This window comes from Nicotiana tomentosiformis, chromosome 7, assembly GCF_000390325.3.
Source record: "Nicotiana tomentosiformis chromosome 7, ASM39032v3, whole genome shotgun sequence".
In the NCBI taxonomy this organism is placed as follows: domain Eukaryota; kingdom Viridiplantae; phylum Streptophyta; class Magnoliopsida; order Solanales; family Solanaceae; genus Nicotiana; species Nicotiana tomentosiformis.
In genome coordinates, this window is record NC_090818.1 from 18,796 (window position 1) to 90,063 (window position 71,268).

Here is a 71,268-nt window from a genome sequence, read left to right on the forward strand (position 1 = left end):
TTCATATACTTTTGATTCATTGGCACTCGTGATTACGATTACAAAGTCATTCTTGGCACTTGGCCATATTTCATAGTTCCAGACCCTTTTTCCACATTCAATATCATTATCATTTTCAAAAACATTAAGTCTTCCCATTCAAGACATGAAATTCACATATGAGCAAATTTGGGAATCTTAGGCATATAGAGGCTTTTCATACAATCTGGCACAACAACCTTTATTTCAATCTTGACATGAAGTCTTAACATTTCTAACACATATTCCACATTTTTGAACACATCCTCAAACAACAAGATAACATGATGAGGCATTTAGAATTAAAAATTGAACTTACATCCTCTAACACAAACACATTAGAAATCGCCAATTCTATTATGATCAAGGGCTTACTCCAATTACATGAATATCGTTGGGTTCGATTCTAAGAAGAAGTGGGTTTAGCCAACATACCTCAATTTAGCTTCTTAAAACTCTAAGATGTTCCGGAATATTAGCAACTTCAATATATTTAAGCAATATAACAAAATTGAACCAAAATTAGGAAGATGAACATTATTTTCGCTCACTTGAGCATTCTATCAAACACTATGTCTGCATTAAGGTTCCACGGCCCTTTCATGAAAGACTTCACCAACCCACACCCCATTCTTTTCTATCTTTAACTAACAACCTCCCCCCATACCATAGGAACACATTCATGAAAAGTAAGCAGCCCCATCCCCAAGCATTACCCTACTAATGGCCCATTCTAGTCACATTTTGAAATTAAGAGTTTGGGTGATAGAACTTACCTCTTAGGAAGAAGACCTAGGTGACTCTCTTGATATTCTTCAAGGTTTAAGTGAGAATTGAAGAGTAATTGTTGAAGATCACTTCTCCCCCTAGGACCCTCTCTCTCACTCTAAAAATATAAGAAAATATGCTCAAAATAGTCTAAGGTAGGTGTTTTAATGGAATAGGGTCGGGTTCAAAAACCCCCAAAATGAAGCTCTGGAACAGGTTCTGCGGTTGCATATATGACCGTATAGTGGTTATGCAGTCTGCAAAATGACCGCAAAAATGGTTGCCAGAACTGGAAGGGAACTGACCTGGTTTACGGTCACTATGCGTCCCGCAGACATGTTCCGCGGTCGCATAATGCGCCGCAGAACGGTTCTGCGGTTGCATAGTGCGCCGCAGAACCTCCCTCCAAAAAATCCCAAGGAGGGATATACAACAACAATGCGGCCCGCAAAATGGTTATGCGGTCGCATAATGGCCGCGAAATTGGACATCAAAAATGCCCTAGAAATCTGCCCCACTCTACGACCAGTCTGCGGTCCACAGAGTGGTTCTGCGGCCGCATAATGGGCCACAAAAATGTGTACTTCTGCCCAACATTTTTCTTCAAATCCGAGCGCACTGTTCAATCCAAAAGGTCCGAACTGCGGCAAGCTTGCGAGGCCATGAAGAATTTCTACTATTATTAAACTCTACGCCTACTTTGGCATCACGGAATCCGGGTTTTTAGGAAATATTTTATGGGGCCTTACATACTCCCCCACTTAAGATCATTCGTCCTCAAATGTGGGTCATGGTTCACTCTTAGAACCTTATGTAACTCAATTTTTCTCATACCCCACACCGGCAGCCCCAAATTTAACTAACTCCCCAAATTTTCATACATTTCGCCAGAGTTTCCTTTGTAACTAGGCCTATCCAACTGTCAGAGAGGCCCAGAAATATATATTACAAACATATGCACAACCCAACGATGCAACAAACTCATAACAGTACCAATTGTGACCTCATGTAAACACATATAATCAAAATGAACACCTTTACGTTAACTGAACTAGTGATACAAAATTCATATACGACAGGTTTATAAAAAGAAAGGATTACACAGCTATTCAAACAAGTAAGGATACTTCTTCTTCATTTCTTCCTTGGCCTCCCACGTGGCCTATTCAACCTGTTGGTTTCGCCATAACACTTACACGGAGGTAATTTCTTTATTCCTCAACTTTCAGACTTAACCTCTACGCCTATTTTGGCATCACGGAATACGGGTTTTTAGGAAATATTTTACGGGGCCTTACATGAGGTGTGGCTCGTACTATAGCTAGGGAAACACATGTGGAGCAGGTTTCAGATACTGTTGAGCTAGTGGGACTAGCTCAGGCACCAGCGTTGCTAATCGTTATTCTTGGCCTTCAGGAGGCCTTAGCCCAAATTCTGACTGTGTGCACGAACCTGGCTCAAACGGTATTTATTCCAGTTGCACCAGCTACCTCGCAGGCTGGGTGAGTTGCCCAGACTCCCGCCACCCGTACTCTAGAGAAGCTATCCCAAGGTCATCAAACACCAGGAGTGTTACCTATTCAGCGGCTTGCTACTGCTCGGGCCGAGGTTGCTCCACCTATGATCGATGAGGAGCATAAGAGGTTTGAGTGGTTTGGGAGGCTTAAAGTGCAAGATTTAGCTGAGGAGAGTCAGAAGATGCTCAAGATTTTCTAGATAGGTGTCAGTGCATATTTTTCACAGTGGGTATTTTGGAGACTAGTGGAGTTGCATTTACCACTAATCAGTTGAGTAGGCCAGTTGGTGCAGCTCCACTTACATGACATGAGTTCTCAGTTCACTTTCTAAAGAAGTTTTTCCCACAAACTCACAGAGAGGAGTTGGTTAGAGATTTTGAGCAGCTACGCCAGGGGGATATGACTGTGACTTAGTATGAGATGAGAATTATGGATCTGGCTCGTCATGCTATATGGTTGGTTTCCACTAAGAGAGAGACGATCAGGAGGTTCATTGATGGCCTCGGCTATTGTCCATGTTACAATTTGGGTCGAGAGTCTGAGACAAATGCTAGGTTTGACCAGGTGGTCAAGATTGTCAGGCGCTTGGCAAAGGTTCGCAAGCTTGAGCGCTAGGAGGGGAAATGCATGAGCCCCGTGGTTTCAGTAGTTTTAGTGGTACCTCGTCTGGAAGTCATTAACATCATAGCAAAGGTCGTCCTTTTAGGCCCGCTCAAATGGCTGGTCAGGTTCCTCGTGGTTCATCAGCTAGCCACGGTTCATACAACACTCATCCAGCTCAGTCGTCCTTCAGTTCCCTTCCTGCTCAAAGCTCGTACCATGCTCCATTAGTTTAGGGTTCACTAGTATCGGATTCGTCTAGTGGTTATTCTAGTTCCCGGGGTCCGATTCATGCCCCACAATCATTCCCAGTTCTAGGTTTCCATGATTGTGGAGAGTTGGGACATTCGAGAAATTATTACACCTGTCATTACATAGGTCAAATATAGTAGGGAGGCCAGACTATGACTCTTGCACCAGTTGCTACACCACCCGCCCAGCCAACTCGGGGCAAAGGTCGTGAGGGTCGAGTTCACCCTAGAGGGGGAGGTAAGTCAGGTGGTGTTCAGGATCATTTCTATGCATTTCCTACCAGATAAGAGGTAGTTACTTCTGATGCTGTTATCACAGTTATTGTTTTAGTGTGCCACAGGGATGCTTTAGTATTATTTGATCCTGGTTCTAGTTATTAATATATGTCATCATACTTTTCTTGATATTTGGATATGCCTCGTGATTCTTTAACTATGTTTGTTCATGTATCTACGCCGGTGGGTGATTCTATTGTTGTGGACCGTGTATATCGGTCTTGTGAGGTGACTATTAGGGGATATGAAATGAGACTTGATCTTTTATTGCTTAGCATGGTTGATTTTGATGTTATTTTGTGCATGGACTGGTTGTCGCCATATCTCTCTATCCTTGATTGTCACAGTAGGACCGTGACATTGGCGATGCTAGGGGTGCTGAGGTTGGAGTGAAGAGGGTAATTTCACATTTGAAGGCTCAACGAATGGTTGAGAAGGGATGTTTGGCGTACTTGGCCTTTGTGAGGGACGTCATTACTGATACTCCTATCGTCAATTTAGTTCCGGTAGGGATGGATTTTCCAGATGTGATTCCAGCAATTCTGTCGTGCATGTCAACCGACGGGGAAATTAATTTTGGTATTGACTTGGTATCGGGACTTAGCCCATCTCTATTTCACTGTACCGCATTGAACCTATAGAGTTGAAGGAGTTGAAGGAAAAGTTGCAGGAACTACTAGAGAAGGGCTTTATCAGGCCTAGTGTGTCACCTTGGGGTGCACCGGTTCCATTTGTGAGGAAGAAGGATGGTACTATGAGTATGTGTATCTACTACAAGTAGTTGAACAAGGTTACAATTAACAACAGGTACCCACAACAACACATTGATGACTTATTTGATCAACTTGAGGATGCTAGAGTGTTTTCGAATATTGATTTGAGGTTGGGTTACCATTAGTTGAAGATCCGGGATTTGGATATTCTGAAGACGACACTCAGGACTTGCTATGGTCACTATGAGTTTCTTGTCATGTCTTTTACGCTGACCAATGGCCCAACAACCTTTATGCACTTGACGAACATTATGTTCTAGCCATATCTTGATTATTTCATCATGGTATTCATTGATGATATATTGGTGTACTCACGCAACTAGGAGGATCATGTGTAGCATATGAGGATCGTACTCCAGACATTGAGGGAGAATAAGCTATATGCTCAATTCACTAAGTGTGAGTTTTAGCTCGATTCAATGGTGTTTTTGGGGCACATGGTGTCTAGTGAAGGGATTAAGGTGGATCCAAAGAATATTGAGCAGTTTAAGTTGGTCTAGACCATCTTCAGGCCCAGAGATTTGGAGGTTCTCGGATTTGGCAGGTTATTATCGCCATTTTGTGGAGGGTTTCTCGTCCATTGCTACACCTTTGACTAGATTGACCTAGAAAGGTGCTCCTTTTAGTTGTTTCGATGAGTGTGAGGTGAGCTCTTAGAAGCTCAACATTACATTAACTACAGCCCCAGTATTGGTGTTGCCTACAGGTTTGGGATTTTACACTGTACATTGTGATGTGTCGCCTATTGGGCTTGAAACGGCGTTGATGCAGGACGGTAGGGTGATTACCTATGCATCTCGACAGTTGAACATTTATGAGAAGAAATACCATGTGCATATAGTTAGCAGCCATTGCTCATGCATTGATGATTAAAAGGCACTATCTATACGTCGTTCCATGTGAGGTCTATACCGACCATCAAAGTCTCTAGCTCATGTTCAAGAAAAAGGATCATAATTTGCCGCAACGAGGATGGTTACCGTTGCTGAAAGACTATGATATCACCATATTATATCATCTAGGAAGGTAAATGTGGTGGACGATGCATTGAGTAGGAAGGCTGAGAGTATGGGCAGCATGGCATATTTACCAGTAGCAGAGAGGCCACTAATCACGGATGTTCAGGCTTTTGCCAATCTGTTTGTGAGATTGATTGTTTCGGAGCCTAGCCGCATTCTTGCTTGCATTGTGGCAGTTAATCCTTGGAGAGTATCTAGGCTCGCCAATTGGATGATCCTCACTTATTGGTATTGAAAAACATAGTGCAACGACATGGTGCTAAGGAGGTTGTGATAAGTGATGATGGTGTTATGCAGCTTCAAAGCCAGAATTTTGTTCCAATTGTTGATGTGTTGAGTGATTTGATCCTTAAGAAGGCTCACAACTTGCGTTATTCCATTCAACCAGGTGTTACGAAGTTGTACCGTAAATTGAAACAATACTACTCGTGGAGGAGAATGAAGAAAGATATTGTTAATTATATATCTTTGTTTTTGAATTGCTAACAGGTGAATTATGAGCATCAGAAACCGAGATGGTTGACTCAGAGATTAGAGATACCAGAGTGGATGTGGGAGCGCATCGCAATGGATTTTGTGATAGGCTTACCACGGACCCTGAAGAAATAGGATGCAGTTTGGGTTAGTATGGACCGGTTGACTAAGTCCATACACTTTATTCTGGTGATGACTTACTATTCTTCAGAGTGGTTGGCTCAGATTTACATTCGTGAGATTGTTCAGCATCATGGAGTGTCCGTGTCTATCATTTCAGATTGAGGCACTCAGTTCATATTGTAGCTTTGGAGAGCGGTGCAGCGAGAGTTGGGCACACGGATAGAGCTGAGTACAATATTTCATCCCCAAAAGGACGGGTAGTCTAAGTGCACTATTCAGATATTGGAGGACATGTTACGTGCATGTGTTATCAATTTTGGAGCTTCGTGGGATTTGTTTCTTCCATTAGCAGAGTTCGCCTACAACAATAGCTTTTAATCGAGTTTCCAAATGGCTCCTTATGAGTCCTTATATGGGAGGAGATGTTGTTCTCCGATTGGTTGGTTTGAGCCTAGGGAGGCTAAACTGTTTGGCACTGATTTGGTCTGAGATTCGTTAGAGACAGTGAAGGTGATTCAGGAGCAGATTCATACAACACAATCCAAGTAGAAGAGTTATGCTGACCAAAATGTTCATGATGTTGCATATATTGTGGGTGAGAAGGTTCTGCTAAGAGTATTGCCAATGAAGGGTGTGATGAGATTCGGGAAGAAGGAGAAGTTGAGTCCTAGGTATATTGGCCCTTTTGAGGTTATTGAGAGATTTAGAGAGGTGGCCTACAGACTAAACTTGCCACCTAGTCTATCGGGTGTTCACCCAGTATATCTTGTTTCTATATTCCAAAGTATTATGGTGATCCGTCATATGTTTTGGTCTTTATCACAGTGCAGTTAGATGGGGATTTGACTTATGATGTAGAGTTGGTGACCATTATGGATCGGTAGGTTCGGAAGTTGAGGGCAATAAATATAACGTCAGTGAAGGTGCAATGTAGAGGTCAGCCGGTAAAGGAGGCTACATGGGAGACCGAGGAGGAGATGCTTATCAGATAACCTCACCTTTTTGCGACTCCAGGTATAATTCTAGACCCGTTCGAGGATGAACGTTTGTTTAAGACGGGGAGAATGTAACGACCCGGCTAGTCGTTTTGTGTATTGTAACCCCGCTCCCCTATCTATTTCCTCTTCTATGTTCATTTGTGGTTATGTGACATTCGGGGGTGGTTAGTTTGGTTTAGGGAAGGTCCTGGAATGAATTGGGAAACATAGTCTCAAAGTTAGAAGCATAAGTTCAAAGAGTTACCGGAGTTTGACTTTTTTGTAGATGACCCTGGAATGGTGTTTTGATGATTCCAATAACTCTGTATGGTTATTTTGGACTTAGCCTTATGTCCGAATTTGGATTTGGACGTTTGTAGGTTAGTTTGGTTCTTTTTGGTGAAAGTTGGAAAGTTGAAGGTTTGGAAGGTTGATAGGTTTGACTGAGAATTGACTTTGTCGATATCGGGCTCGGATTTTAGTTCTGGGAGTTGGAATATGTATTTTATGTTATTTGGAACTTGCATGCAAAAAATAGTGGTCATTCCGGGTTGGCTTGATGTGTTTCGGCAAGCGTTTTTTATGTTGGAAGTTTATTAGGCTGGAACTGGGTGCGATTCATGGTTTGGATGTTGTTTTGTGTGATTTGAGGCCTCATGTAGGTTCATGATATGTTTTGGGATTGGTTTCAGTGATTGGATAGGTCCCGAAGGTCTCAGGTGTATTTCGGATGAGTTCGGACCATTTATTCATGTTTGGCATAGCTGATATCTGATGTTTGGTTTTCTCGATCGCGATCGCGAGGAGTAAGCCGCGATATTGTAGAGTGTTATGGATGGCAAGCAAAATGTATTTCATGTTCATGAAGTGGTAACACATTCGCAAATAATTGGGTGGCACTGATCATCGTGATCGCGATTGGACGGTCGCGTTCTTGTAGAAGGGTCAGTTCAGCTGGGGTGTCAGGTGGTAAGCCTTCATGACCACGATGTTGTTTCCGCGTTCGCGTAGTTTAGGAGCGTGTTGTGGTTCGCGTTCACGATCATGGTCTCGTATTCACGTAGACTCATTTGGAGGAGGTGGAAGTTTGTTCTTTGTGATCACGAGGATGGGTCCGCGATCACGAAGGGTAAGCCTGGGCACACTATTTAACATCTTTGTTTCAAGGGTTTGGTCATTATATCACATTTTGAGTGAGAGAGCTTGATTTTAGGCGATTTTGGAGGTTCATTATATCCACGATTTGGATTGGGGTAAGTAGTTTTCACTCGGATTTGTTTATATTGCATGATTCCATCCTTTTGACTTTATGTGAAGGTCCTATATGTTTTGAATGCGCTCCTAGTTTTATCATTTTGGCAAATTTGTCGAGTGCAAAACACACACTTAAACATGCTCGCTAGTCGAATATAGTATAATATAATATCGTATCCACAGGGATTGGATTTAAACAGCGTTATTGTAGTTTCTAGCTTGATTTCTATCAAAGATGATCATCGATTGAGATTTATATGATTAAGAACTAAAATTAATTAAGAATCTAAAGTTATTGACTAGTGACAATCGTACCAATGAGTAAGAAAAGAAGGTTATCAGTGGGAGAAGATATGGTTTTGATAGGATAGGAACAAGATAATTGTTTGGGATTTAATTCTAGATAATTCTCTTCTAATTTTCAACTGAGTTTCTTGAATTTACTAGATTATTAGTTCAAACGTTCATCAAAAACTCCTCTCTCGATTAAGTCTTAACCTCACAAGATAAACCAATTTAAGCACGTGAAGATATGCAAGAATGCGTAATGGATTGGTCTTTAGGAAAATCTTTTCCAATTATTCTCCTAACTAGGTTTAATAAATAATACTTGGAAAGCAATGCCTATTTTTCTGGAACTGTGAACGAACTGAGCATTTGTATTTTTGAGATACCGCTTTGTTACTTGTACTATGCTGTTATGAACTGTTGTGGAATATTGGTGTTGGACCCGACCTTCGTGTTAGCTCATCACTACTTTCAACCTAAAGTTAGGTTTGTTACTTATTGAGTACATTGGGTCGGTTGTACTCATACTACACTTCTGCACCTTACGTGCAGATGTTGGCTGCTGATGTTGATGTGCTCGAGGGGAGCTGGATTTGAAGATGTACCTGCGTCCCAGTTGTCGCTGCCTCTTGTTCATGGTAGCCTTAGATCTATAAAACTCTGTTAATGCATTTTTCAAACAGATGATGTATTTACTTCATTTCAGCTTTGTAAACTCTATTCTTAGAATCTCATGATTTGTACTACCAGTCCTTGGGGAATGTATAAGATTCAGATATTTCTTTACTTAATCCCTTTATTAATTATTATTGGAATTGGTTAGTGGTTGAATGGATTACCTAGCGGGTTGGGTTAGGTGCCATCACGACTAGTAAGATTTTGGGTCGTGATAAGGTGCTATCAGAGCTCTAGGTTCATAGGTTCTACAAGTCATGAGCAAGTGTTTAGTAGAGTCTTGCAGATCATTATGATGATGTCTATACCTATATTCAAGAGGCTACAAGACATTTAGGATATACTTCGCATATTTCTTTCCTTATCGGGTGGTATTTATTCAACAAAGCGTAACTCTTTGAATTCCTTCCACGCATTTTTATGCGCATTTGAGCACTCGGTATCGGCTGTGCGCCGGCGGCTTGTGATTCCATGGTTGAGGTGCGAGATATGATTTTGGTGTGCTGATGATGGGCAGTCTGGAGGACTTGAGGCTGCGTTTTGACGGTAGATTGAGCACGGAGATTTCGATTGTGTGAGCACGTGCTTTTGAGACTTATATGTCTGGTGGTGTCTCTATTAGTTGAATTTGTGATTGGATGACTGAGTTGTGAGAATGATATGACTGTGAGATGTGTTCAGATTGTTCGAATGTGACAAGAAGATCTTACTTGAGATGTAGCAAGTACCATTAGGTGTTTGGCTTCTGTCTTGATGTGGCGTATGGCCTCAAGTTATGGGTATGTTGAAGGGCCTCTCATGTTTTTTAGTTGTGGAGTGAAGTAGATTTTCATGTCGTGTTATGAGTTTGGACTCAGAAAGATTAAGTGATTTCATAGTAATTGTAACTACGAAAGGGTATAACAAGATACCAATTTAAGGTTAATCAGGTAGGTTATCCCCTGCGAAGTAATCTGCGTAGGTGTGTTCCTTATTATGTGAATGGAGATTTTCTTTTTTTCCAGCGGGGCGTATGTGATGATATTTGAATTGAATCTGGTTGAGAAAGTTGACTTGAGTGTTCATAGAATGAATGCGAGTTTAGCGGACGATTGAGTTATTTTATGGTTGATGTTGCATGAGCTTAAGAATAATTTTTGTTGAACTGACTACGGTGTTATGACAGTAATATAGTATGAAAATTGTGAGTTATCGAGTGTTTTAATTTATGGCTTTGAGCCAAGTGGGGGAGTCAACTAATGGCAATTCAATTTATGGTTATATGTCAAAATTGTATTTTGGTCTGAGGTATACATGGGAATCAGTCATGACTTGCAGAGGCGGAGTTCGAGAATGACTCGATTAAGGAAATTTATGGATACGGGTTATGGCACTTTAGGAGTATAGGGAAATCATGGGATGAGTGAGCTGTTATTTCTGAAGGATATAGTGCGCACAGAGTATGAATTTGATCGGTGGTATTAAGGCATGGTTACTTCTTTGGATGTTGTTGTGCTAGTGGGGCACATGTCCTTCAGCCCATTTGGGTGGTGCAACTTAGATTTGAGCAAAGTGAATGACTCTCAAGAAGGTACTAATGGATTCAAAAATGTATAAGTGGCAATTGAATATTTTTCGGATTCGTATATTGCGAGAATCGGTTATTTACATTGGATGGTGTTGGGACTTGCGGTAATTCTGTATGACTATGGATTCTACATTTCAGTATAAGAAAAGGGAAGAGGAATAATTTTAAAATCACATAATGTCTTTCAGAGTGGATGTCTCGGTTGTGGTGCTTTTGGGGAGCTTAAAAGGGAATTCGGCGGCTTATGGGACTTTGGGCGTTGTGGTTCTATGCTAGCTTTTGTGGGGTGAGTTGTGGTTAAGGATCGTGGTGTTCCACCAAGGAGAAGTAGCAATTTAAAGGAAATTTGGAAGGGACTTGGAGAAATAGGACAGCGTGGTTGGATCATCACAGTACTAGATACAATCGGTTCTTTCGGTACTTATGATGTGGCTAGCCTCCACAGGTGCTTTGTGGCAATGCTCTTGGGTTTTGGCAACCTGCCTGGCTGGGTTGAGTTAGAGATACTCGGTTCTGATAGCTTGGTTATGTGCAAATGGGTTTCGAAGAGTTCTCAATGGTTTTGACCACGGTTCGAGAAGTATATTTCCTACAGGAGTGAGGAATATGTTGCGTATTCGGATTTTCTCCGGGATGAGATCAAATGGAAGGTTTCTGACTGATTGGGCATGTATTCTGCTTGTGACTCATAGTTAATTATGAGATTCTTGTACTCTTCACAAGATGTCATGGTCGATGCAGCATGTTGTGTGGGATTGAGATTTGCATGTGGAAGGTCACAGTTCAGTTTTGAAGGGAATGACATAAATTCGTAGGCAGCATGGACGGCTTTAGATGACTAGGCTAATGATATTACTAATCGGTATGTCTTGATGAGAGTATACATTTCAAAAAGGGCATTGTGTTTGGAATTATGGATACTTCACTGGTACTGCGACACTCTCCTGGTTGATCGACTGATGATATTAAAATGTTTCTATATAGCACGGAAGAAATTTAGAAGTATTCCTCGTGGGATGATCATGTATGAGAGATGGCTTAGACATTTTGGCGGTGGAGTTGGGATCAGATATGGTGATTCGTGTGTTCTATGGATTTGGAGACTGAGAGTTCTCAAGAGCAGATTGTTTTATGGTTGTGGACTATGAAATCATGGCCGAAGCTAGCTAGACGATAGTATATTTTATGATTCAGTCATTGCGGGCTTTCAGAGGGTTAGTTATCCATTTGTGGGTGCCTGGAGTTGATTTGGGGGGTCCATTGGTAGGCCCAATTAGGATGTGTATTCTACACCGAGCCGGATTGTGTTATCGGACCTATATGGGATAGGGTGACGTGATATCACCCCCGAGTGCGTGCGTGGTAAGATGGAATAGTGATTTTGTGTCTTGGAAACAACTCTTGGCACATTCGAGGACGAACATATGTTTAAGCCGGGGAGAGTGTAACGACCCAACCGGTTGTTTTGAGCATTTGAACTTCGCTCGGTAGTTTACGGGCATGAGTAGCTCCGTATGACGCATTATGACTTATGTCAATCGTTAGTTTTGATTTTCAGGTTATTCGGAATTGAATTGGAAGAATGGATTTCATTGTTGAAGCTTTAAATTGGGAGAGTTGACCAAGTTTGACTTTTTGTGAATTTGAACCCGGAACAGAGTTTTGATTATTCCAATAGCTATGTATGGTGATTTTAGACTTAGGAGCGTGTCCGGAAAATTATTTGGAGGTCCAGTAGTGGAATTAGGCTTGAAATGGTGAAAGTCGAATTTTTGGGAAGTTTGACGGGGGAGGGGGCTGACTTTTTGATTTCGGGGTCGAAATCCGATTCTGGAAATTGGAATAGCTCGGTTATGTCATTTAGGACTTGTGTGCCAAATTTGAAGTCATTTCGGATTCAGTTGCTATGTTTCGGCACGAGTTATTGAATTTGAAAGTTCAAAGTTCATAGATTTTGATTTAAGGTGTGATTCATCGTTTTAATGTTGTTATGTGTTTTTTGAGGCCTCAAATAGGTCTGTATTGTGTTATGGAACTTGCTGGCATGTTCGAACGGGGTCCCGAGGGGCTCGGGTGAGTTTCCAACGAGGTTCAGATCATTTCATTTCATTTTTGGATTTTTGCTAAGCTGCTGGTTTTGGTGTGATCGCAACTGCAGCTAGTTTCCGCGGGTGCGGTGGTCGCAGAAGCGACAATGCAGTCACAGAAGTTGGATGAGAGCTGGACGAGGAGGCCCACAGGAGCGGAGAAAAGGGCGCAGGTGCGGATACGCAGGTGCGTCGAGTGGATGGAGCTTGGATTGAGGCGATTTTTGAAGCAATTTTCATCTTGTGGACTGGGGTAAGTATCATCTACTCATTTTTTACTTTATATCACGACTCTACATTCGTTTTTGGTAATTGGATTATGAATTTTAAAGAAGAAATTGGGGTTTTTAGCCTAAAGTTTCATAATATGAATTTTTCAGTTTTGAACATCGAATTGGAGTCGGATTTGAGTTAAAGTAGTATGGTTGGACTCGTTATTGGAGTCGGATTTCAGTTTTGTAATTTTTTTGGGTTCCGAGGTGCAGGCCCGAGTTTTGCTTTTTGCCGATTTTGGGCTTTTGATTCAAGATTTGATCTTTTTCGATCAGGATTGGTTCCTTTAGAATTATTTGATGTACTTGAGTTGTTTTTGGTTAGTTTCGAGCCGTTCAGAGGTCGGAACGCGTGGGATGGCATCGTTGGAGCCTCGCTTGGCTTGCTCGGCATTGGTATTGGCTTGTTAGAGGTAAGTAACTCTTCTAATCTTGGAGCTGAGGGTATGAACCATAAATATACGTGTTATGTGTTTGGTTTTGAGGTGACGCACATGCTAGGTGATGGGCACGTGGGCGTGCACCATGTTAACTGTGATTTCCATTATTTATGTGGTACTGTGTACTTACCTTAACTTGTCTAAAATCATGACAATGCTACGTACTAGAGTTATCGAACTGTGATTATATTAGAAGCCATGTCTAGGCTACATGCTTATCTTGTTGGGACCCACTGAGGTCATTTCTGTCGTTGTGCAATCTTCTTTCATTTCATTACATCCTCAGTCATACGCATTCACATTCATATCATATCTCAGTCTCTGTTGTTATTTATTGATGCATTATATCATTGTTTTCGGGCTAGTATCATGACATTGTGAGCCCGAGAGAGTTGAGAGATTGATGACTAAGTGAGGCCGAGGGCCTGATTGTGAGGATTATTATGGGATCGGGCTGCACGCCGCAATGACTCATATTGGCTTACAATAGCATGTGAGTTGTCCGTGCAACACGTGAGTTTTCCGTGCGATTCCAGATATTGATATTATGGCACGTGAGTTGTCCGTGCAGCCCGTGAGTTGTCCGTGCAAATTATAGCGCTTGGGCTGTAGGAGCCCTTCTGGAGTTTGCACACCCCCAGTGAGCACAGGTACCTACTGAGTGCGAGTGCCGAGTGCCGAGTGACTGGGAGAACCGAGTGAATTGGTACTCTGAGAATATACATCACTGATTTGCATCGCATTTGACATGCACACTTGACATACAGGCATAAAGATGCTTTTTTCCTCATGTTGTATAGTATCACGTCATTTATAACTTCTCATACATTTTGACATATGGGCATAGAGAGACGTCTTACACTTGCTATCTGAAAAGAAAAATGAAACATGTTATTGATTGTTGAAAGGATATTTTTAGGAAAAATCACAGTTTTCAGACTTACTCGTATTTTGGCATTTTCGGTAAAAGATTTGTATTTTCACTGAGATACTTGAAAAGCAATGCCTATTTTTCTGGAAATGTGAACGAACTGACCATTTTTATTTCTGAGATACCTCTTTGTTACTTGTACTGTGCTGTTATGAACTGTTGTGGAATACTGGTGTTGGACCCGACCTTTGTGTTAGCTCGTCACTACTTTCAACCTAAGGTTAGGTTTGTTACTTATTGAGTACATGGGGTCGGTTGTACTCATATTACACTTATGCGCCTTGCGTGCAGATGTTGGTTGTTGATGTTGCTGTGTTCGATGGGAGATGGATTTGAAGATGTACTTGCGTCCCGGTTGTAGCTGCCTCTTGTTCATGATAGCCTTAGATCTATAAAACTCTATTAATGTATTTTTCAAACATATGATGTATTTACTTCATTTTAGCTTTGTAAAATCTATTCTTAGAAGCTCATGATTTGTACTACCAGTCCATGGGGAATGTATAAGATTCAGATATTTCTTTACTTAATCGTTTTATTAATTGTTATTGGAATTGGTTAGTGGTTAATTGCTTACCAAGCAGGTTGGGTTAGGTGCCATTACGACAAGTCGTGACAGTGCCGCATGGCACGGCGCGCCATGAGGATATTAGTGGACATCTTAAGAGAGCTCAACAATTGACAAGTAGCATAAATTTGGCAGCCGCGCCACCCTATGCGCCGCGACAGTGGGGTTTTCTTAAAGTACAGATCAAACTTCGATTTTTGATATCCAGACTTGGTCCTTGACCCATGAACACAATACTAGCTTAATCCCTTGGGCTTTTACTTAGACTTCAAAGCTCCAAATAGCTCGAATGAGCTCCACAACATCTACATTAATCAGAATCAATCTTACAAGGAATAAAACACACAATAAGTGCAAGACATTACCAATTAAAGCTGAAAATAAGTAAAGTGCAGTAAATTAGAGTGCAATAAGCGACTAAGATACGCAATTATAGCCTACCATCAACACCGCACACTTAAACCATTGTTCGTCCTCGAGCAATCAAACTACACTTCACATAGACACGACCTTTTTTAAACAACTCTCATAACTCATCATACCAAGAATATTTAAAATAGACTAAGCACAATTGTGTAACATTTTCACCTCAAGATTTGACTCATAAATACCACACATTATTCATAACTTGCTCACTTACTCGAACACAGATGTCAATGACATTACCTTTCCTTCATGAATCAAGTGCCCTCACACAATATTAGAGAGTAGTACCAACACACAATAAAAGTCAAGGACAATTAGGAACTCAAGATAGAAAGAATTCGCTCACTCTCTGAAGTAACATTCATATGCAACAAAAGATGTACTATAGGCTTGCTCGTAGTGTACTACTCTACTAATTGAGATCATTCAGTCAAGGATCAAGTAGGACTTTATTTGGTTGCTATGTATGTTGTGGGATGGTTATGATATATTTGGATATAAGAGTGACTACACCTAACTAAGAACTTTAATACATACAATTAACTATTCAAAAGCCACACTTGTGTCAAACCATACTCCACCTTCACATCAATATACATTAAATCCCTACTTCTTTAAGAACAATTACATCAAGAGTTACAACTTTCAAGGAATATTTTTCACAATCATACAATTATTTTTCTTTCTTTTTCAATTCAAGAAGCTCTTACTTTTTCAAAACAATACACCTTTCTCCTTAATTAAATAGTTCCAGTCAAAAACCAACCCAACCACCACACACTTCAACTTTTACAAAGTTCATACAAATTCAATTGCTCACGAGAGGTAAAAGGTTAAAATATATGGTCAATTCAAACAAATGGTAAGGCTCATAATATGGTTGCCAAAGAAATAGGATTACAAACTCAAAGGGGTTAACTAAGATACATAACAATTAGGTGGTTAGAAACATATAACTGGCTCAACAAAGAAACCCCTATATCAATTCTAAGACTGAATACAACTACTATTTCATTTTGCAAACACACGGGGCAAGTTCTAGAAATCAAATGCAATACAATGAATAATAAAAAACCTCACACACACATGGCACATAACTCACTCAGGATTGGACTCATCAAGATACTCTAGTGAAAGCAGTTAAGCAAAGATAAGATCATACAGTTTAAGGTACTTATACAATAGTAAAAAATAGAGCCTAAGTGTCAGAACTAAATCACTCACTATTCTCAAGGTACAACAAAGTTAAGAGATATTGCTTTCAATTCAAATCATAGAACAAGGTTTCCTACTCTTAACAAAAATAAAAACTAACTATACCCGATTCAAACAAAACCCTTGGAAAAGAACCGCGACACAAAAAAGGGAAAATTATTACACTACCTACGAAAGAAAATATATTTTTTTCTTTAACTTTAATCCCTCAAGAAACCTGTCAATATGATATCCATCGTCGGAAAAAATCGACAATTTTAAAATTTTCAGTTTTTTTTCAATTCTTTTCTATATCTCTAAATAATACAACTAACAACAAGAAAACTTAAACTAATATACATACACATATCCCCCACCCACACTTTAAGTTATGGCATGTCCCCATGACACACAATTAAAAAGCATAAGGTGAAGGACACTTCCCTGAATATCTAGTTAGAGTCTTAGTAAAAGTAGGGCTCCATTCTTCGTGCCCGATCTAGTGCACACATCCATGTAGACAACTTCTTATCAGCCTTCTTGGGGTACACCCCACACTTATCTTTCTCACTCACTGGAGCCTTCTCTTTCGAACTCTTCACTTTCCACTCAACATTTGCAACTGGTCTTTCATTTTTCACCCTCGTTGCTACATTCATCTCAAAAGTCACAGTCTCCTCACCCATTCTAAGCATGAGTTTTCTCTCGTGTAGATCTAACATATCTCTACCCATTACTAAGAATGGTTTTCCTAGGATGAGGGGAGCCTCCTTGTTTTCTTCTATCTTCACCAATATAAAATCTGAAGGAAATACGAAGTTATCTACCCGAACCAACACATCTTCCACTATCCCCTCAGGTATTAGACTCGTTTGGTCTACCAGCTGCAAAGATATTGGCACTAACCTTATCTCTCCGATCTCATTCTCTAGTTTCCTATAAATAGACAAGGGCATTAAGTTAATTGAGGCACTAGAATCACATTAAGACTTATCAAAATTTATAGTGCCTGAAGAGCAAGGTATATTATTACTCCTTGGATCTCCACACGTTTGTGGGAGTTTATTTTGCAAGATTACGTTGCAAAATAAGTTTTCTCTCGTGTATATCTAATATATCTCTACCCATTGCTAAGAATGGTTTTCCTAGGATGAGGGGAACCTCCTTGTTTTCTTCTATCTTCACCAATATAAAATCTGAAGGAAATACGAAGTTATCTACCCGAACCAACACATCTTCCACTATCCCCTCAGGTATTAGACTCGTTTGGTCTACCAGCTGCAAAGATATTGGCGCTGACCTTATCTCTCCGATCTCATTATCCAGTTTCCTGTAAATAGACAAGGCCATTAAGTTAATTGAGGCACTAGAATCACATTAAGACTTATCAAGATTTATAGTGCCTAAAGAGAAAGGTATATTATTACTCCTTGGATCTCCACACGTTTGTGGGAGTTTATTTTGCAAGATTACATTGCAATGCTCTATGAGCTTGACCACTGAGGTCTCTTCTATTTTCCTCTTCTTTGTCGGGATCTCCTTCAAGAATTTGGCATAAGCAGGCATTTGTGAGAGAACCCTTGTGAATGGTAAATTTTCATTAACCTGTTTCAGTATATCCAAAAATCTCTCAAACTTCCGGTCCAACTTTTCTCTATATAGCTTCTGGGGGAAAGGTATAGCAGGCATGTGCTTGATCTCTTCATGTTCCTCCTTTCTAATTCTCTTCGTTCTTCTTTTTCTCAACTCCCTTCGTGCCTTTCTTCTTCTTATCAACCTCACTTTTCAGTCACTCCCCACTTTCCTTTTCAAGTTCCACATCCTATTGGACTGGGGTAGGATCTTTCAACACTTGCCCAGTTCTCAACGTTATAGCATTCATTGTTTCTTTGGGGTTTATCTCTGTATCAGTAGGAAGAGTACCTAGAACTCTCTAAGATAATATTGTTGCAATCTGTCCCACTTGCTTCTTGAGATGTAGAATTGCTGCCCCTTGTACTTCAAATCTTTCATCAGTTTTCACAATAAAGGCCTTCACGAGATCATCTAGACCGGACTGATTGGGTTATCGAGGCTGAAATTGTTGCCTCTGCTGATTCACAATACTAGGAGTGCCTTGTCCCTAAAATTTGTTGCCATGCATTTGCAGTACCCCCAGGTCAACTCCATGAAAAAACAGGCTGCTTCTGACCCATTTCATTGAAGTTATAATTACCCACAACATTCACTCCCTGAGCTGAGGCTTGACACTCATGAGTAGGGTATCCTCCTCCACATATATCATAAACTGCATGAGGTTCACTTTGTATTGAAGCTAAGGTCAACTTCCGTATTCCTTTAGCCATAGAATGTAGTTGTACCCGCACATATGCATTAACATTAACTTGATGAACACCAGTTGATCTTCTTCTTTCAGCATTCTCAGAGGGCCACTAATTAGCATCTTTAGATAACTCATCAAGAATTGTAACTATCTCCTCTGGAGTCTTCTTCATCGACGGGCCTCCAATTACATTGCTCAATGTTCTATGCGAGGCTGATGTCAATCCATCCCAAAAGTCCTGGAGTTGCATCCAGAGTTCAATTCCACTATGTTGACACTTGACATAAAATCTCCTTAAACCTCTTCCATGCTTCAAATACAGTTTCAGTCTCTTTCTGGCAGAAGTTACGAATTTCTCTTCTAAACTTGCATGTCTTAGATGATGAGAAATACTTATCAAGAAGTTTTCTAGTCATCTCATCTTATGTTCTAATTTATCTCGTAGGCAAGCTTTGAAGCCATCGCTTTGCATCATCTTTGAGTGTGAAGAGAAATGTCCTTAAGTATACTATATCTTGTGACACACCATTGTATTGAAAGGTGTTCATAATCTCCTCGAAGTCCACTAGATGGTTGTTTGGATCTTCGTTCATCTTTCCTATGAAGACACAAATGTTTTGAAGTGTTTGAAGCAACCTTTGCTTCAACTGGAAATTATTAGCTACAACTGGAGTTGGTCTCTCACTAGATAGGCCTTGATTGTAGACCGGTATAGAAAAATCGCCAAGTGGTCTCCCAGGCCTGGGAGCAATATTTCTGAACTGGTCTATAGCCAAGGGTTGAATTTAAGCAATTCTCCGACCCCTCTTTTCTTCACAAATAATTTGTGAATCTCTAATAGCTGCTTCCTTAGCATCCCATGTAGCTTTTTGTTGTTGTTGAGATGCCTCTCTTATAGCCAAATCTATAGTATCATCATCGACTCCAGCTGTAGTTTCCTTGGTTGAGTATTGCCCAACCTTTTTTAACTTCTTAATGAGATTTCTTTCCTTCCTCAGCTGTCGTAGTTGTTTTTCTATCTCTAGCACATATGGTTGCATTTCTTTTGCATGGGCTCGAGTCATGCACCAATCTAAACATGTAACTTGGAGCACTAACGGTAAAAAGGGAAAAATAAAATAAAAAGAGAAAAATTTCCTTAATTAGCACTACAAACTATTTGAAACACTATTGATTGCCAATCCCCAGCAACAACACCAAAATTTGACGAGCTCAAAACACACACTTAAATATACCCGCTAGTCAAATATAGTATAATATAGTATCGTATCCACATGGATCTGATTTAAACAGTGTTCTTGTAGTTTCTAGCTTGGTTGCTATCCAAGATAATAAACAATTGAGATTTATATGATTAAGAACTAAAATTAACTAAGAATCTAAAGCTATTGACTAGTGACAATCGTAACAATGAGTAAGAAAATAAGGTTATCAGTGGGAGAAGATAGGAGTTAATCGCTACCCCAGTTCTTCAGTACCCCTTAGTCCGCATGGTTGGTTTTACGAAGAGTGTGGCACATGAAGGTTTGTTTCCTGTGTCAAAATTATTTCTCAGGCCGGGAGGAAGCCAGACTCCCGCTACACACACTCTAGAGTAGATGGCTCACGGGTATCAGACCCCAACAATACACCTGTTTGGACAGTTCTACTTGTTGTTGCTATACAGGCCAGGGAGAGACCCACAATGTCAGGTGAGGGGTTGCAGAGGTTAGACAAGTTCAGCAAGTTGTTTTCCCTCACTCTAGTGGTTCACCTTCTGAGGACTCCTATGATGTCTTGGACCATTGTCATGAGTGTTTGCGCAACATGGGTATAGTGGAGTCCAATAAAGTTGATTTCATAGTGATTCAGATACATGGTTTTGCCAAGAGGTGGCAGCTCAAGTGTATGTTCAGGCAGTCCAGCAAGTTCACCTCCTCTCACTTGGGCTCAACTCTCATATTTGTTTATGGAGAACTTCATCCTTTTTACTCAGAGAGAGGAGTTCTGTAGTCAGTTTGAGCACCTTCAGCAAGGTAGCATGACTGTTACACACTATTGGACCAAATTTGTAGGTTTATCACACCATGTCACTATCCCGATCCCTATTGAGAGGTAGAAGGTGAGGAGGTTCATAGATGGCCTTACATATGGCATTAGGTTATAGATGGCTAGAGAGACCAAGGATGATATTTCTTTTACCCGGGTAGTGGAGATCGCTAGGAGGATCGAGCGCATCAGGGGCCAGGCTATGGAGATGACCTTTAATAAGAGGCCTCGTAATTTTGGAGGATACAGTGGTGCCTCGGGCAAAGGCAGGTTTGTTTGTGTGGAAGCCATCCTATCAGGCCAGTTTAGTCGTCTTTACAGGTCACACATAGTACTTCAGGCAGTCATGGTACTTATGGACCTCGTTCTGAGCAGCTAGCATTTAGTGCACCTTTACATCCCATTAGTGCATAACCAATTCAAAGCTATCATGGTGGTTATTCGATTCATTAGGGTTAGTCTCTCATTCTGTATCCACGCCAGTCAAGAAAGTGCTTTGAGTGTGGAGGTGCGGATCTTATCAAGAGGTACAATCCCAAACTTCATAGCAGTATACAATAATAGGGTACTCGTGCCATGATTCCTACACTGGTTGCTCCACCACCGACACAACAAGCTAGAGGCGGAGGTAAGGTAGCCGGAGGTAGGGGTCAGATAGTTAAAGATGGAGGCCAGTCAGTAAGATGACTTCCGAGAGTAAGAGTTCAGGTTGGTGGAGCTCAACCTCGTTGTTATGCATTTCTAGCTAGACTTGAGGCGTAGTTGTCCGGATATAGTTATTACGGGTATAATATCAGCCTGTCATAGAGATGTTTCCTTGTTGTTTGATCCGAGTTCTACATTTTCTTATGTGCCTTCATATTTTTCTTCGCATTTGAGTATGCATCGTGATTCTCTTTATGTTCCTGTTTCTATGTCTATGACGGTTTGGAATTCCATAATAGGTGATCGGGTGTACAGGTCTTGTGGTGTTACTATTAATGGTTTAGATATTGTAGTTGATCTTATGTTGTTTGATATGGTGGATTTTGAGGTTATTCTTGGTATGGAATGGTTGTCGCTGTATCACGCTATCTAGGATTGCCATGCAAAGACTATGACATTATCCATGTTGGGGTTGCGTAGATTGGAGTGGATAGGGACTCTTGGTCACTCCACTAGTAGGGTGGTTTCATATTTGAAGGGTCAACATATGGTCGAGAAGGAGTGTTTGGCATATTTGGCTTATATCCGTGATTTTAGTGCAGAGGTTCCTCCTATGGATTTGGTATGGGGCTTGAGTGAGTTTCCTGAGGTATTTCCTATAGATTTGGAGAGTATTCAACCTGACAGGGGTATCGACTTGTTCATTTATTTGGTTTCGGGCACTCAACCCATTTCTATACCATCGTACCGTATGGCTCCAGCTGAGTTGAAAGATTTAATGTATAAGTTGTAGGATTTGCTTGACAAGGAATTCATGAGATCGAGTGTTTCACCTAGGGGTTCGCCACTATTGTTTGTTAAGAAAAAGTACGGATTGATGAGGATGTGCATAGATTATCGGAAGTTAAAGTAGGTCACTATCAAGAACAAGTATCCATTGTCGAGGATTGAAGGTTTATTTGACCATCTTCAGGGTGCTGAGGTGTTTTCAAAGATTGATTTAAGATTTGGCTACCATTAGGTGAAGATTGGGGCATGATATGTCCCTAAATATCTTTTAGGACTCAATTTTGTCACAACTAGTTCTTAGTGATGTCATTTGGCTTGACTAATGCCCCGACGGCCTTTATGGACTTGATGAATCGAGTGTTCAAGACTTATCTGGATTCCTTCATGATTGTCTTCATTAATGATATTTTTGCTTACTTCTGCCGTCGAGAGGAGCATATGCAGCACCTACAGTAGTGCTTCAGACTTTGAAGTATCGTCAATTGTATGCCAAGTTTTCAAAGTGTGAGTTCTAGTTAGACTCGATCGCCTTTTTGGGTCATGAGCTGTTGTACGAGGGTATCAAGGTGGATCATAAGAAGATTGAGGCAGTTCAGAACTTGCCTAATCCTACTTCATCTATAGTTATTTGATGCTTCTTGGTAGCTTACTATCATCAGTTCCTGGAGGGGTTTTCATCTATGTCTGCCCTATTGACCAAGTTGACCTAGAAGGGTGCGCTTTTCAGATGGTCCGAAAAGTGTGAGGCGATGTTTTAGAAGCTCAAGACTGCATTGACTATAGCCCCAGTGGTTGTGTTTCCTACAAGTTCGGTATCTTACACTGTGTATTGTGATATATCGCGTATTGGACTTGTCGCAGTATTTATGTAGGACAGTAGGGTGTTTGCCTATGTGTCTCGTAAGTTAAAGGTTTACGAGAAGAATTACCTGTGCATGATTTGGAGTTTGCATCCCCTATTCACGCTCTCATGATTTGGAGGCACTATCCATACGAGGTTCTACGTGAGGTCTATACCGACCATCGGAGTCTCCAACACATGTTCACGCAGAAAGACCATAATTTGCGGCAGTGGAGATTGTTAGACTTATTAAAAGACTATGGTAACATCATATTATATCATTCGAGGATGGTCAATGTTGTGGTTGATGGCTTGAGTAGAATAGCAGAGAGCATAAATAGTGTGGCATTTTTACCAACAGTGGAGAGGCCACAAGCCATGAATATTCAGGCTTTGGCCAACCGGTTCATCAAGTTGGATGTTTTGGAGCTTAACAAGGTTCTTGCTTGTGTTGTGGCACACTCATCACTGTTGGAGCATATCAAGGCTCGATAGTTTGATGATCCTCACTTGTTAGTGTTGAAAGACACGCTCGGCGGTGTAGTTATAAGGAGGTTGTGATTGGAGATAATGGTGTTATGTAACGACCCGGACGGTCATTTTATGTATTTTTTCCTCGTTTCCCCCCATTTGATGCTTTACATATGTGTATTTGTGATTATCAGACTAGCGGGGGATGGTTAGTTTGGTTTCAGGGGAGTTTTGCATTGAATTGGGACACATAGTCCGTTGGCTGGAGGCTTAAGTTGTAAGTGTTGTTTGAGTTTTATGTAGATGACCCAAGAATGGTGCTTTGATGGTTCCAATAGGTTTGTAAGGTGATTTTGGACTTAGCTGTATGCCCGGATTTTGATTTGGGGTTTTCTAGGTTGATTTGGTTCTATTTGGTGAAAATTAGTAAGTTGAAGGTTTATAAGAGATATAGGTTTGACCATGAGTTGATTTTGATGATATGATGTTTGGATTGTGGTTCCGGGAGTTGGAATAGTTCCGTCGTGTCATTTGGGACTAGAATGTAATATTTGAGGTCATTCTAAATTTTGTAGGCATATTCGACGTAAGTTTTGAATTTGAAAATTTGGATTAGTTCCTTATGTTCTAATTGAGGTGCGGTCCGTGGTTTTGATGTTGTTTGGTATGATTCGAGGTCTCGAGTAGGTCCATGTTATGTTTTGGGATTGGTTGGTGTGTTTGGGTTATGTTGGCATTGCTGAAGATTGTTGAGTCTCGTGTTTACGCATCTACGGAATTGTGGTCACATATACAAAGCCGCAGAAGTGGATGATGTTACATAAAAGCGGACTGGGCTGCAGGCAAGGGGAAGACTGCAGATGCAGAAGTTGGAATGTAGAAGCGATTTCACAGAAACGGTAAGAGGACCGCAGACGTTGTTGGTCGGGGAATAAGCCATTCCCACATCTCCAATCGATTTTCCGCAAATGCGACATTTTGGACATTTTGGATTATCATTTTTCATTATTTAGAGTTATGGATATTGGCTATATGCTATTTTTGGAGGGATTTCACAACAATTTAATGGGTAAGTGCACTAATGGATTTTGGTGTTAGATATTAATTATCCATGGATTATTACACCTAGTTTATGTGAATTAAAGGTGGATTATGGTGGTTTTTGACTATGGTTTTAGAGATTGGAAATTGACGCCTTGAGGTTTGGATTTGGATGAAACACAAATATTTGGACTCGTATTGGAATAAGTGTTCAGTATTTGTGAGTTTTGTCATGTTCTATGGTGCGGGCCTAGGGCTGACTTTGTATAATTGCATCAAAATCTTAGCTTTACTAGTTGGGCTTGCTTTCTATGGCTTCTATTGATATTATAAAGTTGTTTTGGCTAGATTCGAGCCATCTGGAGGTTGATTCACGCGGGGAGGGCTTTCTAGAGTACTCATTTAGCTTGCTTGAGGCAATTATCTTACCTAAGCTTGGTTGAGGCACTAGTTGCATGAGTTATTAGTGAAAGCTACATGCTATGGGTGGAGCACATATGAGGGGATGGAGCCCATGTGCGTATACCAGGGTATTATCCATGCTCGGGGTAGTGTTTAAGCTATTATATGTCTTGAATCGATTGCTAAGATTCATGTTATCATACTTCTTATGTTGTATTCCCTTCGTGAGCAATTTGGAATGATGTTAGAGATTATTTGTTGATTGATCTCCTATTCAAACATGTTAGTTGCTATTCTTGTGGCGTAATCACCTGACTAGAACTGTGGTAGCACACTTCGCACAATCCTATACTATAGCAAAATATCATATGAACCTATCGAAATCGTCAAAACACCGATTTAATATTGTTTACCTAGAACGTTGATAGTGGTCAACTCTAGCCTCATTTTAAGTCAAAAATTACGTTTTCTTCCAAATTTCACATAAAAGCTTTCCGAAAAGCGACACGGACCACACACGCAAGTCATATAACATCAAATTAAGTTATGATAGGTCTCAAAACATAGAAACTAAGGCTAGTACTCAAAACGACCTATCGGATCGTCACACCAATGCTCTTCTAATCTTCCGTATGTCAAAAGTCCTCTAAAAATGTGTTTTTGGAGTATTTATACCTTGTAGGAACATGCCCGGATGAAACTACTCTTTCTAAGCCAAAGTGGAAAAAATTGGGCACTATTTTATACTAGCGTGCCGCCCAATGCGCCGCCGTGCACATGGGATTTTTCAGAGAGCTAATTTTTTTCACTCTGCAGGAATTTTGCGCTAGCGCCCAGCGACGCGGTAGTGCATTTTTCTCAGAGTAGGATTTTTTCTCAATTTTTGAATTCCAAACTTAGTCCTCGACCCACGAACACGATCCCGATTTAATTTCTCGGGCTTTGACTCAGACCACCTAATTTTGTGTACTCTTTCCTTTGTCTGTATTACAAGAACTAGAAGACTCTTTTCTAGAATGTAACATAGAGGATTCATCAAAGCTTACATATCTGCTAAATATAAATTTTGGTGTCGTGGGATCAGGATACCATAATCGGTATCCTTTCACCCCAGATGCATACCCAAGGAAAATGCACTTTTTAGCCCTTGGCTCTAATTTTTCATCATTTACATGCATGTATGCAGGGCAACCAAATATATTTAAATCAGAATAATTAGCAGGAGTACCTGATCACATTTCCTCTGGAGTCTTAAAGTTCAAAGGTGCAGAAGGAGTTCGGTTGACAATATAACAGGCTATAGAGATAGCTTCTGCCCAAAAGGCGTTTGTCAACCCAACATTTGAAATCATGCAGCGAGCCCTTTCCAAAAGAGTTCTATTCATCCTTTCTGCCACACCATTTTGCTGAGGTGTCATTCTCATAGTACGATGTCGAGCAATTCCTTCATTCTTGCAAAATTCGTTGAATTCATCATTACAAAATTTCAAGCCATTATCTTTCCAAGCCGCTTAACCTATTTTCCTGTTTTCTTCTCAATCAAAACTTTCCATTGTTTGAAATTTAAGAAAACATCACTTTTATTTTTTAGGAAATAAACCCAAACTTTCCTTGAATAATCATCAATGAAAGTTAACATATACCTGGCACCACCTTTTGATGGGGTACGTGAAGGACCCCAAAGATCTGAATGAATGTAATCCAAAGTACCTTTTGTTCTATTAATCGCTGGAGATTTGAAGCTAACTCTTTTCTACTTTCCGAACACACAATGTTCACAGAACTCCATATTTCTGGTACTTTGGCCACATAAGAGACCTCTTTTGCTGAGAATGGAAAGACATTTTTCACTCATATGCCCCAATCGCATATGCCACAATTTGGTGATGTCAGAATCTGATTTATCTGATATTGAAACTGCAGTAGCACCTGTAACAGTAGATCCCAAAAAAGTATACAACGTACCAGATCTGCATGCTTTCATTGATAGCCGCATCGATCATTTCAAATTTGTATAAAAAAATTATAATGTCATTTCATTAAACTCTATCCCAATACCCAATTCCTCATTATCATTCTAAATTTCTCAGATCTAACACAGATCAACATATATTATCAGTACTCATTACAACACATTAGGACTAAAAATCGCCAACAATATCTTTCTTTTTTAATATGCACATACCTTAATAAGCTTCTTAGAAGCAACTCGTCTGATTTGTAGATCAAATACCACTTCTTCTCTCCTTTTCCGTCGGCAGGATACAAGATTTCAATAAACATAAGGTGTTCAAGGATCATTCATTTACAGTTTATCTAGATGCAGTAAACATGTTATGCGAATTACCAATTCATCCCTCTTTAAATAAAACTCGTAGAAGAACATCCTGTAATTCCAAGTTTCTAAGTTGGATTGTATAGTAATTCAAATTGCATATATAACCTGCATATGTTACTCTCTAGAACTAAATGTGTCGCTGACAATTTAGTTGAAGTAACTTGATTGAGATTTGACAAGTAGCATAAACAAGGTGCAACTTATCTGAACTCGTTGCACAAACATACTATTTCAGGGTAAAAACTTACCAACACTGGTTGTTTACACCAAGAATATCAACTTACCATCGTTAAGTAAATTAATGAAGTCTTTTTTTTTTTTAACCCTGTTTAGGTGGTTCACAACATGCTGCAGGTTTGACCATTTCACAATTAAAAGCCACAGTGATTACAATTACAACATATGTGATAACATTATGAAGAAAATGAAGAAGATGCAGTCTCTCTCAAATGCACGTTGGTAGGCCATTGACCACCACCGCCTTGTTCCTCCTCATCTATAAATATTCTCAAATCATCGGTCCTCCTAACAGCTAGCCCTGATACCACATTCATAGTTGATATTGAAAGCAACAAGACCATTAATGTAAATATAGACAAGACAATCAAAACCACACGTTCGTCCACAATGTACCCGAATACTATCAAAGAGGAAATAAAGGTAACAGTGTATCATTATACCATGAGTACAGATTGAGAAGTATCACAAATGACAGGAAGTAGTGTTTTCGACTCACTTTTTTCCCATAATTAATGAACAAAATTCCATCTATATATGCTGCAAGTATTACTACCACAATCGTCTCAAAGAATGGAGTATATTACTACATCATTACCTAGAATGGCGCAAAATGTAGCAACCAACAATGAAAAATGACTATATAGTTTCCATCACAGATACAGATGGGTTACGTGGCTATTCGAGTGCAAGCTATTGATACAGAGATGAAACACGTAAGCAGTTCTACGCAGAAGCTGCTGCAGGTATATCACTTGGTCCCAGAAAGGAGTTCAAGAGTGAGATCTCCCACTCCTATTGGCGGGCCAATACTGCAACGGGCTGTGTTATGTAATTGTATTGCATCTTTTATCTTCTGAAACTACATAAATAATTACCGCAGAAAAGGTTATTCATCTTGAATGAAAGTGGTAAACGGTAGCTAATAAAGTCCAAATAGGGAAACAAAACAAATTTTCAGATGTCTTACTTTGGCCAGTGAGCAAGAGAAGGACTCTAGTTGTCCATCAGCTCCGCGATAGAAATGGAAATATGGAAGGACTTTTACATTCAAAGCCTTGCACATTGGCTTATTTGCATCAAAATTCACTTTCAGAAACATGATTTCGGGGTTCTCCTGGGCAATTCTGCAGAGCTGCCAAGTGAAAAATGCAAAATCAAATTCTTGAGAATAGCAGAGAAAGCAACCTTAAAGACCAGATATCTTCTTAAAGTGGCTAATGGAAAATTCAAACCATTGTTCAACTCAATTTGAGATCCTTCGAGAACAAATATAAGAGAGAAAGTGAGGGAAGAAAACATAAACTGTTATGCAGGACAATAAGGAAACAGTGCCAGTTTTAGTTGGACATTATGATCAATAACCTTGAGATGTAAATGATTAAAAACTGTAGCTTTCCCCGAAAGTTTTACAATAAACAACCAAGTTTTGGCACAAAATCCACAAGAGAAATACAACTGTATTCAAAAACTGAAGGCAGACTGCATTTTTTATTTTTTTTTTTGGTGCAGAATGGATCTTGTATGTGAAGATGAATCGGTTTTAGACTTGTTAGAGTGCCGACATGTTTAGAAATGGTTATACCCTTGCTTCTTCTTTTTTCACACTTTAAGCCACTGGATTATTGTACAGAATCTACTAGAACATCTTTGTGCTACATTGAATACAAACGTTACCATTTCCCATAACAAGACCCAACGAAAAGATCCACAAGAGAAAACGACTTGTTATAAGGAAAATGTGATTTTGCCCCTCTAACCAGAAAGCATCACAACCATGTCAATGCCATGGAATTATATTCTAAATGGACGTATAGAGCAGATTATAATGATCCCACTTCATATGAGTAGACAGCTACCAAAATAAGATCTTTAGAAGTTGCTGAAAGAGATGAACTATCTTCTTGAAACTTGCTCTTTTACATCAGAGATAACAGCATGGAGGGAAAATTATAGGCTTTCATAATGGGTGCAGAAAGAAGTGCTTACCTTGGGAAATAGTGCTTTGCAGGAAGCACACCATGTTCCATAGAATTCTACAATAACAAGTCTTTCTCCAGCCTGACTAAGAGCATCCAAGAATTCTTTTGTAGAATGAATGTCAACCATGTTAGGCCCTGCATTTCGCTCCCACCATTTTGGTTCCTCAGTTCGAGTAACAGTAGCATGTACCTAAGAAGCATTGAACAAAAGGCACAAAAATGTGTAAATAAGACTTTTAGGGATTTAACTTGTCCTGTTAGTTTATAGATATGTATAGTGTAGTCTTGTCCCACATTGGAAGAGGAGTAATATCTCCTTGTAGTGTATAGCTATAAATAGGGACCTCTTGTATTGTATTTATCATCCAATATCAATAACATATTTTTTCCCGTGCCTTCTCACATGGTATCAGAGCATTAGTGAGAAAAGATCGATGTGCGTCATTCCAGCGTTAACCGGGAAGAAAGAACTTAGTCATCGTGTAATTTTTTCGGTGACCTAAGGCTTGTCTAAGTGAAAGTCACTTTCTGTCGGTGTTGTGCTAAAACCAACACCACCACGAGGTAGATCACCCTCCGACTACCAACCCCTGAAATTTTATCCGGCAGAAAAGCCACCACGCTCCTCCATGCGCCGGCAACAACTTTTCCGGCGAGGGTTCCGGCCACTTTCCGGCCATTTTTTCTCGAAGCTTCTTCAGGACAGTGTGTTCTCCTCAAAATTCCGAGCCTACCCATCTAATTCAAATCAAATTCCGACCACTTTTATATTTTTCCGGCGTGAACAGTGACCTTTTTGGCCATTTTTTGAAAATATTTCTTCAAGACAGCTTGCTCGCAAAGGAATTCTGAGTCTATCCATCCTGTTACAACAAATTCCGACAACTTTGGAATTTTCCGGCGAGCTACAGTGTTTCCGGCACAGAACAGTGTTCTGTTTTCCTGCTTTCCTGCTGTAAACAGTGTTTTTCAAGCTATTTCTTCAGTTTTCTCACAGGAGTTACTTATTTCCACTATTTCAAGTTAACCCTACTACTACAAATTGTAGCGACATGGGAACCGATGCTTTGAATAGTCGGATGGTTTCTTTAGCAAAGTATATTGAGTTCCTTCAGTATAAAGCATGTAAGCAGACATCTTCTGAGATAGCTTCTGTTGTTCAAACAGGAACGCAGTACGGGGCGGATCATTGGTACCGGGCGTGAATCAAACGGACTTTATTACCTTATCCTTGCTAAATCACATGGACTCACATCTTGTCTTCCTTCTACAACTTGTCATGTTACTGATTCACCAGATTTATTACATAAACAGTTGGGACATCCCAGTTTGTTAAAACTTCAGAAAATGGTAACCGGTTTATCTCACTTGTCAGCTCTAGAGTGTGAGTCATGTCAGCTCGGTAAGCATACCCGCTCCCATTTCCCTCGGCGTCTTGATAATCGAGCAGAGTCATCTTTTACTTTAGTCCATTCAGATATTTGGGGTCCTAGTCGGGTCAGTTCCACCATAGGATTCCGCTACTTTGTCAGTTTCATTGATGATTATTCCAGGTGCACTTGGATATTTTTGATAAAAAATCGATCTGAGCTGTTTTCTATTTTCCAGACCTTCCACGCTGAAATTCAAAATCAATTTGGGGTTTCTATTCGCACATTTCGTAATGATAATGCCCGAGAGTATTTGTCTTCCCCATTTCAGCAGTTTATGAAATCTCATGGGATTATTCATCAAACATCTTGTCCGTACACATCTCAACAAAATGGGGTAGCTGAAAGAAAGAATAGGCATCTTATTGAAACTGCTCGTACCCTACTCATACAATCTCATGCTCCGTTGCATTTTTGGGAGGATGCCGTTCTTACATCTTGCTATCTTATTAATCATATGCCATCTTCAGCTATCCAGAACCAAGTTCCATTCTCTGTCATGTTTCCCCACTTACCTTTGTTCTCTCTTCCACCCCGTATCTTTGGAAGCACTTGTTTTGTCCATAACCTTACTCCAGGAACAGATAAATTAGCTCCTCGTGCTCTTAAGTGCGTATTTCTGGGTTTCTCAAGAACACAAAAGGGGTATCGATGCTACTCTCCTGACCTCCAGCGGTACCTTATGTCCGCTGATGTTACCTTCTTTAAAACCCAATCATACTTCACAGGTTCAGGTCATCACTTAGATATTTCTGAGGTACTACCAGTTTCATCTTTTGGAGATTCAGTCACTCCAGCTCCACCACCTACAGCTCCAGTTGTAGCTCCACCACCTATAGCTCCAGTTGTAGCTCTACCACCTATAGCTCCAGTTCCACCACCTACAGCTCCGGTTGTAGCTCCACCACCTATAGCTCCAGTTCCTCCACATAATCCAGTTCAACCTTCTGCAGCTCCACCATTCTTGACTTATCATCGTCGTCCACATCCAGCATCAGGCCCAGGTGATTCACGCCCCGCATCAGATTCTGCACCTACTGCGGACTTGTCTCCTCTTAGTCAACCAATTGCACTCCGCAAAGGTGTACGATCCACACTTAATCCTAATCCCCACTATGTCGGTTTAAGTTATCATCGTCTGTCGTCACCACATTATGCTTTTATATCTTCTTTGTCCACTGTTTCTATCCCTAAGTCTACAGGTGAGGCACTATCTCATCCAGGATGGCGACATGCTATGATTGACAAGATGTCTGTTTTACATGCAAGTGACACTTGGGAGCTTGTTCCTCTTCCTGCAGGTAAGTCTACTGTTGGTTGTCGTTGGGTTTATGCAGTCAAAGTCGGCCCGGATGGCCAGATTGATCGGCTTAAGGCTCGTCTTGTTGCAAAAGGATATACTCAGATTTTTGGGCTTGATTATAGTGATACTTTCTCTCCCGTGGCTAAAGTAGCATATGTTCGTCTCTTTTTGTCCATGGCTATTGTACGTCATTGGCCTCTTTATCAGTTAGACATTAAGAATGCTTTTCTCCACGGTGATCTTGAGGAAGAAGTTTATATGGAGCAACCACCTGGTTTTGTTGCTCAGGGGGAATTTAATGGTTGTGTGTGTAGATTGCGCAAGTCACTATATGGTTTGAAACAGTCCCCTCGAGCTTGGTTTGGTAAGTTCAGCACAATTATTCAGGAGTTCGGCATGACTCGTAGTAAGGCTGATCACTCTGTGTTTTATCGGCATTCTGCTCCTAATCTGTGTATTTATCTAGTGGTTTATGTTGATGATATTGTTATTACTGGTAATGATCAGGATGGTATTACTAATCTGAAGGAACATCTCTTTCAGCACTTCCAGACTAAGCATCTGGGCAGATTGAAGTATTTTCTAGGTATTGAGGTCGCTCAGTCTAGCTCAGGTATTGTTATTTCACAGTGGAAGTATGCCCTAGACATTCTTGAGGAGACTGAAATGATGAGTTGCAGACCTATTGGCTCTCATATGGATCCGAATGCTAAGCTTCTGCCTGGACATGGGGAGCCTCTTAGAGACCCTACGAGATATAGGAGGTTGGTTGGCAAATTGAATTACCTCACAGTGACTAGACCTGACATTTCTTTTCCGGTGAGTGTTGTAAGTCAGTTTATGGATTCTCCATGTGATAGTCACTGGGATGCAGTTGTTCGCATTCTTCGGTATATAAAGTCAGCTCCAGGCAAAGGATTACTATTCGAGGATCGAGGCCACGAGCAGATTGTTGGGTACACAGATGCTGATTGGGCAGGATCACCTTTTGATAGACGTTCTACGTCTGGATATTGTGTTCTAGTAGGAGGTAATTTGGTCTCGTGGAAGAGCAAGAAACAGAATGTAGTTGCTCGATCTAGCGCCGAAGCCGAATATCGGGCCATGGCTATGGCGACGTGTGAGTTAGTTTGGGTCAAGCAGTTGCTCAAGGAGTTAAAGTTCGGAGAAATCAACAAGATGGAACTAGTGTGTGATAACCAAGCTGCTCTTCATATTGCGTCAAATCCGGTGTTCCATGAGAGGACTAAACACATTGAGATCGACTGTCACTTTGTCAGAGAAAAAATACTTTCAGGAGATATTGTTACAAAGTTTGTAAAGTCGAATGATCAACTAGCAGATATTTTCACTAAGTCTCTTACTGGTTCTCGTATTAGTTACATGTGTAACAAGCTCGGTACATATGATGTGTATGCACCGGCTTGAGGGAGTGTTAGTTTATAGATATGTATAGTGTAGTCTTGTCCCACATTGGAAGAGGAGTAATATCTCCTTGTAGTGTATAGCTATAAATAGGGACCTCTTGTATTGTATTTATCATCCAATATCAATAACATATTTTCTCGCGTGCCTTCTCACATGTCCAAAGCAAGGTAGAGTCCACATGCAGCTAAACGCATCTACTTGTTCATGAAATACAAAAATAATTACCAATCTCTGCTGAAACCAGTCCACCCAAGTTTTAGATGGTTAAATTTAGTAAGGATGAGTAATGAACCAATTTTGGTAATGAAAATTCTAGCTGAACTCTCAAAAGAAAATAGAAACACGCTATATCAAAATTACTATAACAAAAACTGTGTTGCATTCTGAAACTAAATTTATGGTTATCAAAGTTTGTCATTGTTCGAAATGAGTTAATCTTTAATCTTTTTAAGATGCGCTAGCAAATAAACAAGCTTGTTGGAATAGAATCGAGAACCTGAATAGTAACCTTAGGGGCGGTGTTAACTATCCCCTATTTCCCACCAGTTAATTTCGAAAACTAAAGACCTATTCAAAGGGGAAAGTTGGATGGCATAGTCAAATGGAGAAGGATTAGACATATAAAAGCAAGCATCAGTAAAAATGCAAAATTACTGCACCACATGGTCCAGAAACCACCTTTGTATCAAGTGAGGATGCATATCGGGTTTGGCATCTAAGGTTGCTACCTTGAGCCAAGGTCTCCATTTGGGGTTTGGGCACAAGGAAGCCCAGACGTAAATCAGCAAAGTTTGAACAGTTTGGCAGTTTCAAAAAACAACGCTCATAAATACTACAAAGGGTCATAGACAGCATGCCATGGTTGGTAAGTGCATGACTTCCATGCCTATTATCTATGCAGACCAATGTTTGAACAACCAGAAACACCTATGAATGAGTTTGATCCTTGAAATAGGAACTCTTCTCCCAACCTAACCTTTTCAGTTTCCTGTTTTCGCCAGTTTAACAACAGAAGCAGTAGAGTCTAGAGACTTCAACCTATGCTAATTTACAAAAAGTCAATTTCCAAGTCATTCTAGGCTGAACTTATCTGGGGAAAAAAACTCGCAAGTAGAGAACTTTATCATCGAGAACTTCGAATAATCCAGAATTTAACTTAACTTTTCTTAAAAAGAAAAAAAAATAGAATTGATAATAAGAATAGAAGAAATAGCAAAAGACAATTATGCATGTGGCTTTTAATTACAGGGGCGCAACCGTTGGCATTATCATAGCAGAAGCTTTCTCAGTCATAAGAGACAATGGTTAATGCAGTCAGTCAAAGTTATAATTATGCAGTACCCTATGAAACGAGGACTACTTCACCTGGGGATTCTTATCACCAAATGCTAAGCCCTTGCAGAAAGTTAGTCTGTTCTGTCATTCAAATATTTGATCCGCTATGAATGTTGATGCTAATGTTAGTGGCCCGCCGGTGTTATAACTTTTTTGTTTTACTAGCATTCTGTAGAGTGCTATTTTCTCGAACATAATCACCATAAATAAAACCATGTCCTTTGATTACCCAATAAACGTGATGTCTTCTTCAGAACATTGTGCTAAATAACATATGTGGTGAATTACTCAAGTCTCTGCATAACTAAAGTGATGATTAATAATATGCATCTTCATTTTTTGGAATAATGGCGATGTCCAACTTGCATGCCCTTCAACTATTCCATACCTACATCCTCCCATCCAGGGTAACTTTTCTCACTAACGCTTAAGCAAATATAGGAAGAAATCACCTAGCTTTTTTGCCTTTCTGCTGGAATCTGACCCCTTGTTTCCCATGGTCTTCCTTCCAACTTATCCATTAATCATATACATCTTGACTACTAATTTAGTGATTACTAAAATCAGCATAACAAAGACACTTAATTTCAAGGTTTGAATACAATTTGGTGTTAAAACAGAAGAACAAGAACAGCAGCATATCTAAAATGCTCCCTTCAGCTGCTAAAAAATAACTTGCAAAGAAATATGAAGCGTAAAAGACCTCAAACCTCTAATGAGCTAAGCACAACTACTGGCCACCGTAAACATTGACAATATCCTCATTTAATTGAAATAATAACAGGCAGTCAAAAAGAGAAAAAAACTCAGTAAAATGCAAGAATCTTTACCTTAACAGCAGGAAATCGCTTGTTGGGCCTTAAGGTAATTCCGGAAACGAAATCGACAGAAGTAGAAGGAGAATCAGAAAGGGAGACAGCCCTTTTATGCAACTTTTGATTTGATGTTTGAATAGAATTCAAAGATGAAGAGAATGAGGTTAACAATGAAGAATTTGAAGCAGAAGAAGAAGAGAAGCGTAAAGAGTTCAGAGAAAATCCCATTATATCAGCCATAGAAAAACCAAAAAGTAAGATTCTTTAATATGTCTCTTTAATATCTTCCTCTGAATCCTCCTTCGCTTTTTCTTTTTCTTTTTCTTTTTGGGGAATCTTAGTTCCGTATATATACACAGAAAGAAAGATTGAGTATGTTCCAAGTTACATCAATGGAAGCCCAGACCCAGTGAGATGGAAAATGAAAGCCATTTAATTGAAGGGGCAATTTGATATTTGATTTTTTTCGTGTGTTCCTATGGAAGATATTGGCATTACTATGTGAAAATGGTGTATTACTGTTCAACTACTGCAGAAAGGCTTGACCACACACACCCGGAATAATAAACATAAAAGCAAATTGCATGTGAAGATTTTGTGTGAACCATATTTTACGACGAGAACTATCTACTTAGATATTTCTTTTTTATTTTTTAGTATTGATCTACGTTAAGGCTGCGTTTGGATGCATGATTTTAACCTTTGGTCAACATTTCAACAATTCAACGAAAACTGTTCACAGAAAAAATGAGAAAAAATCAATGATTAGAAGATCTTGGTGTTTGTGAATTGTGAGGATATTGGTATGTTTCTAAGGAAAGGTTATAAGGAGAATTCAAACACTGAATTTTAGTTTCAGAAATCAAACAATTTATAACTATTACTTTTCTAAAATGTAAGACTGAAACTTCATGAGTTTAAGTTTGAGATCTTACTATGATTTATTTTATTTTCTAGTTTCAAATTTAATTATTTTTACTTATATAATGAATTTTTCAATACATATATAAGACTCGAACCAAAACTATTAAGTTATGAGAAATTTATAACTTTCCCCTACATTCCTAACATCCTCCAAATGGCAATGTCGTTATAGTTAATAGAAAAAGAAAAGGCCTTGGTCGTATCCTTGATAAGGTCTAGAACAATAAAAAAATTATATCTCAAGAAATTCAGCTCTTTAAAATTCCAACAATTATTAATGTAGTCTTGATTTTCTTTGGGCGAAGAGTTGCATATGTTCCACATTCATGATTGAGACTAAAAGTCGTTGATTTAGGAAAATGGAATGAGGAGAAATGTATTCCTTATGCAATGTGTTAAGTTACTACTATCATGGTCATTTTCATATAACTTGGGATTGGAAGTTCCAGAAAGATTGTCTTTAGGTTGTTGTCCAATTGTCTCTTAACCTACCAGCTGCCAGACATGAGAGCCATACAGTTGCACAATTATAATGCATTGACCTTTTCCTATTCCAAATCTTACTCGTCTTTTTCATTCTTTTAACCTTTACATCAACGTAATGTTAGGTATCTTTCCTTTTCTTAAGGAAAAAATACATATGTTGCCTTTTAAACTTGTGCAGAAAAATTATCAAAGAAGATTTTGAAACACAAATTATAGAATTCAAAAGCAAAACCATTATGATGCTATCAGAATTGGTTCGAAAACAGGGAAGAGGAAAATTTTGGTTCTTGACTGGAGTTCGACAATCCTCGGCAGATTTTACCCTTTTGAATCTAACTGGTTATGATGTAATTCATTCGTACCAAGTTGAGTGCAGGTTCTAAACCTGTTTTTTAGCCTCTTACACTGGATTACTGATTTCAACTGTGTAATATATGAGGTGTGCAGAAATTGATATCAATATACGAGTTCCTCATTCTTTTGTTTCACATTATATAAGAGTTTGAAGATCAATTCTTGAGTTGGATGCCTATGGGAGTCATCACTATTTGTGATTTTGCGGCACAGTCTCATTTTTATCAATGGTGTCACGGAAATAGCCTATTTGTGCAAATCACCCTAATTTATTGTTGTTGCCTTGTTGTACAAATTATGTATATCTCGTTAAACAAATTACCAAACTAATCTTGTGTAGTCAGAAGGAAAGTCCTGCATCTGACTTTGGTAATTCTGCTTCCTCGGAAGCAGGCCCTTCAACTATTCCATTGTTCCATTTCACTTTGTTCGCACTCCATTTTCCATTTGCTATAACAAGAACCAAAACATGAACAGTTGAATACACACCAGAAGAAGGTATAGTGCCCACAGTTTTCACTTCAGAAACTGTGTTACCCATTGAAGAATCTACTCATTCCATCTCAGGTAACTGATTCTCCGGACACCCTGTTGAAATCCAACTACACCAAAGACAGTACCTTTTTTCGTAGAATGATGAATTCTGATTCAATCTTCCTCCTACCATCAAGCAACAAGCCAATGGCAATACCCACAAAGGAGGAGGAAGAAGAAGAAGAACCACCAATTTCCACCACTACTTTGCTTTCTTTTGACACAGATTCTTCTTCCCCGTCTACTCCTCCTAAACACCCTTTGACTACTCTAATTTTCACAGCACTAATTCTTGTCACTTGTTTAGCTGTCTCTGCCGCTTTTGCCTTTGGTTTCCTCTTCTTTTCCTCCTCTTCACGTCCTTCTCTATCCATTTCTGATGATGTATCAGTTAGGCCACTCAAGAAACTCAAACGTCCAGTTGTTCTCTTGGTTTCCTCAGATGGGTTTCGCTTTGGGTATCAGTACAAGACAGATACCCCTAATATCAATAGATTGATCAAGAATGGAACAGAAGCTGAATTGGGTTTAATACCTGTGTTCCCAACTCTGACTTTTCCTAATCATTATGCTATTGTTACTGGTTTGTACCCTGCTTATCATGGTATTGTTAACAATTATTTTCTTGATCCCAATACTGGTGAGGCTTTTAGTATGAGGAGTTATGATCCCAAGTGGTGGCTCGGGGAGCCGCTTTGGGAAACTGTGGTCAATCACGGTCTTAAAGCTGCTACTTATTTTTGGCCTGGCTCTGAGGTTAATAAAGGAGGTTGGACTTGTCCCCAATCTCTATGTCTTATGTACAATGGTTCTGTTCCATTTGAAGAAAGAGTTGATACTGTTTTGAACTACTTTGACTTGCCAAGTGATGAAATTCCATCGTTTATGACGCTCTATTTTGGAGACCCTGATTATCAGGGTCACAAGGTTGGCCCGGATGATCCTCAGATCACTGAAGCCATTACAAGAGTTGATGGGATGATTGGGAGGTTGATCCGAGGTTTAGAGGAAAGAGAGGTTTTTGAGGATGTGAACATCATAATGGTGGGTGATCATGGTATGGTTGGCACTTGTGATAAAAAGCTAATCTTTTTGGAGGATTTGGCTCAGTGGATTGAAATCCCAAAGGATTGGATACAGTCATATAGTCCATTGCTTTCCATTCGTCCACCACCAAGTTACTCCGCCAAGGATGTGGTTACCAAGATGAACAGGGGCTTAAAGTCAGGGAAGGTTAAGAATGGTCAGTATTTGAAAGTGTATCTGAAGGAGGAGCTCCCTGCTCGGCTTCATTATTCAGCGAGCGACCGAATACCACCCATCATTGGGTTGATTGATGAATCATTTAAGGTCGAGCAGAAGAGCTCAAAAAGGAAAGAGTGTGGTGGATCTCATGGGTATGACAATGCATTCTTCTCAATGAGGAGCATCTTCATTGCACATGGTCCTCAGTTTGCCAGAGGCCGTAAAGTCCCATCTTTTGAGAATGTTCAGATTTATAATCTGATTACCACAATCCTTAATATACAAGGAGCTTCTAACAATGGGACAACATCATTTCCAAAGACGATTCTTTTACCCGGCCACTAAGACATTTTTGAGAAAGCTAATTAGGGATGTGAGATAATATTTGTATGCTTCACTTAGCAATTTAAGGTGATGAACACAAATTCAGAGATGTAGGAAACAAAAAGTAAGATCCTTTTAGATGTTTTTTTCTTCCTCTGAATCTTCCTTTACTTCATTTTAAAACTTTCTTTTTGGGCAATCTTAGTTCCCTATATGTACACAAACAAGGTTGTGTATGCTCCAAGTTATATCAATGGAAACTCAGACCCTACCATGTGGAAAACGAAAGCCATTGAATTGAAGGGGCAATTTGATTTTTTCGTGTGTTCCTACGGAGATATTGGCATTATTGTGTGAAAATGGTGTACTACTGTTCAAAAAGGCTGGACACAAACATCATAAACATAAAAGCAAATTGCATGTGAAGAATTTCTGTGAACCATATTTTACGAGGAAAACAGTCTACTTTGATATTTCTTTTTTTTCTTCTGTTCTTTTCTTTTTTAATATTTTGATAGTTGGTCTACATTAAGGCTGCGTTTGGATGCATGCATTAGCCTATTCCAACTTTGGTTATTCGACCAACACTTCAACTCTTTGGTGCTTCTTATTGCCTTTCTTGGAAGCTATCTTCAGAAAAAAAAAAAAAAAAAAAGGAGAAAAAAGGCCAATTAGATTGGAAGAACTTTTGTGTTTTTATTGGGTTGTTGCTATGTTTCTAAGGAATTTTAGAAGAAAATTACAACTCATAATGCTAGGAGGAATTAAGCACTTGAGGTAGTTGCTTTCCATTTGTGTTTTAGAGGGCTTACTTCACTAATCTAATATGCTACTCATAATCTACCAGCTATCAGACATGACAGCCAAACAGTTACACCATTATAATGCATTGACCATTATGACAATATTAGGTATCTTTCATTTCTTAAAGCAAACATATGACCTATCAATGGAGAAAAGAAGAAAAGATCTTAATGTAATCTCCAGTCCTATCTTAGTTGCTTAATTTTTCTGCTAATATATGATATAAAAGCTCCGCTAAGAGTTACCAACTAGAATCAAGGTACTCAGTGATCCAACATTAACAGACACAGAAGAAGCACACCCGAACTATAAGGGAGCATTTTTCATATCCAAATCAAATGAAAACCACTATCAAATATCTATGCGGAAAAATGTGAAATAACTATCGAATTCTATGAGTTGACAAACACTTGAAAGGTCCATCTTGCTGAAGAAACAACTTCTCTATAAAGAAGAAAAGAAACGAGAAGTAATAACAGTTATCCACTAAAAGCAGGCTATTTTGGTTCGGAAATGCATATAGAAACAACATCTTTGAGATCAGGTATGACATTACGAATTTCTCTAAAGAGTGCCACGGGGAGGGATAACCATGAAAACGGGATTCAACAGCAAGTCCAGAGAAATAAAGACACTTTCATGAAAATAAGAATGTGTTAATCACAACAATCACCGTCCAAGACTATTGCCTTGACAATGCGACACTAGGAAACATGCACCAGCATCCTCTTGTTATAGTAGCAGGAACAACAAAAATGGCAGCACAAGCTAAATGTAAGCCTAACCTATGATCAAGAGCACGGACTATGAAGTCAAAGTTCCTAGTACCAATCACACATGGCAAACAGATATGTGACGATTTTTCACTGAACGAATTTAGATGAGTCCATTTCACTCTAAGTCCCAAAGAAAATGTTTAAAGTTTATCTAGTTATGAACTTTGCTGCTTCCATCATTTGCAGTTTCAATTTTATCAACTCATCAATCAAAAACAATGGACGGAACATCATATGAATAAAGGAGAAAGAAATCTTTCTCATTCTAGAGTGTTCCCACCCACCCACCCCAAAACCAAAAAAAGAAACGCCAAAAATCAACAAAGGTAACGAGATGATAGAAAACAAAATACATACCACATATGGAGTAAAAGATAAAATATGGATACTGATAACTTTTTCATTTAGAAAAAAGATAGAATATGAATATGTTTAACAAATATATCGAAGGACATTCCTTTATCGATTCATTCTCTATCTACACAACAGCCACAATCTAGTAATTTAAAAATAGGCCAGCTATAAAATAAAAGCTGCAACACCTAATAGACTAATTACAGAAGCCAATAAAAGTGAAGTCATGCCACGAGGTACAAGGTGCATCACCTTAAATCAACTATAACAATCTTTTTTTTCTCTAATTGTTAAGTGAAGCATACAAAAATCACATGATATTCTCTCACCTCTAGTAGCATGAAGAATCCATCCCTAATTAGCTTTGTCAAAAATGTCTCAGTGGCTGGGTAAAAGAATCGTCTTCGGAAATGATGTTGTCCCATTATTGGATGCTCCTTGTATATTAAGGATTGTGGTGACCAGGTTGTAAATCTGAACGTTCTCAAAAGATGGCACTTTACTGCCCCTGGCAAACTGAGGACCATGGGCAATGAAAATGGTCCTCATTGAGAAGAATGCATTGTCATACCCATGAGATCCACCACACTCTTTCCTTTTTGAGCTCTTCTGCTCGACCTTAAATGATTCATCAATCAACCCAATGATGGGTGGTATCCGATCGCTTGCAGAATAATGCAGCCGGGCAGGCAGCTCCTCCTTCAAATAGACTTTCAAATACTGACCATTCTGAACCTTCCCCGACTTTAAACCCTCGTTCATCTTGGTAACCACATCCTTGGCGGAGTAACTTGGTGGCGGACGAATGGAAAGCAATGGACTATATGATTGTATCCAATCCTTTGGAATTTCAATCCAGGGAGCCAAATCCTCCAAAAAGATTAACTTTTTATCACAAGTGCCAACCATACCATGATCGCCAACCATTATAATGTTCACATCCTCAAAAACCCCTCTTTCTTCTAAACCTCGGATCAACCTCCCAATCATACCATCAACTCTTGCAACGGCTTCAGTGATTTGAGGATCATCTGGGCCAACCTTGTGACCCTGATGATCAGGATCTTCAAAATAGAGCGTCATAAACGACGGAATTTCATCACTTGGCAAGTCAAAGTAGTTCAGAACAGTATCAACTCTTTCCTCAAACGGCACAGAACCATTATACCTCATACAGATAGCTTCAGGACAAGTCCAACCTCCTTTAATTACTTCAGAGCCAGGCCAAAAATAAGTAGCAGCCTTAAGACCATGATTGACCACAGTCTCCCAAAGCGGCTCCCCAAGCCACCACTTGGGATCATGACTCCCCATACTGAAAGCCTCTCCAGTATTGGGATCAAGAAAGAAATTGTTTATGATACCATGATAAGCAGGGTATAAACCAGTAACAATGGCGTAATGATTAGGAAAAGTCAAAGTTGGGAACACAGGAATTAAACCCAGTTCGGCTTCTGTCCCATTCCTAATCAATCTATTGATATTTGGCACATCTGTTTTGTACTGATATCCAAAGCGAAACCCATCTGAGGAAATCAAGAGAACAACTGGATGTTTGAGTTTCTTGAGTGGCCGTGATACAACATCAGAAATGGGTTGAGAGGGATGTGAATAAGAGGAGGAAAAGAAGAGGAAACCAAAGGCAATAGCTGCAGAGAGAGCTATACAAGTAACGAGAATTAGAGCAGTGAAAATTAGAGTAGTCAAAGGGGGTTTAGGAGGAGTAAATGTGGAAGAAGAATCTGTGTCAAAAGAAAGCAAAGAGGTGGAAATTGGTGGGTCTTCTTCTTCCTCTTTTGTGGGTATTGCCATTGGCTTGTTGTTGCTTGATGCTATGAGGGAGACTGAATCAGAATTCATCATCCCACATAGAAAAAAAGGTACAATCTTTCGCCTTTCTGAGCTTAGAAAATTGCAACCAAAGACAAAGAATTGAAAAGGGTGAAGTTGGATTTCAAAAGGGTATAGAGAATCAGTTACCTGAGATCGAATGATTCCGTTAGTCCGGAGTGTATTCAACAATTCAGTCTTTTGGTTCTTGTTATGGCAGATGGGAAATGGAGTGTGAAGGAAGTGAAATGGAATGATTGGACTTATTAGTTGAAAGGGAGGCGTCAGACTCGGAGGAAGTAGGATTGATTAGCAAGTCAGGTGCTGGACTTTCGTTAAAACTACGGAAGATCAGTTTGGTGCTTAGATCAAAGAAAGAATTTTCTGCAGAATAATGGGGGAATTTCTTATGTGGATACCAGAATATCTAGTGAAACTCTGTTTGAAAAAGAAAAAGAAAATGTGTGTTTGAAAACAATAAATTATACCTGAATTTCATGCTATAAAATAATACTTAATATTCATTTGGATTCATATTATTACAAAAATATTGGGTGAAAATTATTTTTATCCCCAAGTTTGCAGTAAAAATCAAACTTCTCCTCCAACATTAAACAATTTAATTGCTCCTCCAACATCATTTTGATCCCCAAGTTTGCCGTAAAAATCAAACTACTCCTCCTATCATATGCATTATCTATTTTACCCTACATTTTCAATTGCTCCTCTATGCATATAAAAAAAAATTATATTTAAATTGGTAAAATACTAAGCTAAATATCTTGTTTTGAATTTTATTATTAAAGCTCAAAAAGATTTAATTAAAATAGTACTTTTGTGAATTTGTAATGAAATTCATCGTTACTCTTTTTTATTGTTACTTTAATATTAAGTATATGTTTATATATATATATATATATATATATATATATATATATATATATATATATATATATATATATATATATATATATATATATATATATATGTACATACTTATGAATTTTTATTTTTATTAACTAAATATATTTTAAATTGTAATTTAAAGAACATCCAAGGTATAAATATGTAATCTTTTAGAAATTTATAATAAAATCTAACTTTATTTTTAATTATTATTTTTATATTACTCTGCCACGTTTTATTTGATTGATATTAACAATATCTTTTACTATAATATTTAATCTGAACATTTCTTTCATTATTCAATTTTAATAAATTATATATGATTGATTATCATTTTTTATCTTTTTAAATTTTTTAAAAGTGATTTTTACTATAGGTAAAATTTATAACATAGATAAAGAAAAATATCGTGATATTAAAAAAGTAAAAAAGAAATATCGATCAGGGCTAATAAAATTGAGGATAAATAGGTATTTTAAAAATACAATTGAGTTTCAAGGAGCAGAATTTCTATTATTTAATATTGGAGGAGGAGATTAATTTTTAAGATGAAGTTGGATGATCAAATTGATTTTCACCCCAAAAATATTTAATAACTTAGAGATCTTGACACCAAAAATCTATATAACTTTTACCAGCATATACATTTTAAATCAAACAAATAAGACTCCTAACAAATATTAAACCTATAGTAACGCTATAAGCATACCATCATATCCGAACTAGTTGGTATCCCATGTATGATTTTTTGGGCTTTTACTATATTTTTATTTCGATCAAAAATTATATAAATTCTGAAAAATTATGTGAAATTTGAGAAAATATTGTCCCATTTGATTTTAGATCTATCTGATTACCGTCAAGTATTGAACCATAGGTGTCTCCACACTTATGGTTCAATACATCTTGAGGTCGAGGTCGAACATGGACAAATCATTTCAAGCAACTTTCTTCCAATTATCCTTTATGTGTGGTACTTTCACATTTTGTTAGATGCGATAAATTTTTATCTTATCTAACTTTGTGTGTCTACACATACATATTAACATCCACATCCTTTTGTTACTCATCTTGGTGTTATAAACGTTCTATAGATACCTTAATCGCTTTTGATAATTATTTTCTTTTAAATTTAGAGATCTATTTTCTTATGCTCGTGAATACAAATAGATACTGGTACAAAAAAAACGAGTAATAAAATAAATATAATGAAAACAAGATAATAGGGAAACTTTGTACACGGTCCAAGTTATAGGCGTTGAACATCATAAGTTACAATAGGGAATTCTAGTATGCCTAATTAATGCCTAATATCATTATTATGAGGGTTATACGCGTTGCATATGTAGGAGTTACTCGATAATAATGGAGTATTATTTACAATATTTAGACGTTTTAACTCTGTAGGTAATTTCTAAATATTTAAAATCCTGTCGAAAAAATTAAAAGATTAATAGTGCGACAATACAAACGGCGTCGTTCCAGCTGTCGTGCTCCTTCAGAGAAATTCACAGACCCCTTTTGGTGTCTGCTCACGCGGCCATTTCCGAGCAAAACCAAAAAGCTTCAACGATAGCTGAAGAAATTGGAATCAGATAGTTGAAGAAGAAGGAGAAGGACAAAAATGGCGTATATAAGTATGGGAGAAGCTCATAGAAGAATCACAGACTTCTTAAACCGCTTCTCCGACGCCGTTTCGTCCCAAGACGCCAAGTCTCTCTCCCTTATCTTCTCCATCTCTTCTACCCCATCTTTCCTTGCTGCCGTCTCCGATGCCCTCATCACTTTCCAGGTCACTTTCCTCTTTCTCGCTCTTATTTCTCTTCCTCCACCCTTTAAATTTTGGACCTTCATTGAACTATCTGTCTTTCGAGATTTCTTTAAAAAATTCACTTTTGCGCATTCAATACCCAGGCAAAGCTCAAAAGTCCGTTTTTATTGTGGGGTTATTGTGGAGACATTGAATTCACGTATGTACTTAAAGTCTTCTACTTGTATGAACTAAATAGCCTGATAGTTTTCCTTTATAACTTAGGGCTTTGAATCGGATTGATGATTCCCTTTTCTGGGTAAATGAAATTCTCTGGATGAAGTTGCAGTGTGCATCTTATTACTTTTCAACTGATATTTCCTAGTACGCTAAATCTAAATTTCACATTGTGTGTCTTATGCCTCTTTTTTTTATGTGAGGCGATGGCCACTAATAACATAGTTGAATATTTTTTGAGATGCAATCTGGTATGTGAATGAATGCTTCTTGTAGATAGCAAGACCCCCGTTATAAAATTTGATCTTTAATTTTGTGGTTATTTTGGTGTATCGCGTGTCTAAAACAGGATGCTAGCAGAGTAATCAGACAAGCTGATAGATACTCTCAGTATGCAGATATTCTCCTCCCTCTATTTCGTGCTTTACAAAGTTATCGTCTCAGAAACTTGGTTGAAGCTTACCAGGCTTTTGAAAAAGCTGCCAAGTGAGTTAAGCTTCACCTCTCTCCTTTTTCTTTCTTCTCCCTCTACCCCTTGTCCCCCTCCCTCGGGGCAAACATTGATTTGTGGAGATTGCAGTGCATTTACTCAGGAGTTCCGCAACTGGGAATCAGCTTGGGCATTGGAAGCACTTTACGTCATCGCCTATGAAACTAGAATTCTAGCTGAAAGGGTAAGAGCTCTCTTGTTATATTTAGATAATGAGAAGGTTTGTTGAAGTTAACTGATGTATGTTTTTGAATGTATAGGCAGATAGAGAGTTGGCTTCTAATGGGAAAACACCTGAAAAGCTGAAAGGTGCTGGCTCATTTCTCATGAAAGTATTCGGAGTCCTTGCTGGAAAAGGATCGAAACGTGTTGGAGCTTTATATGTGACTTGCCAGTTGTTCAAAATTTACTTCAAGCTTGGAACAGTTCACTTGTGTAAAAGTGTTACGAGAAGCATTGAAACTGCCCGCATTTTCGATTTTGAGGAATTTCCTCTTAGGGATAAGGTTACTTACATGTATTATACTGGGCGGTTGGAAGTCTACAATGAAAATTTTTCTGCTGCTGATCATAAGTTATCATACGCTCTAAGCCATTGCAATCCTCGGAAAGTAAGAAATATAAGGTCTGTATTGGTTCCTGCTATATTTCAGGATTACAATGTTTCACTCATGAAAGGAAATAGTGGTTATAAAGAATATTAGAATGAATATCCTGCGACAAGTATCAATTTTCAGCAATAAATGCTGAATATAAATTCCAGGAGTCAGTTTCTATTTCAAGCACCAAACAAGGCACTACTACTGACAGCATTTGGTTCATCTCATTGATTATGCATTTCTTACAGGATGATTCTAAAATATCTGATACCTGTGAAGCTCTCAATTGGCATCTTACCTAAAACTTCACTTTTGGAGAAGTACAATTTGACTGAGGTATTGCATGTCTTCTAATTCATTCAGCTTGAAATATTAAGATTATTTTGGATTAGTCTAATAGCGTGGCTTTACTTCACAATTGCTGGTTGAAAAATATTAGGGAGGTATGGCTGCTGATCTCTTCTTTTTGGTTGAACTTCACTGAGATTCTTACACTGCTGAAATGGAACCTAGAAATATTGAAGCTTCATACTCCCCAAGGATTTCTTGGAAGGGTTTGCTGTCGAATAATCTTAAGTGCTGGGCATCTTAACTGTCTCTTCTTTTAACTTTCAGACTCTTAACATTGAAGCTAATTCATTCAAGGTGCTGAGCTTACTGATTAAAAAAATTCATTCAAGTTGCTGAGTGTAGCTTAACGGAGCTACATTCTTTTTTTCTAAAGGTTTATATTATCATCATTTCAGCATCCCCTCGTTTTTATTATCTTGCTTCCTTAGTTGCCCTATGCTCTTAACACCTCAAGGCTCAAGCCAACCTCATTCGTCATTTTATTCTTATTATAATATTCTTTAGTTCTTAAACTTGCAATGATGCAAAGAAAAAGAAGTACAATGTACCTTTTATTTTGGATAAGTAAGAAGTACCATTTACTTATATCAACGGAAAAACTGCTACTGCCTTTGAATAGCTTGGATTAGCCTATTAGTCAACTACTATGAGATTAGGCATTTTGCTAGCAGTTAAGACCTATCTAGTCAGGTCTAGGTACTCTGTACTAGCTTGCTATAGCGGCATTACTATAAAATGAACTTCCCAGATATATGTATTAAGTGCTGCTCAAGATTAATTGAGAATATGTGTTGGTATTCAATCCTATAAGTTCCTTGACTTAAGCCCAGCAAGATTGTGATTTCATTTCCCATGGAAAACATGTTAATGGTGATTCTTCCTCGATTCAGTTTTTGTGTTGAACTTCTCTGTAATGATATTATGACATATTTGACAAAATTCTATAAATTGTAGCTTCAACTGTTCACAAATTTCAGAGTCGAAATTTTATAAATATCAGTTTTTTTACTTCAGTAACGTTTTCCCTTTAATAAAAAATGTACACTCAGATCGCATCAACAAAATTGATACTCTTAGTTGAATGGTTTCTAGGAAGAAAGTGTCTGTTGTGTGATGTACCAACTATTGGCCAATAGAAAATTGTTTTTAGCTTTTTGTCTATCCTTTATTGGCATAATCGTCTATCGTCTTTAGTATTTATTCTCTTGCTCGTTTATTCCTTCGTTATTTGACATGGAAAAATGTACTCCATGCCATGATCCTTTATTTGGAGGTCTTTCCTGGAAAGTTAAAGAATTGTTGATATTCTACTATAATTAACTTACATCAACTCTGTTTGTGGTTCAGAAAGACCTCAACACTGCTCCATGAGTCATGAGAAGCACCAAAGTCCTCTTTCTTCTATTAAAACAAATTATTCTTTTGCCCTATTCAACTTATTTTTAAAAGAAGTCTGGTCCATATGTGAAGTTCATTGCACCCTTAACCTCCTTTCTTTTTTATGAATTTTTTGGAAACTGTGTTCTAAAGCTAGTACTTCAACAGATCCGTCCCATATGTGAAGTTCGTTGCACCCTCAACCTCCTTTCTTTTTTATGAATTTTTTGAAAACTGTGTTCTAAAACTTATCCAAAAAAAAAATCCCACTTCATCAGAAGAGGGTAAATTCTGAAAAGTTTGTCCAATGTAGAAGATCCACGTATTCAAAGTTACTTCTACTGAGAGGAGTTAGTGAACCAGTTTATTTAGTTGAGCTTGGTCGGTCTTTCGTTGTCTCTCGATGATGACAAAACAGTAGTTCTGCTCGATAAAATGATGGCTATCATGGGAAATACCATGTAGCTTTCTAGTGTTTAAATGCAAGGAGGCGCACTTCTTATGTATCAGAATGCGTGATTGTTTACGTTATGATGAGTAAATGTATAAAACAATAGCTTCATGCTTTGTGATCTGACTCTCATTTTTTTCTTTTATATTATTTTTACAGTACAACAACATTGTGCTTGCTCTTAGAAGGGGGGATCTACAACTTCTTCGACGTGCTCTGCAGGAGCATGAAGACCAGTATGTTTACTTTTCCTTATTAGATGTGAGGCATTATATTTGCATATCCTAATAGCACCCCTCCCATTACCAGATTCTTAAGGTCTGGAGTTTATCTTGTCCTGGAAAAGCTAGAGCTCCAAGTTTACCAGAGGTTACTAAAGAAGATGTAAGTGTCATACTTTTCTTTTTATTGTTTCTTTCTAATTTGTATATAGGTATTAAAATCACTGTATTAATGGTCATACAGCTATATCATCCAGAAGCAGAAAGATCAGAATAAAGCTCATCAAATCAAGTTAGACTTAATTGTTAGAGCTCTAAAATGGCTTGAAATTGATATGGATGTTGATGAGGTAAACTATTTGGCTCTTATAGACTGGTTGGTTAAGATTTCATCTTCCTTTTTCAATTGGTGCTTTTTCCTTTACTTACACAACTGGAGCTTTATGTGCTTTGTTGCAGGTGGAGTGCATCATGTCCATTTTGATATATAAGAACCTTGTCAAAGGTTACTTTGCCCACAAGAGCAAAGTTGTAGTTTTAAGCAAGCAGGATCCTTTCCCCAAATTAACAGGCAAATCAGTAAACTCATAACAACGAGGCTGTGCCACTGTATCTCCTCAACTATGTTAGTAATAGAATGGCAGATTCCCAATCAGGGTGCTCCCCTCAATTATGTTGAGGATGACTGCTGTCTCCAGTCGCATGATGCCTGTAACACAAGTATGATTATTGCGGGGACTGCTTCTATCTGATTGATGCTGAACCCGATGGGCATAATGGATGTAACACAATTTTGCAGTTTTATTTGTTTTGATAACAATGTTAAATGGTGGCTGTAGAATTGATTTAAGAAATCTGAGACATTGCTTATTATACTTAACGTGCCAGAGTGTATACTATGCTGCAAGACTCCAACTTCAGTGACCTTTTTTCATTTTATTTTCGAAGCCTGCTACTTGTACCTTATGCAGATGTCCAATTTTGTATGATCATTTCAGTATCCAATTTCTACGAAGATGATATATTGTTTTTAGAGGTCCCACATTCATTACAATAAAACATTGCCAGTCTCAATATGGTTATAGAGCCCTCTCACTTTATTGGATATATCCAAGGATAACTTTAAACACCACAGTTTTATCTAATCTAATCTAATTCCATCCAACACAATTTTTTACTCGCAAATAACATGCCATAAAACCTCTTCTTTTATACATGATTACATCATCCACAACTAGTGTAAACAAGTACAAGCCTAAAATGTCTAATCCCTATTGTAAACCATCTAATATGAAAATCTCATATGTATCTCTTATCCTTGTGACATCTTTTATATTTTCAAAGAACATCTTTTTTCTCAAATACCCACTAAAGACTTTTTTCGTTACTTCTTCATGTGCTTTCTATAAGTAAATGAACATAGTGGAGATTCTTAGCAAAATATAGCATCTGTTATAGATCTGGCACACCATCACTGCGACATCCCTATTTATATATTCTTTCACTATTTCTAGAACTCTTGTAACATGGTGAGGTTCAAAATTTCGAGAAGCTGGAGGACAGGACAAAACGCGAACTAGGAAACAAAAATGAAAGGCTCACATCTCAACCATGCAATGTGTTCATTTATATGTATTGCTATAGTTCAAGATCCATAAATAGATTCTGGGACAAAATTGTTGGAACTCAGTCACAGTATATATTACAAAAGCAAAAGAACAAATGCCATCACACAGAGTAGGCACTTCAGAAATATGAACTATCAAGCATCATTTGCAGGAAGCGCGTTTTCGATGTTTGATGGCATTAGTATGTTAAATCCATCTGCTGCAGTGGATATAACCATTCCTGGGATCTGAGAATGCCAGTGAAGTTCTTTCAAATCTTTCTGACCCTGTTAACAGTGCAAGAGATATGTCATAAGAATAAACATAAAGCAGATAAATTTTGCTCTCATCAGACAGATATATAGATATAACAACCTGATGAACGAAGAGAAGTTGTGGGGGCAAATCTGTTGGGGCATTGACTTCCTCCTTCATTTTAGCTTTGAATTCAGCCTCCTCTTCCTCATCTCTCTCTAAAGAAAGGTCCCAGATACTGATAAATAGAGAAAGGAATCAAAGATTACATCCATTGAGAAACATCCAAACTTATTAAGAAACAAAATGTGGGGAGAGAGAGAGAACTGTTCCACATTCTCATTAGAGTTGTGTCAGTAGGTTTTCTTACGTCAGCTGATTGTCTGATGATGAAACAGCCACAGTTGAGGGTTCATGGGGACTCCATTCGACAGAAGTGATGGGATGTTTGTGATATTCAAAGTGTGCCACGACGGCATCTCCTTCCTGTCAAAGCAAACAAGAGAATAAGCATTCATTCTTTAACTTGTATTAGCAAATTGACTTTGTTGACATAAGCCCCACCTTACGGGGGCGTGTAAAGGACTCTACTAGTGTCCCTTTAACATAGGAGATTTTGAACTAGTTTATCTATATTTGTATCTATTTGTATCCTTCAGTTAACTTATATTTTAGGAGTTTGTTAGGTTTATATCTCATCTTATCTTTATGTATCTTTACGCATATTCTTCTGTATTTTTCTGGCTGTAACTCTGCTCTATATAAAGAGCTCTTTGCTCATTAATATAGATAGCTTCTTTAACTCATTCTGCAGCTTAACACGTTAGTAAGACCCTGGTTCTTAGTACATGTTATGACCTATACTCTCCTTTCTCCTTCTTAAACCACAGTTTCTTCCACAATGAAGGCTCAGCCACTAGGTTGGACGTAGGACGTGACAAACTGCTACTAATGTCATCCCCACTTCGCAGCCCACCCCCACCCAAAGTAGTTAAATATTTAATCGGATAATCAGAATTTAGAGAGTATTAGATAATCACACATATAAATACCATTGGTGCCAACAGCCACAAATTTAAGGACTACTAGTAGAATACCTTGAGCAATCTAAGATCTCGAATAGAAAATGTCCCATCATCGCTTCCAGATGCAAGCATACAGCTAGCCAACCTGGCGAAAAAGCAATCACATGACTATACAACCAATTAACCATAACTATAGATGTAGAAAGTAACACAACAGAAAAGTCAAATACCTGTTCCATGATATAACATTGACATCTGCCTTATGTGCCTTTATAGTTGTAGCAGGAGATTTACCCACACGGATGTCCCATATGCCAATACTTCCATCAACTGAGCAAGAGGCGAATACAGAAGGTTCTGTAGGGCTCCACTGCATCAGAGGAAGTTGGAAAAAATGCTTTAGAATTTAGCAAACGTAATAAGATTGTCCAAATTGCAAAAGTTTCCCCTAACTGAAGGTGAGGTAAGTAGATGCAAGCCCTATATGAGCACCTGGAGATCTTCAACACTTGCACTGTGTCCAACAAAAGGATTAGCATCAATATTCCATGTTGTACCAGATGTTGGCTCCCATAAATGGATACAATTCTTGCAGTCCCCTGAGGAGACAAGTAACAACATCAAATATAAGATTAATTTATGACCATGGCATATCATCACAGAACATAATTAATAATTATGTGCAAAGATGATAGGATTATTTATGCCATACCTGACACGAGCCTTCCCGGAACAAGAGGACTCCAATCTATAGCATAGCCTTCATCTTTATGTCCGCCAAACTTAACTAAGGGTGATTGATTAGAGACTGCAGAAGCCCCGTGGCTAAGATCACTCTCTGATTCTGCCAAAGCATTTAAATGAGAGCTAAAATCCCAAACCTGCCAGTCCATTAACCTAATATAAGAGAGGAGAAATCATACTAGGGTCTGGATATATTCTTCCAGATCATTGACAGAGAACTATATAACCCAGCAGAACATGATCAAATATGGAAATATACCATTTTGAGGTTTAAGATTGTATCTCACATTTTCTCTAGTTCTCTATAAATGTATTCATGTGTTTGCACCATGGAGAGTGATGCCAAACAGTTAAAAACATCATAAATACTCTCAAAAGTTAAAACAACTTAAAGAATTAAATTATCGACTTGCAAATTCAATTATTGAATTTTTATTGGGAAGAGTCTGACCTGAACATGACCAGTATCACCCCAAGAAGCAACTATATGAGGGTTTTGCGTCATAGCACGGATGCGATTAACACATCCTTCATGAAACACCTTGCGTAGCTGCAGATTTTTAAGAAAAGAAGTTTTAGCAAGAAAATGTGACGTATACACTGTCATACTAACTATATAGATGACGTTAAGAAATAAAAGTACCTGTAGAACAGGTGTCCCTGATCCAGCTTCCTCTTCTTCTTCTTCATCACTGTCACTACTATCGCTGTCCATATCAGTCTCATCACCTGTCTTGTTTGGCACCAAGTCACGCCTTTTTCCAGATATATTAGATAGCTTAAAAATTCCAATCGAGTTCCAAGAACTTTTCTCTGCCTGTAAGAATGAGAAAAACATGTTTCAGCTTAAATCTACTCTAACTCAAATGGTGAGAGCAACATTTGGGTTTTCACTTTCATTTTTCCTACTAATTGAAAAAAGGAATTCTATACTATACACGGAGAAACAGTGACATTAGGAAACAATTATGTTTTCTTTATAAGGCTGACATTAGTAAGAAAAAATGTCGTATAATTCTTCTGTGTTCTCCCAAGGTTGGTTTGATATTTTGTTGTTACATGCACAAAGTTTTATTAAAAATATTGTCGTATAATTAACTATTGCTATGTTACAAAAAAAATCCGAAAAATGAATGGGAGGGCAGTAAATAAAACAAAAGAAATTTCTGCAATGTACAAAAAGTTAGTAATTACTTTTGCTCATACAAAAAAAAAAAGTTTCATCAATGTATTGAAATGATCCTCCTCCTCGTATTATAAGAAAAGCTAAATGCCAGAGCAGCTCTTGGCTAGAAATAAATCAGCATTCATGATATTTCTATCCAACAACAACTCAAGCAATAAAAAAGAGCTTACTTGTGTTCCTGCTACACAATATACAGTATGTGGAAACTCAGTTCGCACCAAGCCCAGCGAGTCACGCAACACATCAAAACTGCCTCATTCAAAACCACAATAAAATGCAAGAATATATCACATTCAAACAAGATATATTAACATAACTAATATCAACAATTCAATTATTTATTTATTACCTCAAGCATGGCCAGCCAATATGGAAGGCATGAAGAGAGTTGTAAGCAGAAGGGTCACACTGAAGCTCTTCACCTTCCTCCAATTTGTCTACCCCTGGTTGCCATACCTTTGCTGGCAGCGACGGTACTTCATTCGACGATCCTTCTCCTTTCTTTCCGCCCTGCTTTATTTATTTAAATTTAATATTTTTCTTTCATCAAAATTGATTGCAAAACAAGAATACAAACTTTTTGAGATAAAAATCGCACCTTGTTCTTCCGTTTAGCTTTTTTAGGGTTCTTTAAGCTTCGAACCATCTTTAATTACGCTGAGAAACAGATGCAAAAACGAAGAGGAAGAAGGTAATGTGAACCAGACAGTGACACTCCACTCCCACTGCAAAGGTTTTAGAACTAGGGTTCTTGTATTTGTTTTTCCCTTTTCTTCGAGTCTGAGAATTGGGCTCACAAATGCGAATTTGGTCGGGTTTTGGGCTGTTTTGGCTACTTTCGCATGGGCCGATTTATTAATGTTGTGTAGATGAATATGAAAAGGAAGGAAAAGAAAGGATTAAAAACACAAAAATAATAAATAAATAAATAACTGCATACGAAGGATTTTCAAGAAATGAATTTTTGATATCTCTAAGTAGGGGTGTTCAAAACCGAACCGAAACCGAAAATCGAGTCGAAACCGAAACTTAATGGCTTATTGGTATCGGTTTAACGGTTTAACGGACGGAGAACGGATTGAAATTTTTTTATTAACGGCTTATCGGTTTGGGGGCGGATTATTCAATTTTCTTAACGGATAATCCGTTAACCCGTTATATATATATATATATATATATATATATATATATTAAATAATCAAAAACCATTCTTCCACTTCCAGTACTCTATCTCTATTCTCTATTACTAATTTACTATTAGACATTTAGTTATAATTTACTATTCCATTTAGTTACTATTAGATAATTTTGATTATCATGTATTATACCCAGTGTTCTCTTCTATTTCTTATGATAGTTATAAGTTGTTAATAGGCTCATCCCTAGAGATGATTCTACTGGAAAATACGTTGGAATACACATCTCTCTATTTTTTCTATTTAGCTCTCTTCTTAGGAATTTTATTTTGAGTCATAGCGGTCAACAAACAATCCGATAAACTGCCCGATAAGAGCTAAACCGATACCAATCCGCCCGATATCTTATCGGGTGGCTAGCGGATTAATACATTTAAAAGCCGATAACCGATAAGCCAAACCGTTAAGAGTATTTAACCGCTCAATCCGCCCGATAAGCAGCCCTATCTCTAAGTGACTACGTCAACTTTTTGTTATCTGGCGATCCCTAACTACAGTTTTAATAATAACGGGGGCCAAAGCATACAAAGATATTTTTGTCATAATTTGTTTGAAAATTTTCCCTTCAATAATCTAATTCGACCAATTGTCGACCAATTGACTCTCTACCCAAGGGTAGGGGTAAGGTCTGCATATACACTATCCTTACCAGACCTCGCTAGTGAGATTATAGTGGGTTGTTGTTATTGTTGTCGTCGATCCTATATCAGCTTAAGTTAATTTACTTTAAGAAATTAAAACGTAGATATTCAAAAATTCATGAATGTTCAATAAATTGTACTATCATCTATTTTATGCTCTTCTAATTGTTAGCTCCAATGTTTTATTTATTGATTTTGATGATATTTGATACTTACATTTCATCAAAAACATATTTAACTGTGACGAAAACAATTCTCGGCATGCACAGCCATGCATTGTGGAAATCAGCTGAATTTTTAAAATGCTTGTAAACTTTTGGAAAAGAATTTAAATTTAAATTTGCATTGCTAAACACATCCAAACAACTACATTTTCTTTTTGCCATTTTTGCTCTTAGAAAATGAAACAGCTATGGTAATTGTGGCCAAGATTGAGGAACGTTCAAAATCTCTTATTTATAGGGTGTGTTTGGTACGAAGGAAAATGTTTTTCATGCAAAATGTTTTCCTAGAAAATGTTTTCATGGAAAATGAGTGGTTTTATCATTTATTTTCCCTTGTTTGGTTGGTAAGTGAAAACTTTTTTCGAAAAATATTTTCTAGTATTTGGTTAGAGAGTAGAAAATACTTTTTAGAAAAATAATTTTTTATGCTACTCTCCTCACCCCTCTTCCCCCAATTTTTCTATATCATGAAAAGAAAAAAAAAATTTATTAAAATTAAAAAAAAAAAGAGTACTCTATTTATAACATGAAAAGAAAGTACTATTAATAATATTTACATTTATGGTGGGGTGGGGTGGGGACAAGGGTGGGGTGGATGGGTAGGTGAGTGTATGTAGTGGGTTGGTGGGGGTGGTGGTGATGGGGAATAGGGTAGGCAAAGTTGAAAAAGAGTTTTGGAAAATGTTTTCTCTTTTCTTGATAGGGAAAACATTTTCCTCCAATTGGAGAAAAATGAGTTCATAAAGAAAATATTTTCCAAAATATTTAAACCAATCAACATGGGAAAATTAGAAAGTATTTTACGGAAAATATTTTCCTTCATACCAAACACACCCATAGTGAAGCTGGCCTACTTCAAAGCTGCATTAAGCAATTTGTTAGTATTCTATATTCGAAAAATATATTCAAAAAATAAAAATAAAATGATATAAAATCAGAAATGTAGAAGAGTAGAATTATTCTGAGCCCACTGAATTCACAGTGTTTCCTTAAGGAACTTAATCCCCTCCTAGTACCCGAGATTTAGGATTATTTTCTCCCACGATAGAACGGATTATCCCCATTGGTGTAACGGTACTTCAAACTCCAGTGACAACGAATGCAAAGAACAGTAGTAAATCACACATACTGCTTTTTTCCGGTTAAAACAATGCAGAAAAAAAAAGGATAAATCAGAATTTTCGTAAGGAAAATCTGAGGGAGAGTTCATGTATTTATAGCCAAAAAATGTTGGGTTATACTGAAGAGTTACAACTCTCCAGTAAGGCTGCAACTCAAACTGGTTGTTTCATAAAAGGACCATTTATGCAAACCGCCAAATTCAAATTATAACAGAAAAATTACAACGGGGGAAAATTGAATTACCATTATAGAAACGGTCTAATTTGGATTAATTAATATTGCGCTAATATTAAAAAATAAATTTGGTCCAAAAAATTAATCAATCGATCGATCATTTGACCAAATCCAAATCCAAATCGGAATCTCAAGCCGAAGCCGAGCCGAGCGACTGACGACGGCGGCGCTAGGCTTGCCTTCTTCTTAACTCTTTAAGAGCTAGAAGAAGAGCAATTGTATATATACCCATTAAAAGTCTTTTCCTCCTCCAATATGAGACAATGTCCCTTTGTCAAGGAAGGGAAAATTAAAATTTTATTTTTTCATCCATTTTCTATTCACCCTCTTTTAAGCTCTAAGAAGCTTAAACCTAACAATCTGCCACATGAATGAAGAATAGCTATATCACGAAAATATGCATGAAAAACGGTGTGATTTATAAGCAAGGATTAATCGCATCTGAATAAGTAGGTTTCCCTTTGAACTTTCTATAGTGAACTTATGTCAGATATACTTGATCAATCGGTAGATTTGATATCTTTGAACCGTCGAACTTTGGTGTATATCTAGACAACCATAAGTCACACAACCAACCCTTAACCATCTTTGGTTCTCATTGTTTTGTTCGTTTCGGCCATGAACACCTCCTGATTTCATAAGTGCATAGAGAACTCACCTTGCAAAATTCTCCTTGAAGCGGCTAACACTTCTCACTTACATAGGTGATTCCTAAACGTGTCATCCCATAGATACACTTTTTGATATACCCCGTATCAATTTTAGAAACCATTAAAAAGACTTACTATTTTATCCTTGATACTGAACATTGTCTCATCACGAGAATGGACCAAAAATTTAGTTGACAATGTTGAACAGCCATTAATGTCTTTATTTAATCTCCTTGAACCTAGATATTGGGATCTCCAGTATTCTAGGTAGATTTACCGCCACAATGACTTGTCCTCGACCATAGTCCTATTCCCCTTGATGATCTTTCAACTACCTCTCTAGTTAGGCTTTTCGTAAGTGGATCCGACACATTGTCGCTTGACTTTACATAGTCAATTGTGATGATCCCCCTAGAGAGTAGTTGCCGAATAGTTTTATGTCTTCGTCGTATATGACGAGATTTGCCGTTATACATAACGCTCCCAGCCCTTCCAATCGTCGCTTGACTATCGCAATGTATGCATATTTGTGCCAACGGTTTTGGGCCAAAGTGGAATATCTTCCAAAAAATTTTGAAGCCATTCAGCTTCTTCACCGGCTTTATTTAAGGCAATAAATTCAGCCTCCATTGTAAAGCGGGCAATACATGTTTGTTTGGATGACTTCCAAGATACTGCTCCTCCATCAATAGTGAATACATATCTACTTGTGGACTTAGAATTAGTTGAATCGATGATCCTATTTGCATCACAGTATCCCTCAATCACCGCAGGATAAGTACTGTAGTGCAAAGCAAAGTCTTGGGTATGCTTTAAATATCCCAAAATGCGTTTCATCCCCATCCAATGAGATTGACCTGGATTACTCGTATGTCGACTCAATTTACTTATAGCACAAGCCATATCTGTTCGAGTACAATTCATGATATATATTAAACATCCCAGCACACGAGTATAATCCAATTGTGATATACTTTGGCCTTTGTTCTTTGCAAGTGCAAGATTCACATCAATTGAAGTCTTTGTAACTTTAAAATCTAAGTGCTTGAATGTTTCAAGTACAGTTTTAATGTAATGAGATTGCGACAATTCCAGACCTTGAGGAGTCTTATGGATCTTAATACCCAGAATTAAATCGGCAACTCCCAAGTCTTTCATATCAAACTTCCTAGTTAGCATACGCTTAGTCACATTTATGTTGGCAATATCATTACTCATTATCAATATATCATCCACATATAAGCAAACAATGACTATGTGATTTGTAACATTTTTAATGTACACACATTTATCACATTCATTTATCTTAAAACCATTTGACAATATTATTTGGTCAAATTTCGCATGCCATTATTTGGGTGCTTGTTTTAGTCCATAAAGCGACTTAACAAGTCTACATACCTTCTTTTCTTTACCTGGAACCACAAACCCTTGAGGTTGTTCCATGTAAATTTCTTTCTCTAAATCTCCATTTAAGAAGGCCGTTTTAACGTCCATTTGATGAATTTCAAGACCATATACCACAACTAATGCTACTAACGTTCGTATGGACGTAATTCTTGTAACTGGAGAGTATGTATCAAAATAGTCAAGACCTTCTCGTTGTCTATACCCTTTTACCACAAGTCTTGCCTTATATTTGTCAATAGTATCATCATCTTTCATTTTACTCTTAAAAATCCATTTAGAACCCAATAGTTTATTGCCTGGGGGAAAATCAACCAATTCTCATGTATGGTTGTCAGTATGGATTCTATTTCACTATTGACTGCCTCTTTCCAAAATAATGATTCGGAAGATATCATAGCTTCTTTAAATATATTCAAAAAATAAAATAAGTTCCTCCCAGGATAGAACGGATTATCCTCAATGGTGTAGCGGTACTTCAAACCCTAGTAACAACGAACATAAATCACAGTAGTAAATCACACTTAATGATCTCTTTTTTCTGTTAATACAATGCAGAAAGAAGAAGGATAAATCAGAATTTTCGTAAGAATAATCTGAGGGAGAGTTCATGTATTTATAGCCAAAAAACGTTGGGTTATACTGAAGAATTATAACTCTTCATGTAAGGCTGCAACTCAAAATGGTTGTTTCATAAAATGACCATTTATGCAAACCGTCAAATTCAAATTATAACAGGAAAATTAAAACGGAGGAAAATTGAATTACCTTTATAGAAACGGTCTAATTTGGATTAATTAATATTGCGTTAATATTAACAAATAAATTTGGTCCAAAAAAATTAATCAATCAATCGATCATTTGACCAAATCCAAATCCGAAGCCGAGCCGAGCGACCGATGACGACGATGCAAGGCTTGCCTTCTTCTTAACTCTTTAAGAGCTAGAAGAAGAGCAATTGTATATATACCTATCAAAAGTATTTTCCTCCTCCAATATGGGACAATATCCCTTTTATCAAGGAGGGAAAATCAAAATTTTATTTTCCCCTCCATTTTCCATTCACCCTCTTTTAAGCTCTAAGAAGCTTAAACCCAACAATCCTCAACATGAATGGGGAATAGCTATATCACGAAAATATGCATGAAAAACGGTGTGATTTATAAGCAAGGATTAATCGCATCTGAATAAGTAAGTTTCACTTTGAACTTTCCGTAGTGAACTTATGTCAGATATACTTGATCAATCAGTAGATTTGATATCTTTGAACCGTCGAACTTTGGTGTATACCTAGACAACTATAAGTCACACAACCAACCCTTAACCATCTTTGGTTCTCATTGTTGTGTTCGTTTCGGCTATGAACATCGCCTGGTTTCATAAGTGCGTAAAGAACTGGCCTTGCAAAATTCTCCTTGAAATGGCTAACACTTCTCACTTACATAGGTGAGTCCTAAATGTGTCATCCCGTAGATATACTTTTTGATATATCCCGTATCAATTTTAGAAACCATTAAAAAGCCTTACTGTTTTATCCTTGGTACTGAACATTGTCTCATCACGAGAATGGACCAAAACTTTAGTTGACAATATTGAACCGTCATTAATGACTTTGTTTGATCTCCTTGAACCTAGATCTTGGGATCTCCAGTCTTCTAGGTAGATTTACCGCCACAATGACTTGTCCTCGTCCATAGTCCCAATCCTATCGATGATCTTTGAAACTACCTCTAAGTGGATCCAAAACATTGTCTCTTGACTTTACGTAGTCAATTGTGATGATCCCTTTAGAGAGTAGTTGCCTAACAGTTATATGTCTTCATCGTATATGACGAGATTTACCGTTATACATAACGCTCCCAGCCCTTTCAATCGCCGTTTGACTATCACAATGTATGCATATTGGTGCCAACCGTTTGGTCCAAAATAGAATATCTTCCAAGAAATTCCGGAGCCATTCAGCTTCTTCACCGGCTTTATCTAAGGCAATAAATTCAGCCTCCATTGTAGAGCGGGCAATACACGTTTGTTTGGATGACTTTTAAGATACCGCCCATCCACCAATAGTGAATACATATCCACTTGTGGATTTAGAATTAGTTGAAACGGTGATTCAATTTGCATCACAGTATCCCTCAATCACCGCATGATAATTACTGTAGTGCAAAGCAAAGTCTTGAGTATGTTTTAAATATTCCAAAACTCGTTTCATTCTCATCCAATGAGATTGACATAGATTACTTGTGTATCGACTCAATTTACTTATAACACACGCTATATCTGGTCAAGTACAATACATGATATACATTAAACATCCCAGCACACGAACATAGTTGTGATGACCCAAAATGTCATCTTTAAATTTAATAATTAATTTTGTATTCTAAGATCTCAAAAAGCACTATTTATCATTCCTCGACTTGCGTGCACAGTCCGTAAAATTTTTTAAAAAGTTTTTCAGGTGAAAAATGGATTAAAATATGAATTAGAGCTTTAAAACACAATTGAGTTGACTTTGGTCAACATTTTGAGCAAACGGACTCGAATTAGTGTTTTGACAATTCCGGTAGGTCCGTATCATGATTTGGGACTTAGAGATATGCCCAGAATCAAATTCCGAGGTCCCTAGCCCGAGATATGGAATTTTGATGGAAAATTAAAAGTTTAAGTTCAAATAGTGACCGGATATCAAATTATGCGCAAATGACCCCGGAATAGAATTTTGATGATTCGAACAGCTCCGTATGGTGATTTTGGACTTAGGAGCATGATCGAAATTTTATTTGAAAGTCCTTAGTGGAATTAGGCTTGAAATGCCAAAAGTTAAATTTTTGGGAAGTTTGAACGGGGGGTTGACTTTTTGATATCGAAGTCGAAATTCGATTCTGGAAATTGGAATAGGTCTATTATTTCATTTATGACTTGTGTGCAAAATTTGAAGTCATTCCGAATTGATTTGATGTGTTTCGGCACAAGATATAGAATTTGAAAGTTCAAAGTTCATAGATTTTGATTTGAGGTGCGATTCGTCGTTTTGATGTTGTTTGATGTGGTTTGAAGCCTCGACTAAGTTCGTATTATATTTTGGGACATGTTGGAATAATTGGTTAAGGTTCAGAGGGTCTCGGGTGGATTTCGGAAGGTAAACGAAATGGATTTCGGATAAAAAGGATTGCTGGAAATTTCTGTTGCAGAAATTTCACTAGAAATTTCTTATGCGTGGAGCCAACTTTGAAAGCTTATATCTCGCAATTCATAAGGAATCAAAAAAATTTCAAAACATGAAAGTTGTAGTCGTTTAATTCTAGTTTCCAGAAAATTAAGCCATTTATTATTTGGACATTTGTACAGAAAGTTATGATGGATTGAATAAAGTCTAGTAGAGCAGTTTTGCTAGAAATTTCTGATACGCGGAGCCCATTTTGGAAGCTTATATCTCGCAATTTATAAGGAATCGAAAAATTTTCAAAACATGAAAGTTGTAATCATTTGATTCTAGTTTCCAGAAAGTTAAACTATTCATCATTTGGACATAAAATTATGATCGATTGAAGGAAGGCTGGTATAAGCAAGTTCTAGTGGACTTTTAGTGACGGAAAATGGACTTTTAGTGACGGATGTGTAGAAACTTAAGGACCAAAATGGTCATTTCCTTCATTTCATTTTGGATTTTTGGAGCACGGTTCTTGGGAGATTTTTGGGCGATTTTCACGGGATAACATTGGGGTAAGTGTTCCTTATCCTATATTGATTATATTTCATGATTCCATACTCATTTACATCATGAGTTGAAAAGAAATTCTGTTTTGTTTCCACGACGCATTTATTTGTCATTATTTGGTATAATTAAAAGTGACATACTACTTAATTCATTTTCATTGTCATTTTATCTTATTATATTATTTAAATATTTTTACCATGTCATTATTTATTCTCCAGTAGGGCCTGACCTGACCTCGTCACTACTCTACCGAGGTTAAGCTTGGCACTTACTGGGTACCACTGTGGTGTACTCATACTACACTTCTGCACATCTTTTTGTGCAGATCCTGTTACATCTTATCAGATCAGGCATCAGTAAACTAGCTATACGAGGAGACTTCAAGGTATATATATGCTAGCGTCCGCAGACTCTGGAGTCCCCTTCTATTCTTGTTATGTTGCTTCCTTATTTTTTTTAGACTCTGTTATATAGAGACATTGAGGATAAATTCTTAGAAGCTTGTGACTCATTTCTACCGGGTTTTGGAAGTTGAAATTATTTGAATTGTAGTTTATTTATTTCAGATATTTATTATTATTCTACATTGATAGGCTTACCAAGTCTTAGAGATTAGGTGCCATCACGACATCCAACTAAGGGAATTTGGGGTCGTGACAATGGTCCAATTGTGATATGCTTTGGCCTTTGTTCTTTGTAAGTGCAAGATTCACGTCAATTGGAGTCTTTGCAACTTTAAAATCTAAGTGCTTGAATTTTTCAAGTACAGTTTTAATGTAATGAGATTGCGGCAATGCCAGCCCTTGAGGAGTGTTATGGATCTTAATACCCAGAATTAAATCGGCAACTCCCAAGTCTTTCATATCAAACTTGCTAGTTAGCATACGCTTAATCGCATTTATGTTGGTAATGTCATTACTCATTATCAACATATCATTCACATATAAGCAAACAATGACTATGTGATTTGTAACATTTTTAATGTACACATATTTATCATATTCATTTATCTTAAAACCATTTGACAATATTATTTGGTCAAATTTTGCATGCCATTGTTTGGGTGCTTGTTTTAGTTCGTAAAGCGACTTAACAAGTCTACATACCTTCTTTTCTTTACCTGGAACCACAAACCCTTCAGCTTGTTCAATGTAAATTTCTTTCTCCAAATCTTCATTTAAGAAGGTCGTTTTAACGTCCATTTGATGAATTTCAAGACCATATATCGCAGCTAATGCTACTAACGTTTGTATGGACGTAATTCTTGTAACTGGAGAGTATGTATTAAAATAGTCAAGACCTTATCGTTGTCCATACCCTTTTACCACAAGTCTTGCCTTATATTTGTTAATAGTATCGTCATCTTTCATTTTCCTCTTAAAAATCCATTTAGAACCCAATGGTTTATTGTCTGGATGAAGATCAACCAATTCCCATATATGGTTTTTCAGTATGGATTCTATTTTACTATTGACTGCCTCTTTCCAAAATAATGATTCGGAAGATGTCATAGCTTCTTTAAATGTTCGAGGCTCATTTTTCAATAAGAAAGTCACAAAATCTTATCCAAATGAAGTAGACGTTCTTTGACGTTTACTACGTCTTGGATCCTCTTGATTATACATACATTCTTTTGTTTCCTCCCGAAGTCACTTTGATCCTTCAACAATCGACTCATATTCCTTTTTATACGGATATGTACTTTCGAAAAATTCAGCATTATCTGATTCTATAATCGTATTATTATGAATGTCGGGATTTTCTGATTTATGAACCAGAAATCGATATGCTTTACTATTTTTTGCATATCCTATGAAACACACAATCAACAGTTTTCAGTCCTATCTTTATCCTTTTAGGTTTAGGAACTTGCACTTTTGCCAAACACCCCCACACTTTAAAATAATTCAAGTTGGGCTTTCTTCCTTTCCATTTTTCATATGGAATGGATTGCGTTTTACTATGGCTTCCCCCCACAAATTCTGTGGCAAACCATAACTTATCAATAACGTGTTCATCATTTTCTTTAATGATCGATTCTTTCTTTTCGCAATTCCATTGGATTGAGGCGTGTAAGGGGTCGTTGTTTGATGAATAATTTCATATTCTAAACATATTTCTTCAAAAGAAGATTCGTATTCACCACCCCTATCACTTCTTATCATTTTGATTTTTTTGTTAAGTTGTGTTTCAACTTTATTTTTGTATTGTTTGAATGCATATATTGCTTCGTCTTTACTATTAAGTAAGTAATCATAGCAATATTGAGTGCCGTAGTCAATAAAAGTTATGAAATACTTCTTTCCATCGCGAGATGGTATTGACTTCATGTCGCAAATATTTGTGTGAATTAAGTCTAAAGGATTTGAATTCCTTTCAACTTACTTATAAGGATGTTTAATATACTTAGATTCCACACATATTTGACATTTTGATTTGTCGCATTCAAACTTAGGCAATACTTTCAAATTAATCATTTTTCGCAAGATTTTATAATTGACATGTCTCAAACGTATATGCCATAAATCATTTAACTCAAGTAAGTAAGAAGAAGCTGAAATTTTATTATTGTCAACAACCATTACATTCAGCTTAAAAAGGCCCTCAGTAAGGTAACCTTTTCCTAAGTACATCTCGTTCTTACTTATTACAACTTTGTCTGAAACAAAAACACACTTAAACCCGTTCTTGACGAGAAGTGAAATAGAAACTAAGTTCTTCCGTATTTCAGGAACATGACAAACGTTGTTCAGAGTCATCACCTTGTCAGAGGTCATCTTCAGGAATATCTTTCCATAACCTTCAATTTTGGCCGTTGCAGAATTTCCCATAAAAATTATCTCGTCAGGTCCAGTGGGAGCATATGAAGCAAATGCTTCAGCACAAACATGGCGGGTGGCACCATAAGCAATCCACCACTCCTTAGGATTTCCTACTAAGTTGCATCCAGAAAACATAGCGTACAAGTCATCAATATCATCATTTGTTTCAACCATATTTGCCTTTTTCTTCTCTTTCTTTGGAGTACGATATTCTGCAGCTTTGTGTCCAACCTTTCCATAGTTGTGGCAATTTCCCTTGAATTTCTTCTTGCTGGGATAGTTGTTTGGTCCAGAAGACTTCTTTCGCTTCTTCGGATTAGTTGGAGCAGTTTCAACAATATTTGCTCCCATAATTGTTGAGTTCCCACGTGTCTTCTTTTCTGCAGCTTTATTGTCCTCTTCGATCCTCAATCGAACGATGAGATCTTCGAGTTTCATCTTCTTGCGGTTGTGTTTCAAGTAGTTCTTAAAGTCCCTCCATAAAGGAGGCAACTTCTCAATCATTGTTGCAACTTGAAATGCCTCATTGATGACCAAACCTTCAATGAACAATTCGTAATTAGTAACAAAATTAATACTTTCAACAAAAGCATCAATTCAGATTATACCTTCAGCAAGGAGATCATGAATTATAACTTGCAGCTCTTGAACTTGGGTAATGACATGTTTGTTGTCTACCATCTAATAGTCCAAAAACTTGGCTGCAACAAACTTCTTTAAACCGGCATCCTCGGTTTTATACTTCTTTTCCAACGCATCCCATAGTGCTTTAGAAGTTTCTGCATTACTATAGACATTGTAAAGATCCTCCAGCCCGCTAAGAATGTAATTCTTGCACAAGAAATCTGAGTACTTCCATGCCTCAATCACTATAAAACGTTCATTATCAGGAGTTGATTCCGGCAGAACCGGAACGTCCTCCTTGATGAACTTTTGTAGACTCAAAGTAGTCAAATATAATAACATCTTCTGTTGCCGACATTTGAAATCAATCCCGAAAATTTTTTCGGGCTTTTACGCCGGAGCCGGTGGTGGCACAGAACGATTGGAAGTAGCAACATTGCTCGTAGAGCCAACCATGAGGGTTACTGTTTAACGGTGAAGTATTTAAAATCTTCAAACCGAACAACTTTAACAGAAACAAATTAAATGCCACAATGAAGATTTTATTTCTTCAAACCGGATACAGAACGAATAGAAAATCACAGAGATTTTAATATCGTAATGTCAACCAAGGAGTAGAAAATCCGAAGATTTTAGTCTCCAAACTGAGAGTAGAAATCACTAGGATTTAGTCTCCCATAATCAAAATATAAGATGAATACAGAAAAAATAATTAAGTTGCTTAAGCTTGTTAGTATTTTGTATTCGAAAAATATATTAAAAAAATAAAAATAAAACGATATAAAACTAGAAATATAGAAGAGCAGAATTATTCTGAGCCCACTGAATTCACAGTGTTTCCTTAAGGAACTTAATCCCCTCCTAGTACCCGAGGTTTAGGATTATTTCCTCCCAGGATAGAACGGATTATCCTCAATGGTGTAGCGGTACTTCAAACCCTAGTGACAACGAACGCAAAGAACATTAGTAAATCGCACTTAATGCTCTCTTTTTTTCCTGTTAAAACAATGCAGAAAGAAAAAGGATAAATCAGAATTTTCGTAAGGAAAATCTGAGGGAAAGTCCATGTATTTATAGCCAAAAAATGTTGGGTTATAATGAAAGAGTTACAACTCTTCATGTAAGGCTGCAACTCAAAATGGATGTTTCATAAAATGACCATTTATGCAAACCGCTAAATTCAAATTATAACGGGAAAATTAAAACGGAGAAAAAATGAAATACCGTTATAGAAACGGTCTAATTTGGATTAATTAATATTGCGTTAATATTAACAAATAAATTTGGTCCAAAAAATTAATCAATCAATCATTTGACCGAAACCGAGCGAGCGACGACGGCGCGAGACTTGCCTTCTTCTTAACTCTTTAAGAGCTAGAAGAAGATCAATTGTATATATACCCATCAAAAGTCTTTTTTACTACTCCAATATGGGACAATGTCATCAAAATTTCATTTTCCCTCCCACTCACCCTCTTTTAAGATGTAAGAAGCTTAAACCCAACACAATTTACTACAATCTGTATTCTCATTTTCATTTTAACAAGACCTCAATCATTTTCAGGAAAGATTTGATGTACTCATTATTAACCAAAATGGCTGCTTGTCTTACATCTATGGAGAAAGGATACATGCTAAATGGACGAAAAGAAATGTTTAGATCAATGCCAAAGAGTGACAGACCATTATTTCGAAATACAAGATTATCACTACCAACAAAAGTGCAATTCATCAGATATATCCTTTACGAAGCCAACAGGACAGCCAAAAGGTAAGCCTTGTCTTGGGAGAAGGCGATGAATCAATTTCCTTCTGCCGATAATAAACTCCATTTTTCTTCTGAAGATGCCAACTGATCCATGAAATCTGGACTAGCGAAGTAAAACTCCTTTGATTTTCTGTCATTTCTCCTGTTGAATGAATTTCTTCAGTTACACCAATGAGGCAAGAAACAGAAGAGAAGATTGAAGGGAATATATGTGATGCATACCTGGTTTCTTTTTGTCTGGTGAGGAGAACTAATATTCCAAACCCTACAATAACTGCAATTTTTATCACCTGAAAAACGTAGACAATAGCAAGCTTTGGTCACTTTTAAAAATATTCATGTTCGTCAGTGATCAAAGCAAAAGCGGACTGAAGCAATTCATTGTCAAGGGAAGGACTTCTGATAGTCATGTCCATTAATGATTGTCCGAAGCATGCATTTTATAGCCCTTATTAATACTTGTTATACTTGAGCAAAGATAAAGGATAGGGTAGAATTTTGAAATTTGCACCTAGATCTGAAGAGAATGAGATGTATGGTTCAGTTTTAAAGGTAAAGAGTCAAAACTAAAATATTCAGATCAAACCATCTAACTGCTGCAGGATGCTGATTGCTGTGCTTCCCTAAGTTCACAGTTAAATAGCAGACATCCAAATGACACACTAATATATAAATGTATGAATCAACACAAATATGCATATGTGACCTGTCTAACGGGTCCAGAAGGGCCATTTTGTCCAGAGCTCTCAGTCTGAGATTTTCTTGGCTTTTGTGGCTTCTCTCCCCCTTTCTTTATCGTGGAGTCACTTTTATGGAAAAAACCACGCTGCATCCATGAAACCAATTAGTAAACAGTTATCTTTGCAGCAACTTGTTCAAGCAAACAAAATCATCTTCCCAGAGGACCAAATGTTTTATCAATTATTTTAATCACAGAATGATGAGTTGATGACATGATCAGTATGAGGAATTGTTAGTAGATATGTGTGATAAAGCAGCATGCAGATTTTTCCATCAAGTTTACCACTAAGGATAGTGGACTAACTTCTGGATACTATTGAACTTTTAAAGGAGATAGGCAAGGATACTAAAATACCTTCCCTGTAATTTCTTGCTTAGGTGGTTTCTTGTTCCTTTGATGATCATCTACTTCAGCATGGTAATCTTCCAATAAATGCATTGTGCTTTCGCCTGCAGTTGTTATACAGACACGATTTTTGTTATCCGGAAATATCCATACACCAGAATTTTCAGAGTCATAATGCTCATTTTCGCAATATGCTATTAATTTTGGTTTCTCATTTGGAACCCTTTCAATATGAACTTCTAGTAATGCCTCTGATCTAATTTCTCTGCTTCGTTGTTCTGCAACTGAAGGATCACTAGAACGATCTTGGTCAGTAGCTAAATTATTAGCATTCAGCATATCTGAATGAGCCACATTGATTCTTTGGGAGCTAGTAGCTGTTTCCAGGTTGGATAATCTCATCAAATCTACAGGTGAAGTAGCTACAGTATTTGACTCCTTTTTAGTAGATCTTAAGGTATCCTGCTGACCTGAACCTGCTTCGTTAAATGGGACAATGTGCACACTTGACTGCTTCAACTGTTCATGGAACACGGGCTGTCCAGTACCAACAATATCTTGCTCACGAGAACTACTTTCTCGTCTCACCAAATCTACAGGTGAAGTAGCTTCACTATTAGACTCCTTAGCGGATGTTAAGGTCTCCCGCTGACTTGAGCCTGCTTCATTAAACGGGACAATGTGCACACTTGATTGCTTCAACTTTTCATAGAACACGGGCTGTCCGGGGCCATCAATTTTGTGCTCCGGAGGACTGCTTTCTCCTCTTTTGTCAATATTTCTTTGAGGTTCTGGCAAGTTTGCATTATTAAGAGGTCTTTCTACCCTTAGTGCACTCATCTTATTAGGCATTGCAGTGTCCTCTGGATCCAGATCTTTTAGGGAGCCTCCAATTCCAACTAAATTTGGTTGGGATTTTGATGCTCGATTCCTTGTAAGCGACCTTCTCCCTTTCTTCTGATGATGCAGTCAGTTCAATATTTCCAAAGTTTCATGTAAACACAAGGAAAAAGGTTATCAGCATAGCAAGTCCACT

At 37.8% G+C, this 71,268-nt stretch overlaps 7 protein-coding genes across 11 annotated transcripts in view; 2 read left to right on the forward strand and 5 right to left on the reverse strand.

Annotated features, from left to right (window-relative positions):
* Window positions 1–17,560: 17,560 nt before the first annotated feature.
* LOC138895057 (uncharacterized) lies at window positions 17,561–18,187 on the reverse strand. Its single transcript, XM_070179789.1, has 2 exons — window positions 17,943–18,187; window positions 17,561–17,828 (listed from the first exon to the last, which is right to left on the reverse strand). Exons 1-2 carry the CDS (start codon window positions 18,185–18,187, stop codon window positions 17,561–17,563), a joined length of 513 nt encoding a protein of 170 aa, XP_070035890.1.
* Window positions 18,188–27,993: 9,806 nt separating this feature from the next.
* On the reverse strand, window positions 27,994–36,492 carry LOC104087348 (thioredoxin-like 2, chloroplastic). The gene is made up of 4 exons (XM_070181199.1): window positions 35,922–36,492; window positions 29,603–29,785; window positions 28,584–28,748; window positions 27,994–28,475 (listed from the first exon to the last, which is right to left on the reverse strand). The coding sequence occupies exons 1-4, from the start codon at window positions 36,144–36,146 to the stop codon at window positions 28,365–28,367; spliced, it is 684 nt and encodes a 227-aa protein (XP_070037300.1). The 5' UTR covers window positions 36,147–36,492; the 3' UTR covers window positions 27,994–28,364.
* Window positions 36,493–37,391: 899 nt separating this feature from the next.
* On the forward strand, window positions 37,392–40,090 carry LOC104094336 (uncharacterized). Its single transcript, XM_009600257.4, has one exon. It carries the CDS (start codon window positions 38,304–38,306, stop codon window positions 39,792–39,794), a length of 1,491 nt encoding a protein of 496 aa, XP_009598552.1. The 5' UTR covers window positions 37,392–38,303; the 3' UTR covers window positions 39,795–40,090.
* A 1,631-nt stretch (window positions 40,091–41,721) lies between these two features.
* Window positions 41,722–43,950, reverse strand: LOC104094337 (uncharacterized). The gene has a single exon (XM_009600258.4). It carries the CDS (start codon window positions 43,568–43,570, stop codon window positions 42,086–42,088), a length of 1,485 nt encoding a protein of 494 aa, XP_009598553.1. The 5' UTR covers window positions 43,571–43,950; the 3' UTR covers window positions 41,722–42,085.
* A 1,979-nt stretch (window positions 43,951–45,929) lies between these two features.
* Window positions 45,930–50,934, forward strand: LOC104094338 (enhanced ethylene response protein 5). Its single transcript, XM_009600259.4, has 9 exons — window positions 45,930–46,235; window positions 46,780–46,916; window positions 47,011–47,104; window positions 47,181–47,545; window positions 47,768–47,855; window positions 49,858–49,934; window positions 50,008–50,082; window positions 50,164–50,269; window positions 50,379–50,934. The coding sequence occupies exons 1-9, from the start codon at window positions 46,068–46,070 to the stop codon at window positions 50,508–50,510; spliced, it is 1,242 nt and encodes a 413-aa protein (XP_009598554.1). The 5' UTR covers window positions 45,930–46,067; the 3' UTR covers window positions 50,511–50,934.
* Window positions 50,935–51,524: 590 nt separating this feature from the next.
* On the reverse strand, window positions 51,525–55,496 carry LOC104094339 (protein HEAT STRESS TOLERANT DWD 1). 2 transcript variants are annotated; one of them, XM_009600260.4, is made up of 12 exons: window positions 55,335–55,496; window positions 55,086–55,249; window positions 54,907–54,985; window positions 54,194–54,367; window positions 54,002–54,100; window positions 53,519–53,687; window positions 53,299–53,405; window positions 53,037–53,176; window positions 52,879–52,951; window positions 52,152–52,267; window positions 51,902–52,019; window positions 51,525–51,813 (listed from the first exon to the last, which is right to left on the reverse strand). In XM_009600260.4, exons 1-12 carry the CDS (start codon window positions 55,380–55,382, stop codon window positions 51,682–51,684), a joined length of 1,419 nt encoding a protein of 472 aa, XP_009598555.1. In that variant the 5' UTR covers window positions 55,383–55,496; the 3' UTR covers window positions 51,525–51,681. The 2 variants fall into 2 exon arrangements, with proteins under 2 accessions (XP_009598555.1, XP_009598556.1); XM_009600261.4 differs by having other exon boundaries at window positions 55,086–55,246; window positions 55,335–55,494.
* A 13,438-nt stretch (window positions 55,497–68,934) lies between these two features.
* Window positions 68,935–71,268, reverse strand: part of LOC104099061 (uncharacterized) — a 4,924-nt gene continuing 2,590 nt past the window's right edge. For 3 of the 4 annotated variants that reach the window (XM_009605943.4, XM_009605965.4, XM_009605982.2), the window contains 4 exons: window positions 70,242–71,189; window positions 69,852–69,971; window positions 69,368–69,435; window positions 68,935–69,287 (listed from right to left, as the gene is read on the reverse strand). In XM_009605943.4, the coding sequence (XP_009604238.1) occupies window positions 69,179–69,287; window positions 69,368–69,435; window positions 69,852–69,971; window positions 70,242–71,189 (1,245 nt within the window). In that variant the 3' untranslated portion in view covers window positions 68,935–69,178. The remainder of the gene's footprint in view (window positions 69,288–69,367; window positions 69,436–69,851; window positions 69,972–70,241; window positions 71,190–71,268) is intronic. The other variant, XM_009605957.4, reaches the window with a different exon arrangement.

Excerpts from the sequence above, each read along its gene's own strand:
- LOC104094337 (XM_009600258.4), bottom strand. The coding sequence starts at position 43,570 with ATGATGAATTCTGATTCAGTCTCCCTCATAGCATCAAGCAACAACAAG.
- LOC104094338 (XM_009600259.4), top strand. The coding sequence starts at position 46,068 with ATGGCGTATATAAGTATGGGAGAAGCTCATAGAAGAATCACAGACTTC. Across the intron at positions 47,856-49,857 it reads AGAAGTACAATTTGACTGAG|TACAACAACATTGTGCTTGC; the intron begins GTATTGCATGTC and ends TTATTTTTACAG. Across the intron at positions 50,270-50,378 it reads TTGATATGGATGTTGATGAG|GTGGAGTGCATCATGTCCAT; the intron begins GTAAACTATTTG and ends GCTTTGTTGCAG.
- LOC104087348 (XM_070181199.1), bottom strand. The coding sequence starts at position 36,146 with ATGGCTGATATAATGGGATTTTCTCTGAACTCTTTACGCTTCTCTTCT. Across the intron at positions 29,786-35,921 it reads AGCGATTTCCTGCTGTTAAG|GTACATGCTACTGTTACTCG; the intron begins GTAAAGATTCTT and ends AATGCTTCTTAG. Across the intron at positions 28,476-28,583 it reads TCTCTTGCTCACTGGCCAAA|TTTCAGAAGATAAAAGATGC; the intron begins GTAAGACATCTG and ends TTATTTATGTAG.
- LOC104094339 (XM_009600260.4), bottom strand. The coding sequence starts at position 55,382 with ATGGTTCGAAGCTTAAAGAACCCTAAAAAAGCTAAACGGAAGAACAAG. Across the intron at positions 54,986-55,085 it reads ATTGGCTGGCCATGCTTGAG|TTTTGATGTGTTGCGTGACT; the intron begins GTAATAAATAAA and ends TGAATGAGGCAG. Across the intron at positions 53,177-53,298 it reads CAAGTGTTGAAGATCTCCAG|TGGAGCCCTACAGAACCTTC; the intron begins GTGCTCATATAG and ends CCTCTGATGCAG.
- LOC104094336 (XM_009600257.4), top strand. The coding sequence starts at position 38,304 with ATGATGAATTCTGATTCAATCTTCCTCCTACCATCAAGCAACAAGCCA.
- LOC138895057 (XM_070179789.1), bottom strand. The coding sequence starts at position 18,187 with ATGCCTGCTATACCTTTCCCCCAGAAGCTATATAGAGAAAAGTTGGAC. Across the intron at positions 17,829-17,942 it reads CAAAATAAACTCCCACAAAC|GAAACTGGATAATGAGATCG; the intron begins GTGTGGAGATCC and ends GTCTATTTACAG.